General features: G+C 43.0%; 1 protein-coding gene across 1 annotated transcript; it reads left to right on the top strand.

The window, feature by feature from the left end:
* Nucleotides 1-10684: 10684 nt before the first annotated feature.
* On the top strand, nt 10685-26573 carry LOC128323207 (uncharacterized). The gene is made up of 7 exons (XM_053245930.1): nt 10685-10694; nt 11115-11138; nt 11863-11891; nt 13100-13616; nt 20785-20949; nt 25496-25539; nt 26527-26573. Exons 4-7 carry the CDS (start codon nt 13147-13149, stop codon nt 26571-26573), a joined length of 726 nt encoding a protein of 241 aa, XP_053101905.1. The 5' UTR covers nt 10685-10694; nt 11115-11138; nt 11863-11891; nt 13100-13146.
* The last annotated feature ends 45516 nt before the right edge of the window (nt 26574-72089 follow it).

Below are 72089 nucleotides of genomic sequence, written 5' to 3' on the forward strand. Positions count from 1 at the left end.
CTAGGAATGAGGTACCGGTATGAAGGAGGCTGATGAAGCTTTGCCCGCGAAACGGCGAGTATCCGGAACAGCCGTTCTACTTTGACTTGTCTAGTTTACATTCCTCCACAGGGCATGCAGTGGGCTTTATCTTTGATTTACAACATCTTTTGAAGCCACGCTCAACTGGTTGTCTACAATTTGCGTGTTTGCTATTGGGAATTTTCACTCCTGTGTGGATGATACCGAGCGTTCTCTTACAAGCCAGCACCCCTCTTTCTTTTGCCCTCAGCTACATCTCTACACGTTTGGTTTGTATTCTCTTGAAAGGGCATGAGGGTTAAGTCAAGTGAATGTTGACTCCCACACCTTATTGAGACTATGTTTGATGCGGCTTTTCTGCAGTTTGGAACTTTTATTACTGTATGGATGACATTGAACTTTGCCCATTTATTCAGCAGCCCTATTTGGTCTTGCTGGTCACACCTCCTCTGGAAATTTTGGACTGTATTGTATATGTTTATATTCTTGTATTTTGTATTATGTGATGGTTTGAATATTATTGTATATATTATTATTCTTGCCCAATTTTGTGATTTATGGCTCATGAGTATCAGTAATTAGAGATTATTTTACTATTGGTTTATCGTCTTCAATATATATTTTCATAGTTTGGTTGCTTTTTATTATTTGTATATGTTTGCCACAGTCACGGTAGGATTTCCCTCCCCTCCTTTCCTCTTTTTTGATTGATTCCGTGATTGCCCTTGTTCGTGTTTTAAGTTCTGTGCTGCAGCATACAAAATTTGCCAGCATCTAACCACTAACAAGAATTAATCAGGCCTAATACAGCTCATACCTGCACTGCTGCCCCTGCTCCAGTTACACAATTTTGATTTTATCATATTTTAATCAAATTTTAATTCTAAACTATTGTATGGCTTCTCATAAATTTTAGCTCTATGCTCACAGTTTCTAACTTCTTAATTATAAGCCACCACAGATTTTAATCTGACAACAATGAGAGTTTAGCATTAATTTTACAATTATTGTCTCCACAGGCATAGATTGCCATGTTTTATTTTATGCGGGTCAAAGACGGGAAAAGATATTGATTGGTTTACTAGAACTTCTCTCTCTGGTTCTTAATTTTTGTTCTTTTTACTTGCAGAGAGTTTTTTTTACATATGGAAGTATAAAAAATGGCATCCCTCATCTTCAGCCTGGAGTGACAGAATTGAGATTGTTACCATTTCAGTCCACCATCTCCGTCTCCTGCTAGGCCTCTTTGTCACTACCTTGCTGATGAGTTTTCCTCAAGCAATTTACAGAACAAATGTCATATTTTAATAATGGAGGGTTTGTATGAGTGTGTGTTTAGATTTGTTACTCAGCGTTAGATAATATGGTGAAAGGAAATATTAATTAGTAATGAATTAACTGTAAACCTAGTGGAAATTGGATGATGTCCAGAACAAAACTTTTTTTTCTGGTCTGATAAGCCTTCCTCCTTTTACATAGTCAATTTCAACCACCGACATATGAAAATGCCAGATGTATACACAACCAGGAAGTTCCATGCGAATACATATCATGAAGTACACCAAAATTAAGCTTTTCCACTAGGGGACTGTGGGCCAGCAGGTCTATCTAATGAGCCCTGGGGACAAGAGGGATCAGCTACAGCTGTGAGGGCCCTTTAAGAAGTTCACCATTGGAATTACGTGTTGGCAGGATGGCAGACCACTGAGAGCACCCACCTGAGTGGCTCGTCAGGGTCTCTCCTGCATAACAGCATATAAGGCAGTCAGCTCACTCTACCAAGAAGAGGAGGAGAAGGAGGAGGCAGCGGAAGTGGCAGCGGCTCCTCCTCCTCCTCATTTCCCTGCAGAAAGGGATAACAGAGGACTGGAGAAAGCCCAAAGACAGTGAGAAGCGGTAGGGCAGAAAAATGTATCTCTGAGCCTAAAGGAAAAGAGAGAAAGAGAAAGCAATGGATAACTTATACACTCTGGAATGAGGGAACTCCATAAAACAAAGACTGGAAACCTGCAGGAAGAATATCTGGCTTGGATTGCAGCAATTCCAGGGAGTAAAGGAGGAGGACCAAAGGACAAGAGAAAAGAAAAGAAACCCCCTTTTGTAGGTTGGGTGGTGGGTATCATCCATCATGCCCTACCACAGAACCTACTTTGGTATCCCTAGGAGCTATCCATGGGGAACAATGGGGTGTTTCAAGTTTCCCCATTGTTCCCTATGGCCAAATCACTCAAAATGTTTTGGGTTGTTTTGACTGCTATTTTGACAAAACATTTCAGCCATTTTGTGTTTTGTTTGGAGCTTGAAACAGAATGCAAAATTTGTTTCATGCACATCCCTTGTAGATGACCCCCTTGTGTAAAGAACTGCTTCCTTTAGAGACAAGATACCTCTAAATACCAGTTGCAGGGGAGCAACAGCAGGGGAGAGGGCATATCCTCAGCTCTTGCCTGTGGACCTCCAGAGGCATCTAGTGGGCTACTCTGTGAAACAGGATGTTAAGGACTAGATAGGCCTTGGGCCTGATCCAGCAGGGCTCTTTTTACATTCTTAAGTTATTTTGTTTGTCTTGAATCTCCCAGCATTTAGCCTCAATGGATGACCCCAGCTTCTAATATCATTGGGGGTGAGGGGGGGTCTCTTTATCCACACCATGAATAATTTTATACACCTCTATCAGGTTCTCCTTTAACCATTTTCTTTCTAAACTAAAAAGGGCCAGATACTGTAGTCTTTTCTTGCTCTACCTCCCTGATCATTTTGGTTGCCATTTTCTGCATCTTTTTAGTTCTACAATATCCTTTATGTATTAGCAAAAAAACAAAAAACCACCAAAAAACCCCAACCCCTTAATGTAATTTATTTGTGTGTCAAAACAAGGAGTACACCACTGTCAAAAAAAAAGTCTTACTCACAGAAAACCTGTAATATCACTTCTTGAACATCAAAGCATCAGCTTATCAGGATTGTATATCAAATTTCCTTCCCCAAAGAACGTGGACTTGGCTACATATCATAGTGGTTAAAGTGTTGGACTAGGACCAGGAAGACCCGAGTTTGAATCCCCATTCAACTATAAAACTCACTGGGCAACTTTGGGCCAGTCCTGTATCTCTCAGCCTAATCTAGCTCACAGGGTTGTTCCGAGGTTAAACATAACCATGTACACCACTCTGAGCTGCTTGGAGGAAAAGCGGGATGAATACTGGATAACAGAGTTTAATTTTTTCTTTGTGGTTATTTTCCACAGCAAGTCATCACAGTATCTAGAGCCATAATATCTGAGAAGATGTATTACAGTGGCTAGGCCTTATCTACACCAACCTCGTAGATATGAAGGTTTCCATCTTTTGGCAGAGAAGCAGTGTTAACTGCTCTAGCCACTTTGATGACACAAGTTCATATATGGGGAAAGAATACCATGGTCTAGCATTTCAGTCATGCCCTTTTCCATCTACTTTTCCACCTGTCGTGGGACAGAATAAAATGAAAGTGCTGCTTGCCATGGCAGTCATTGGAAGCAAGGTTGATGCTGCACCAGACACAATTCTCTCCTCTTATTTGTCACAACTGGAGGATGTAAATTCAGGGCGGGGTAGGGGGGTGGGGCAGATGGGGACTGGTATTACTTTCCCTCCTTTCTATGAGATGGAAGTGGGGATGGGGCCGCAGCTTAGAGGAAGAGCATCGGCTTTGCATGCCGAAAGTAGCAGGTCCAATCCTTGGCATCTCCAGGCAGGACTTGGAGAGACTCCTTCCCAAAACTTTGGGGAAGCTGCTGCCTGTCAGCATAGGCAATACTGAGCTAAATGGACCAATACTCTCACTCAGTATAAGGCACCTTGCTCTGTTCCTATGAAAGAAAAGATGCTCCTCTTGAGAGGCAGCACTCTGCAGGGGCATATCTAGGGTGGGGCAGGCAGGGCATGTGCCCCGGGTGCCACTTGAAGGGGAGCGCCATTTCTTTTCTTTTTTTAAATTAAAAATGGCCACCGAAAACAAAATGGCCACTGGGCATGCTCAAATGGCCTCTGTGAGGCCCTAGGTCATGCCAGGCCTCGCAGAGGCCATTTGAGCATGCGTGGTGGCCATTTTGTTTTCAGCAGCCTTTTTTTTTAAAAAAAATATTTTTTAAAAAAATGGCCACCACACATGCTCAAATGGTCCCTGTGAGGCCCCAGAGTCCAATGGGGGGGAACCTTTGCAGACCTCCCCCACAGCCTTTAGGAAGCCCCCCCCAAAGGGGCTACAGGTTAAAAACAATTTAAAAAATTTAATATAATATAAGTCACTGTACACATATTCAGTTTGGTACTATGTACAGAGAATCAGGGCTTGTGAATACTGAGCTGAAGCTTATGAGCTAGGATTGTATTCATTTGCTCTTATTTTGCTTCTTGTGATAAGTGAGTTAAATGTGATGTCTTAATCATATGGCTATTAATGGTGAGTTTGTCTTTGAATCAGTGTGAAATCCTTAGTATTAAGGCTCACTGGGAGTTTTTTGCTCGCTCGCTCTCATTTTAACTGTCTTTCTGAAATACTAGAATATATTCCAAGCAGTGACACAGTTTACTCTGCATATCCTTTAATTATTTTCAGAGTATCTGGGAAAAGTCAAATTCTCTGTTTATTTTTAAAACTTATGTAATAGTGATGCTATAATGCCTAGTAGAGAATTAGACAGGCACTTCTGTTTAGTTTTCCAAGTATACCTCCACATAGTATTTAGGTATTTCATGAGCCCCCACATACTGAAATTTGTAGTTTTCCAGCATTTTTTTGGTCTGGCTATGTCCACTGCTAAATAGTTTTTGAAATATTAAAAGATTAACGAGATTGACTTGTACTTTTCAGCTGATATTATGGTAAAGTTATCTGAAAGATGGGAATCAGATGTTTGGACAGGGGGCGCAATTTCAGTGCTTGCCCTAGGTGCTATTTTTCCTAGATACACCTCTGCCACCACCACCCCCGAACACCCTCCCTGGTTTGGTTCAGTTTGTGGGGGTTCGTGAGATTAAATTTTAAAAAAACTTTTAAAAATTAGATTTTACTTACTGCCACCCAGTCCAGGGGCTTAGATTCAGCCATGGGGTGGGGTTGGGGGGTGTCTCCAGAAGTTCCCCCTCCCCCATGTCAGCCTCCATTTATGTACAAATCACCTGGTTCTGGCGGTCTTCAGCCTGTTTCGGGCCTGTCCTCTGGTGCCCATGCCAAATGGGCCTTTACATGGCTGGGTCATGGTTATTTTTGTAAAGTCACGAACCCCCCCCCCAATGGCCAGGGGGTCCGGTAGCAAACTGAATTGGGGCGGGGTTCGGTTTGATATCTGATTCTTGAACTGAACAGGTTCGATGTTGAACCTATTCGACATCGAACCTGTTTGCACATGCCTAATAGATATCTGAGAAAGGAAGATTAAGAAACAAGCAGTGGTAGGAGGGAAAGCATGCTGGATGCATATCTTTAATACATAGCTCACACACCCCCATGGAGTACTGACTCTTATCCCTTATTGGTTTTGAAATAACTAGCTGCCTTCTGTGCTGCTCACACAATATGATTCCCTTCCAAAGTTATCAGTCCTCATTTGGGCCCAGAGTACTTACTGTCAGGATCCAGCCATACTTGCTCTTGGACCATGACGTGGTCTTCTCCTTTTCAGCACTGAGGGTCCTATGGTTACTACCAAGCTCCCCTTTTGCAGACATTCTTTCTGAGGAGTGTGGGGTCTTGGGTGACCCAGCAGTCAAATCTAGACCCCTGCTCCAGCTCTGGACTCTCCTCCATCATGCCTAGGGCTCCAGAAACAGTTATGACAACAAATTAGAATACCACTCCAGAAATAGCAGTGAAGGGGTCACTTGGTTGCCCAGGGGTTCCTTTCCAGTGGGCCTACTTGGAAGGAGGAAACAAGCTCTGGTGCATGCCCTAGATTGGGACTGAGCTAGAATTAGGAAGGGTTGGGTTGCCGCCACTATATTCATGCTTCAGCCTCAGCCTCGTTTTCACCTATGCAACAGCTTGGAACTGGGAGTTCATTGCAGACCCAGCTCCAGGTTTTTGCTCCAGCCCTGCTTTCCTGCTTTCTGTCTTGGCTCTTGCTTCAGCCTCCAAGCCCCATCTCCTGCTTTGCGCTCTGATTTCCAGCCTGCAGCTTCCTCTGGCCTCTCCTGCCTCCAACTCTGGCTCCAGCCCTAACCTGCTATCCAGTCTCATCCTGAGCCTCCTGTGACCTACTTTGCCTCTTGAAGGCAAAGGACCACCTTACTCGGCACCAGTCCGCTCTACCATTGCTATCCTGTGAGGAGGCCCTCTTCCAGGTCCCACCATATTCTGAGGTGAAATTGGTTGGAACGCAGCATGTGAGTGAGTCACTGTTTCTAGTCAAAAGTTGGTATAGGGATTTTAAATAGCTTCCACCTCCCTTTCCCCATATCCATTCAGAATTTTTTGCAACTCTTCTATTACAATTCCAGAGAAATGTATACAACAAACTGTACAAAGAGATGACAAATTACAATTAACGTACCACATTACAATTAAATGCCTGAAGCTGGAATCCAAGTTCACTTTTCCGGGAATAAACCCCACTGAGCACAGTGGGACATACTTATGGGCATAGCGTCCATTGGATGAGGGGGTGCAAATGTCTCTGGGCCCGGAGAGTCAAGGGGCCCACAAGGGCCCCACAACCCTGCTCCCGTGCATCCCTACACTGCCATTTCCTATTTCCCCTTGATGTTGTTGGTAGTGGTGGCGGCGGGCCACCCTTCCCCCTCCGTGGCCGGCACACAGACCTCCCCATTGAGTAGGGAGAGTGCTGCATGCCGTGCCATCTGGACACTGCCTCGGTAAGTGTCCCTCACCATGCACCCTGCCACTCACCTCGCCTCCCCCGGCTGGCTCTCCTTCCCCAGGACACCAGCAGCCTGCCGTGTGTGTAAATGCAGCTCCTGCTCTCTGGAGCATCTCTGGCTGCCTGGGAGAGAGACAGCGATGCTTGCTTTGCTTTCCCAGCCAGGCTGAGCTGTCCTGGAATAGCCAAGCCAGGCATTTCTTCCCTGCAGCAAGTGGGGCTGGGAGGGAAATACGAAAGAACGGACACTCAGCTGCTTGGTAGGGGGTGGTTAGACAGGACGGCTAAAATGGGTGTGCGTGTTACATTCCCCCCTTTTCCTTCCATAACTGAGCGGCAGCGCTGAGAACTAGGAAGAGCCCAGAGCAAGGCACATCTGTAGGGATAGTGATGGAAGAAGAGAAGCACTCCCCACCAATCCATGGGAGGAGCATGCCCCCACCCAGGGGTCTGCTTTGGCCGAAATGCACAGGGGTCAGCCCCCGGCGGGGGCCAAGCAGATGCCTACAAATGGGCATGAAAGCAGCCCCCCCGCATCACAGTTCAACCCACACAGCGCTAGCGGGGAGAGGAGCCAGAGCACTGAGAAGCCCACCCACCTGCCACCACAGCCCAATATAAATTTAGAGGGGGAAGTGCAGTGGCAGGGCTGGAAAACAGGGGATGTGGCTTGGGTGCTGGCATGGGGACCCCTCAAAAGAACTTTGTCCCCGGGCCACTGGGGGACTCCCTACAACTCTGGACATCCTTCTAAATAAGCATGCAGAGGATTGTGCTGCCTACCTTTTAAAAGTCATGGCATTGCTCGCAGTAACTCATGGACATTTACATTCCACTATGAATGAGGGTGAGGAATGGCACAACCCTTAAAAGTCGATGGCCCTGATCCAGAAAGAAAGAGAGGTGTGTACAAAGCCTTCCATGGTCATCAGTTATGCCGATGTGTATCTTTAGCCACACCGTGATACCCATCTGAGCACTGTTTTGCTGTCTAGATGTATCTTTAATGCATTCACACCCAGAGCCAAAAGTTACCATGTGTGATGAGTTGTCTATAATTACAGTGGCTGAAATACTGTGCAGTATTCCACCTGCCTTGTAATGGAATGTGTGTGCAGTTGCATAAGCACAAAATGCAACAATTGTGCATATGCAGTTGTGCGATGAATGGTCATTGGAATTAATGGCCTTCTGCCATGCAACAGCATGTGTGCAATTCTTGTGTTTTGCACAACTGCACTCTCACGCAACTATGCACACGTTCCATTACAAGGCATTGCGCAGTATGTCAGCCAGTTAGATTAGTGCCACTGTCAGCCACTGTGGACATTGGGGACTCCTGAGATTGGGTGAGTGGCATGCAGGTCAAGTGATGGGTGGTGCCAATGGTGGTGGGTGGAGCTGCAAGTGGGGCATTGCTAAAACTTTCCTCCCTAAAAAAACAAAAGCAATATAAGCACTGCGGAGAAAGCTTCAGCTGGTGAGCTTTCTCCTGTCCCCCCCCCACCTCCGCTGACTTTTTACTTCCCCCACTCTGCTGACTTTTTACTTCCCCCCCTCCAACTACCTATGTTCCTCCCCCACTCCCCTCCACCCTACATACTGGGTGAATATGTATGTATAATTGAACATATTGTATTCTATGTATATCCTGCATTCTTTTGTTGCTAAGGTAAGAAGCACTGCAGCAGGCCTTTTGATTTCACTAACAATTCAACCAACCAAACCACAACAATAACTATAGCCCCCATAACAAAGTTCTCCACAATAATTGTTACAGTCTTGGGCCTAATACTTGCCTTAAAACAAGCAGTCAAAACAGTCAAAGCAGTCAAAACAACCCTAATATTACACAAACATAACCAACTATACAACTTTTCAAACCAACTTGAGTTCTTTAACATGACTGCCCACCGCAACCTACCCAAAACAAGTCTTTATTGGACAAAATCTCTCAACTCATGTATACAATGTGTTATGAAAGCTCCCGGTGGGCTCTCTCCTGTTTTTCCCAAGTGGGAAAGCTTTCTGACCGACCATAGTGCCAAATGGAGCCCGGTTATAGTGACTACACCACCTTAAGTGGTGCAGAGGGGAAATGCTTGACCAACAAGCAGAAGATTGCCAGTTCAAATCCCCACTGGTCTGTTTCCCAGACTATAGTAAACACCTATAGTGGGCATTTCGACTCCTGGCGCCCACAGAGCCCTGTAGTTTTCTTTTGGTAGAATACAGGAGGGGCTTACCATTGCCTCCTCCTGTGCAGTATGAGACGATGCCTTTCAGCACCTTCCTATATCACTGCTGCCCGATATAGTACCAGTGGAGATTCAAACCGACAACCTTCTACTTGTTAGTCAAGCATTCCCCACTGCGCCACTTAAGGTGACTGATAAAACAATATACTGGAGAGTAATTGCAGTGCTGTTGGTGGCAGCAGCAGCCAGAAGGGCAGGAAATGAAGGATACATACCAGCTGACAGAATGTCAGCAAGACATTAAGCAAAAGCACTTCCAACAACAACAACATGTGGTTTTAAAACAGTGGCAAAAATAATAGCTATAAGCGAGCAATAGCTAGAATGCTCCTGGCCTATCCCCTAAAAATGTAAGAGTAGCATCCTTGGGAGGATTCATCCATCCACTGTGGGGCCATGAGCTGTCATGGTGGGTCTTTGGGGAGGCCAAATAGGCGGTCCCTTAGTCCAAGGTTCATTTTGATGTGCAGCTGGGTGCATTCTATGCAGTGCATTTTTTTAAAAAGTGCAGTGGAAACTAAGATGTTGTGCAGTTGGGCCTATGGAGTTTAATAAGGACATACTGTAGGTTGTTTCTGAAGATGTAACGGGGTGGGGTGGGGCAAGATATTGAATATTGTTTGTTTTCCATTTCATAACCTTATACAAGAAGTACATTACAGCCTTCTGTTTCTCTCGCTCATTCTTTGTGAGGCACCATCATTTTTCTTGCTTCCCCTCTTTCTTTGTCCTTCTCATTTCCCCCTCCTTCCCTCTCTGTCACTTTCTATTCATTTGCCTTTTCCCTTCTGTTAGCAAATGCTGAAGGAAGGGGATGCTTGTGGATAGGGGCGGGCTGCAGCCACTGCTAGTGCAGGTTTATAATAAGCCTGCATGAGTCCTCTGTAACATCTGAGTCCTCTGTAACATCTGAGTCCTCTGTAACTCATGAAAGAGTGCAAAGGCAACAGCCACACCCATTGCATGTCCCCAGCATCTGGGATTCAGCCTGTGCACCTCGAGGTTCTCTATAGCCATCCTGACTAATCGCCACAGAGGGGCCTCTCCTCCTCCATGAATGTTTCTAACCCCCTTTCAAACCCATCTAAGCCAGGGATCATCACCACACCTAGTTCCATAAGTTAATTGGCTTTCTTTTTTGTGTATTCTGAACAGAGACGGGCCTTAGTGCTAAATGTGATGTAGAGGGATTTCCTAGCTAAGGGACTTCAGCAAGTGATTAGGTGGAAAACATGTGGGGAGCAGGGAGGGCAGGACAGGGGTGACTCTCCCCTGGTGCTTTGACACTTTGAGCTGCACAAGCAAGACAGTGTTTGGATTCAAACCAGAACCAGCATGGCCAGTAACTGATCTTGCGATCTCACAATCAGCCACAGAATTGTGCCGTCATGGTTCCCCTTGGAGACCTGCGAGGATTCTGCAGGAGGCTCACCTGGCAGCATTCTAGATAAGCTGCAGCATCTTTGATAAGTTGGCTGTCTTTGGCTGTCCATTTATCATCAGCTTATCATCTTAGCTGTCAGGATGGTTGGCTGCTGGTCATGGGTGAACTGTAGGTAAGTCTCCGGCATGATGGGGAAGCAAAATCTAATGGCTGCCTGGACTTGGTTTTTAAAGATGCCCTTCCATTGTTTTACATGCCATTGCGCTCCCTATGTGAACTTCAGTGGTCACAAGTTCACCACCGGTATTCACACCACACAGCTTCTCCTTGAAATGCAGGTGGCCCTCGAAGGTCACTTGCTGGGCTGATTTCCACTGTATTTCTTAAGCTTACAGGTCCTAGACCTGTGAAACTGTAGCACCCAGGAGCTACTGGCTGGCCCCTGTGGGCCCACTTGGGGCTTTTTTTGCGGGGGGCGGGGGGGGGGAATCCTGCCCACCAGTTGAAGCTGACTTCAAAAGCTGCCCCCCCCCAAACCCCCATGTTATTTCCAAGAACATGCCTAACCTTTTCGTCTTTCATGTTCCCATAGGTCTCACCTAGAGGCAGAACCAAAGTGAGTTGCTTTCCCCCCTCTTGACTCCTCTTAATCCTTTTGGCTCTGGTGTGGCCATCTGAAGGGATGGGTGTGGAGGGGGTTGTTCAGACATAGCCCAAACCCAGGTAAAAGTGTGCCATTGAGTCAGTGTCAACTCCTGGTGACCACAGAGTCCTGTGGTTGCCTTTGGTAGAATACAGGAGGGGTTTACCATTGCCATCTCCCACGCAGTATGAGATGATGCCTTTCAGCATCTTCCTATATCACTGCTGCCCGATATAGGTGTTTCCCATAGTCTGGGGAACATACAGGTGGGGATTCGAGTTGTCACAAATTTAAACCCTCTTATTCAAATTTTAAAAACCAAAACAGTATGTATGTTCTTTTAGCTGAAGTGTCCCCCTTTTGCGGGGGGGGGGCTTTTTTAAAAGTTGAAAATCTTCTCTGGAGAGGGGTGGGAATGCTGGTTTCATATCTATAAACTACGAGAGTGGGTCTGCCCCCCGTCCTGTCAACCAGTCAATCCCCGTGAAAACAATCTGAGCAAAATGTAGTGAGTGACTTTCAATAGCAATTACTTTCACTGCTCCCAAGTATTGAATCATCCAAAATTAGCAACGCCTTCTAGAAGGATTATGGGTGAGGGCATGCTTGGGATGGCACAGCACCCCCTAGGATTACTGGGGGGACCGCTCAATTTCCTGTGATTCGCTACTAAGAATGTTTCTCCTTATCTCTGCAGGGATGAAGATGAAGAGGGGGCACAGACTGGTAAGTGGATGACGAGAGTGCATGCTTCTTCTCAGGGCTCCTTAACCCCCCAGGGAGTGTCTCCTTGGAGTCCTGTTTCACTTTGACAATGGAGAGAGATAGGCAGACGTCCATCTGATGGATGAATGGCAGGAGGGCAGGTTCATCCACCTCTAGCCTTTGCTGTTGGCACTTGTTGCAGCCAAAAGTGTTGGAGGAGACCAGGGGGCCTGGGCGAGTCACATCTGGATACCCTCCCTTCTAGGAGAAGATGGGGAAGGGGCTGTGGCAGCAGGCAGGCAGGTTTGGTAATTCTCCCTTGGAGGTGGTGCACTTCTTGAAAAGCCCTGCAAGAACCTTTTGCCCACACCCAGCCCCAAGTCATCCTTTGCGCCTTGTTCCCCCTGCCTTGGAGAAGAGGAAGCTAAAGAATGCAGGTGTCTTGTTTCCAAAGCATCTCTTTTTTTTGACAATTACATGGGTCAAGATGGAAATGGAGGATCACCTGCAAACAAGGGCAACATTTCCTGGCCAATGAGCTCTGAGATCAGTCCAAAGAGACTCTTTCTCTCTCTGACCCCAGTTTTCTGCCCCTTGGAGCTGGGCCTGCATTCCTCAGATCATAGCTATGCTTCCTACTTATGGCGTCCATGCAGATTTTCAAGCCCCACCCCTACCCCCGCACATAGGTCAAAAGGCTGTAACTGGGGGTTGTTGCTTCAGCCAGAGAGCAAATGCATTGTTTAGTCCATGTGAACCATCAGCTCCCACTCTGCTCAAAGGAGAAGCCTCTTTCCTCACAGGTATGGGAGGGCCCATAGTCCAGTAGTGGAACAGGTGCTTTGCATGCACAAGGTCTTGGGTTGAGTCTTCTTCATCTTCTGTTAAAGGATTTTAGCTAGCTAGGGAAAGGCTTCGGCCCAAGAGCGGCTGTCAACCAGAGTTGGGCAAAGTGAGCCAGGGGTATGACTTGGTAGAAGGCAGCTGCATTGGTATGTTCAGCAGATAGAGCCTGGCCATTGCACTCCCTTCTGAAGCGTAGTTGGTGAGGGCTGTCTTGCCAGTGCTATGCAATATATTCCTCTTCATCCCTTGCTTGTTTGCTTGGGTGGACCACCTCACCCACAATCCCAGGCTGCACTGGTTAACCTAGGCAGAAAGGGGAGGCAATTTCTATCAGGGCTATGGGCCATCCTCATTTCCAGATTCCTGCTTTATTTCTCTTTCAGGTCATCCCAGAAATCCAACCCATGTTGCTCCATGTCCTGGGGGACCCATGTTGCACCATGTTCTGGGAGACCCTCTGGGGGAAGAGCCCAATGAGGCAACCTTGGCTCCAGGACCCCTTCCAGGACTTCATGTCCCCACTGACATTCTGGGGAAAGAGCTCAATGAGGAAACATCAATGCTAGGATCCCTTCCAGAACCTCGCGTCCCCACAGATATTCTGGAGGAAGAGCTCAATGAGGAAACGTTGGTGCCAGGATCCCTTCCAGAACTTCACGTCCCCACTGATATTCTGGAGCAAGAGCTCAGTGAGGAAATGTCGGTGCCAAGATCCCTTCCAGAACCTTGCATCACCAATGACATTCTGGGGGAAGAGCCCAATGAAGCAACCTTGGTGCCAGGACTCCTTCCAGGACTTCATGTACCCACTGACATTCTGGGGAAAGAGCTCAATGAAGCAACCTCAGTAGTGATGTGCACGGTCCGGAGAAGTCCAGACCGGCACCGAAGGGGGGCCTTGTTTTTAGGGCGGGGAGGGCTTGCTTAGCCCTCCCGCCTCCTTGCCCCCGCCAGCGCCCGTATTTTCTAGTATAGGGGCGCTGGAAACCAGCCCCCCCCCCGCTGCCACGGCGGCGGCGGCGGTGAAAGAACTCCCAGTGCCAGCCCTCCCTCCCTCCCAGCTAGCTGCCTGCCCGCCCGCTCACCCGCTCACCGCTCACCCGATAGGAAACGAGAGGAGCTCCGGCACAGAGCTCCTCTCGTTTGGAAGGCCTCCGGCATAATGGTGTTTTGCGCGCGCCGCAAAGCACGCCGTTCGCCGGAGGCCCGGTCTACCTGCCGGGAAAGGGCCGGGTAGACCGGGCCTCCGATCGCTGGGTAGACTGGGCCTCCGGCGATCAATGCTAGGATCCCTTCCAGAACCTCGCGTCCCCACAGATATTCTGGAGGAAGAGCTCAATGAGGAAACGTTGGTGCCAGGATCCCTTCCAGAACTTCACGTCCCCACTGATATTCTGGAGCAAGAGCTCAGTGAGGAAATGTCGGTGCCAAGATCCCTTCCAGAACCTTGCATCACCTTGCATCATTGAGGGAGAACTCAATGAGGCAACTTCAATGCCAGGATCCCTTCCAGCTTCTCATGGTGAGCAGTGAGGGCAAGTGATGGCGGGTGAGGTAGTATGCCAGAGTTTGCGTCTGACCACCTGTTGCTTCTTCTCTCTTGCAGATGTTCCTGAAGGCCCTGCTGCATGTCTCCGCCCCCCTGGGTCCGGTTCATTATTATCTACTGCCTCGCTGGAAGTTGGCTCCATCCCACCCTCCACCTCTTCTTTCCTCCTGCATCCCTCTTCCCCTCCTCCTCCTTCCCCACATCCTCTAGAGCTGGAACTCAGCGATGTAAAAGAAACTCTGCAGAGTTTGATGGATTTGCAGTTCCATCAGCTGAATGACCGTAAGTCTCACAGAGGCAGCACCCCTTTTCCATCCTCATTGTTGTTTTACAATCTAAAACACTTTTAGTCTAAAAACAGAGATGGGCAAGCAATAGAGGAAGGAGAGGGAAGTTGAGGTGGGACAAGCGGGGGAACGATGTGTATGTATTTCAACTGCACCTCCTTAGGACCAGGGAGACCCGGGTTTGAATTCTCATCCAGTCATGAACCTCACTGGGTGACTTTGGGCCAGTCACTTGTCCCGCAGTCTAACTTAACTTTTTGGGTTGTTAGGAGGAAAAAAAATAACCATGTATACCTCCCTGAGCTGCTTGAGGAAGAGCAGAATGTGAATATTAAATTCATGAATGCTAATAATATGAATGCTAATATCAGCCCTTTTGAGTTCAAGCTAGGCTGAAACAAGAAACCAAGGAGGATGACATACAATTGTGCTTATCACAATCCTCCTTATAGCATCGTCAATGTACATGGGCAAAAGTTCCCGGCCACCAGGAGCATTCAGTCTAAAGTTTGGCTTTGGAGAGAGAAGTGAGGAAGAGGAGGAAAGCATAAGGGGCATTCAGTTCAAGCTGATGGAGCTGCCTCTCCTGAGGCATTAAGCCAAAAGCTGCACAGAGGAGGTGGGTTGCATTGGAAGGATAGGACAGAGATGTGAGCCCACATGAGTGGCAGTTCCAGACCCAAGGGTCAGCGAGGGAGAAGAAAAAGAGTAGTTTTAGAGAGCAGGAGACCTCCAGGTGGCTGAAGACAGAAGCTGGAGGAGCAAAAACCAACCTGACGGGGTGCAAGTTGGGGGAGGGGGGAGGATCAGTGCAGAGGGACAGGGTGGGGCATAGCCATGGAGGGTTTTCAAGGTAGAGATGGGAAGTCGGTGCTGGGCATGGAAAGGGACTAGAAGTCAGTGCAGGGACTGGTATTGTGGAGGACAGGCCCCTTGACCCTGTTTGTTTTCTTTCCTTCAAGGCCAAAGAGACCTCCGCATCTGCGAGGAATGTTTGCAAAACCTCAAGGCACTGAGGGGAGAGCTCCGAAGACTGCAGAGCAGACTGGCAAGTGTGGAAGCCACTATTGGGATCCTGGTTCCTCCAAGGGAGCTGGATGTTGAGGAGGAAAAAGAGAAAGACAAAAACCAGCAATAAAATGCTGCATATTTATTTTAAAAATATTAAACATTTGTTTTAATAGGATAGGATGTAGAGATAAAACAGCAATAGAGCATGCATATTTACTGCTTAAAAATTAAAAAGTTGATTTAAAAGAAAATAAAGTTGTCTTACTTTGAATATTCTTTGGGCAGAGTTGGGTAAAAGTGTCTTTGGGTCAAACCCAGCCACAGAAAAGGCTCTATGGCCAGTCCTCTTGGGGCCAAGAGATGTTCTGAGAGGTTCAAGAGGTAGCTCAAGATAGACTGCTCCTTGCCAGGAGGCTTATACAGAGCTTGTCTGCCCCAATATGTATGGCTAGGAGGCCTGATTTTGGCCCTGAAGAGGGATCTGCCTCTTGTGGAAGAGGATGGAGTGGTGATGCAGAAGGGGAAGCTTGATTTAGGGCAGGGCTGTACAACACCAGCCCTCCAGCTGCTGTTTGACTACAGTTCCCATCAACCCTGACTACTGGCTAGTGCAACTGGGGACTATGGGAGCTGTAACCCAACAACAGCTGGAAGGCCCAAGTGGTGCAGCCCTGGGTTAGGTGAACCACTCAGGGCTGCTGGGTGGCAGGAATAATGGAAACGAGGTCAAGTGTTCCAAATGGGAAGGAGGCCAAACGTTATTCTCCAGCCCCCTTATTTTCCACCAAGAGCCAAAGCAGCGGCTGGAGGCTTGGATCCAGGCAAAGAGTCAAGCTGAGTGACTGATTTGGCCCTGGGGGAGCAGCTAGGAGGAAATCTTCCCCCATTTCCTTTGCAGGAAGAAAAGCCATGGGGGTGGCTCTCTGTAGAGCATGAGCTCTGTAGAGCTCCCAGTAGAGAACGAAAAAGGCAACATCGATATCAGCCTCCTCCCAGGGCCTTCCGGCCCTGTTGATCTTCCAAGGAAAGAACCAAAAGAAGCAACCTCCATATCAGATTCCCTTTGAGGATGTTCCATCACTGCTGATCTTCCAAGGAAATAACCCAAAAGAAGCAACCTCTGTATTAGGCCCTCTCCCAGGGCCTTCCATCTCTGCTGAGACTCAGAGAAAAGGACCTAAAGAGGCAAACTCTGCATCGGGTCCCCATCCAGGACATCCCATCCCTGCTATGAGCAATCTCCCAAGTATGGGCAATCCACACTTGGGGGAAAGAACTCAAAGAGACAGGAGACGACATCTATATCATGGAAGTTCTGCACCAGACTTCCACCCAGGGCAATCCATCCCTGCTGATACTTCAGGGAAAGACAATGAAGAGGCACCCTACATAGCAGGCCCCCTCCCAAATGCAGGATCAGCAATGAGAATATACTTTTAGCCTCCAGGCCATTTTTCTGCAAGGGGAGAGAGAAGGAAAGCCTGAATTGGAACACCTGTCACTGCAGATGCTAGATTTGATATGACTATGAAATAAGACAGCAATGCAGGAAACGCTGCATTTGAGCCTATCTTAGCTACACAGCTCAGTGACCAAATGCCTGTCCTTGACCATCTCTAAGAGCCCTTAAAGATGGTCAAGGGCAAAACATGTTTGCTCTTGATGCTTATCATGCATGCACTGGGAAGAGTCATTAGAATCAACAGAAGGTGCCTTGTGAATGGGATACATTGGGCTTAGTACTTTTTCTAAAAAATTAATTTTTATTAATTTTTAACAATAATCATCCATAATAAACACAATTGGACTTCCCGCGCACCTCTTTTCTGAAATAAAAACTATAAAGTTTACCTTATTATAATATTAATTAAAAAATCGGGCTTAGTACCTAGAAAAACACTTTAGCATAAGAGTGCTGTGTCCATGAATGCAGTGATCATGGGTGGAACTGGGTGGGGCAGCCAGGGCAGGTGCCCTAGGCGCCACTGAGGGGAGGGCGCCACGCCAGTTCCTGCCACCCCCACCCCATTGCCCACCTGCCCAGCCCCAGGGCCCCTCAGCCACTTGCCATCCTGCTTGCCTTCTGTGAGGCCTAGGATCCTCCACGGGCTGGGCCTGCAAACTGCAGAGCAGCTCTTCTCTCCCCGCCTCTCAGCTGATTGGTGGGTGGGCAGGGCTTACAGAGAGGCCTCCCTGTAGGCCTCCCTGAAGCCTGAACTTGGCAGGCCCCAAGGAAGCCAGGAAGAAGAAGGCAGGCAGAGTTCTTTGCAGCAGCAGACCCTCTGCCCAGAACATTTTGTGGTTTACTCCCCCCCATATATAGGGGTCTGCTTGCCATAGGGCTTTGATATGGGTGGTGGTGGGAGGAGACTGAGAAGTCTGAATATTTAATTTAAAACAGAGTGGAAACTTTGCTGGCTTTAAAAACAAAAACTATCTAAAAAGCCCTATAAGTGGCTTGTTTCATGGAAGAAAATTACAAAAACTTCTGGAACAATATTATATTCATTCATTCATTCACTCACTCACTCACTCACTCATAAATGCACTTATGTTCAAGTTGTTTTGCAACCCAGAAGGTCTGAGTGAGAACTGTGAAGCATGTGTGTGCTTTTGTTTTATTTTATTTTATTTTTCTTATGTGTGAACTGCTCCCCAATAACTTGCAGGGACTTCAGGGTAAATCTGGCCAACATGTGAATGCAGCACCTCCATTCCAGAGGAGATGTGTGTTAAAGGGCTTTAAAAGACCCATGTAAAAAACCTCCTGGAATCAAACTTGACTGAATTTGTTCAGAATTCTGAGAAAACAAACATAGGCTCACCCTGCATGGTTGAAAGTCTCCTTTGCTAATCTGCAGTGAGGGGGCCATTTTAATAATTAGTGTTTCTAGTGTGTTCTAGGCATTAAAAGTAGCACAAACATATAGTACTCAATGTATATCACTATATATTGTGAAGTGTGTGTGTTCAGTGAAATGTATTTCCAGGCAGCATGCTTATTTTGAAATATCAGACTTAAATCCTTGGGGGCCTGGGGTGTGTGGAGGCCCTGGACTTTGAGGGGCTGGGGGCCCATTTTAAAATCTCATCTCTGGGCCCATTCCAACCTTGCTATGCCCCTGGCGGTCACTACACATGGGTTTCTGCACAACACCTGCACAGAAGAAACTCCCATGAAGAAAATGTGTCTCTTGTAAATTGAATTTTCCATCCATGACTGGGATATCTGAGAGTTACGGTCAATAATAAACGAACAGCACGCTGCTTGTGACAGGAAGGGGCAAATTACAATGATTTCTTAGTCTGGCAGGGGCTGGTTTTGGCCCTGGCAGAACTTGGCTGTCTGCTCCTGTTGCAAATGCCTCTGTCTAGTGTGGCAAACTAATGTATCCTCCTCCCTCCTGGTGTCAAAGTAAGCACTAGTGTGGTGAATGCACATATACCCCATCATGAGCCAACAATCATCACAAGACAAAGGCTGGCAGGAATCATTCACTGGTTTATAGACTCCCCCCGCCACCTTCTTCTTCCCCGATTTTGCTAGTGGCTATTTGGGCAGGTGATCCTCTAGGACAAAGTCATGTTTTTAAAAAAGCATGAGATGAGACAGAAAATGACACTTGGAATCCTCACATAACTCCTGACTGTTGTTCTAAGTCTTTTACAGAGATGGCTCATGTTTTCAGGTTTTGATCAACAACCATGTCTAGATGGTACAGTGTTCCTTTTAACAGGGATTTCCAGATATTGTTGACTACAAGTCCCATCATTCCTGTTTGGACAGGGGCGCAATTTCACTGCTTGCCCTAGGCGATATTTTCCCTAGATAGGCCTCTGGCACTCTGAATTTGCTTAAGGACACAGATTTCTAAAGCAGCTTGCAGCCACTTTCAGCAGGTTCCCACCTCCACCTGCAGCCTGTGCATCATGCCATCCAGCAACATGCATCCCCCAATCCTCACAGTAGCTCTTCAAAAGATACATATTAGAACATAAGAAGCTACCTTATACCAAGTCAGACCATTGGTCCATCTAGCTCAGTATTGTCTCTACTGACTGGTAGTGGCTCTCCAGCGTGGCAGGGAGGAATCTTTCCCAGTCCTATCTGGAGATGCTAGGGATTGAACCTTTTGCATGCAAAAATGTTCTTCCACTGAACTATGGCCCCATAACCAACTTTTGAATTTGCATTCAGCATAATATTTAAACTGCATTAAGTGACTTGGTTGATTTCACCTGCACGGGGATGCAGCGGAAAGGAGGAGAGGGGATGGAGAAGGTCTCCTGCAATCTACCTTCCATTTGTGCCAATTTGAGCACGGTCCACAGTTCTTAGCCTTAGATTCTTTAAAAATGACTCCTGTTGCATTCAGGGGAACAATACTCTGTACAAGGTCAGAGGCACACAGCCTGAGGTGCCAGGATTTTTAAAAACCAAAATACGGCAACTCTAGTTGCACAAATGGGAAATGGGCAAACTAAATAATGGACAAATGGTCCTCTGAGTCAGAAGACTCTGCTCCCTAATGATGTCACATGTCAACATTCCTATTAAAGCAACAGGCACTGAACAGGTCAAGATCTGGCAATTCCAACATACAGATTTTGATTTGCACTCTTTAAAAAGATAAAGAGTGTATGTTTGATCTAAGATCGTAAATAAACAACAACAACAACAAGCTAAAGAGTGGAAATACATCGCTCTGCCAAAAACGAGACAGAGGTTTGGGGAAGAAACTATTTTCAATGATGCTATCATTTCTGCAGCAATGACATCTTCCACAATAGGAGCTTCTAGGAATTATCCCACCACAAACCCTGCCTATGATGTGCTTGTACAATACTTGGAACCGTTTCTGACTAGAACATGTCATATCTATCTTTCTCGTAGACCTAGACACCTTAAAAAATGGTTTGACCAGGATTGTATAGTGGCAAAAAGGGATCTGGTCTCTTTTTCTGTTCAGTTTAAAAATAATCTGACCCTGTTGTCGAAATTGGAACTAGCTAAGAAGAAGAGAGCCTATAGGGCACTCCTGAGGAGCAAGAAAAAAGCTGCCATGCAGGAAAATTGGCTATTGCTCCTTAATACAGTTAAGAATAAGGACTCAGTGGGGTTTTTGAGGCTAATTTCTGCCTCTGCCAGTTCCTTCAATGAAAACAGGGATTCTTTGATCCCAGCGGAAATCTGGGAGTCTCACTTTGCGTGTTCATATAGTGATCAGAGTGCACATTTTTGCTTGGATCTACCTTTAGGAGATTTGCCTCAGTGGCCTGCTGTATCTCCTCAAGAGATCAAGCAACTGATTTCCAAAATTAAAGGCGTGAAAGCCCCAGGAAATGACTTTATTCCTCCTGATCTCCTGAAGGTCCACAATGATTGGTGAGCTCCTGTGTTGGTTGCTTTATTCACCTATATTGATCAGATGGAACACATCCCAAAGAACTGGGGTATGGCTATTGTTGTCCCGATTTTCAAGAAAGGGAAAAGAGAAGATCCATCTAACTACAAACCAATAAGTCTCTTACATATAATAAGCAAATCATATGTGAAACATCCATGTATAAAATTATGTTCCTGGCTGGACCAGGAAGGCTTATTAGAAGATGAGCAAGCTGGCTTTAGACAGGGCAGATCAGTTATAGATCATTGCTTAATCCTGCAACATCTTATTGAAAAGTACATTTCCTTGGGTAAACGATTGCTTTTGGCTGCATTTGTTGGCTTCCATTCAGCCTTTGATTGTATTTCTAGAAATTTATTGTGGGCAAAGTTGGCTAATACAACAATTGTTAAGTGGCTCTTACTGTTACTTTATAAATTACACGAGAACTCTTCTCTTTGTGTGTGTTTGAACTCTACTGGTCACTTATCGAAGTAATTCCAACTACAAAAGGTGTGAGACAAGGGTGTATACTTGCACCTTTTTTGTTTAATTTTTAAGTAACTGATTTAATTAAACATTTACATAAATTGGATACTTTTGCCCCTATATTAGCAAACAGAAGGCTGCCATTATTGATGTATGCTGATGATGCAGTGATTCTTTCCCAAACAAGATCAGGCCTTACGAGAGCTCTGGGGACTCTGGTTACACATTGTCAGGAGGAACATTTGGTCATCAGTTATTCCAAAATGAAAATAGTTTGCTTTAACAATAAAGCTAAGAGTTTTAGATGTACTGTTGGGGGACATCAAGTTGAGAAAGTAAAGCAAATCAAATATCTTGGTGTGATATTTCAGTATAACAACAGGCAACATGCTCATGCTAGAATGGTTTCTGATTTGGCTCAATGAAGCAGGGTTGCTATTCTGAGATTTCACCGTGTGCAGGGAGGCAGATATATTCCTGCTGCCATTAAACGGTTCCTCGCTAAAACTGTACCACAGATTTTGTATGGAGTTCAATTAGGCCCCTTTGATAGTTTTATTCCCCTACAGCGGGTTCAGTTGGGCTTTCTAAGAGTGCTTTTTGGTACACCTAGATGCACCCCTAATGTGGTGCTACGACAGGAGGCTGGGTTGTGGAGGACTGAGACCAGGGCATGATTGCAGATTATTTTCTGCTGGCTGAAGCTTCACCTTCGGCCAGTGGGACTTGTGCCTGGGTTTCTTTTGGCTACACCTAGGCCTATTAGAGATGTGTGGACCGGTCCGGCAGTCTGGAGGTTCAGGGGTTTGGGATCAAACCAACCCACCCACCCCAGTTCCATCTGGAATGGAATGGAACCTCTGGACATGTTCGTGATTTTTTAAAAAAATTAAAATTAATTTAAAGTACCTTTAGCCCCTTCGGTGGGCTCCCTGTATGCTGTGGGGGGGGCACAAAGGTCCCCTCCCGGCCTCTGAAGTCATCACCACGGTCTGGAAAATTGATCATTTTTGGCCCATTCAGGCCTCTGTAGTGCATGGCGGTGGCCATTTTGGCCACCACCGCACATGCATAAATGAACCCTGTGAGCCCTGGCATGGCCCAGGGCCTCGCAGATGTCATTTGCTCATGTGTGGTGGCCATTTTAACAAAAATAGCCTTCCCTTCAGCTATATTAATGGAGAGATTTCAACATCTATTATTATTTATTAACACAGTCAGACAGGTGTTATTGACTGGTTTGTTTTATCCAGACATCGGGTCCTTCCCAAAGACCTGGGATGGCTGAATTTTATTATCAATGTTGTTGCTGTTATTATAGATATTGTCACAGAATATAGGCTGTTCCCAGTAAAGTTGCTTTTTGTAATTGGCTGATGGTGATTTCTGTGGCCCCTATGGTGTTGAGGTGCTCTTCAAGTTGTTTTGGAATTGCACCTAGGGGGGCAATTACCATTGGGATTATTTTGGTCTTTTTCTGCCACAGCCTTTCAATTTCAATGTGTAGATCTTTGTATTTGGTGATTTTTTCTGTTTTATTTTCTTCTATTCTGCTATCCCCTGGTATTGCTATGTTGATTATTTTGAATTGTTTTTCTTTCTTCTCGACTACAGTTATATCTGGTGTATTGTGTGGCAGATGTTTGTCTGTTTGTAGTTGGAAGTCCCATAATATTTTTTTAAAAATTAAATTTAAAGTACCTTTAGCCGCTCTGGAGGGCTTCCTGTATGCCGTGTATGTGTGTGTGTGTGTTCCGCAAAGGTTCCCAAAGTTCCCCTCGCCCCTCGCTGGTCTCTGAAGTCACCACTGTGGCCCGGGAAATTGATCATTTTTGGCCCATTTGGGCCTCTGTAGTGCATGGCGGTGGCCATTTTGGCCGCCACCACACATGCATAAATGAACCCTGCGAGCCCTGGCATGACCCAGAGCGCCTTCTTCGGTCTGATCCCCACTGCACACTAAGATCATCTGAGGAGGTCCGGCTCCAGTTGCCACCAGCTCATCTTGTGGTGACCCAGAGGCGGGCCTTCTCTGTAGACGCTCCTGGACTGTGGAATGTGCTCCCTGCAGACATCCATAATTTGAATTCTTTATTGGAATTTAGGAGAGCCCTAAAGACCTACCTGTTCGGCCTGGCCTTCCAGTGCTCTTAAATTGTTTTAAAGGGTCTTTGATGTTTGTGAGCTATTTTGTAAGGGTGTTCTAAAAATCGAACAAATAAATAAATACATAAACAAATAAATAAATGTGTGGTGGCTATTTTAACAAAAATAGCCCTCCCTTCAGCTATATTAACGGGGAGATTTCAACATCTTTTTATTATTATTATTATTATTATTATTATTATTATTATTATTAAAAACATTTGTATATCCCTGGAAGCTTGCTTGTGCCCTTGTGGTTCGGGCAAACCTGAATCAATCGCTCATATTTTATTACACTGTAGATTATTTAGAAATATTAGATATCATTTGATTTTGCTTCTTCTTTCTAGATTTCAAAGTCAATCGGGTTATTTGCTGGTAAAGTTTTTACTTGAAGATAATGCACTCTGCATCTCTCATGTTGTAGTAAAATTTTGTTACATTGCAAGTAGAATTCGTAGTTCATTGATTGATGCTAAAGTTAATGGTTGAGGTTGAATGCTGAAATAATGTTTATTGTTCGTGTTGTTGCTTTGTTTTGGCCATCGGCTGTAAATAAAGTATCTATCTGTCTGTCTATCTATCCATACTGAATGTGTAATTAATATTTATAGCATTCTACTTGTGCATTGTGTGTACAATTTCTGCATTCCATATCACAACTTATCCTCTGCATGTTTTTTGCCTTTTAGAAATAATCTAATTATCCAGCATTATTCTTTAACACATCTGCTATTTCAGATAAGAAGTGCTTGAAAAGTTATTAACCCGCTTGAGCTGTGAAGACGAAAATATGAAATCTTCAGCCCAGATGGCACAGCTGCTCAGGAAGCACCCTGTAATTCAAGCTTGGATTCCCTTTGGCACACAATTGTATACATTTGTATTTTAAGGAGAACAGACTTTACAATAAGAGTATTGAGAGCTGCTGTACCCTGAGGATCTTGTCAGATTTATGTATGCACACAAAGCCTCTGTCACTTGTAAATCGGGGTCAAGAACCTGTCTGGGTGGAGAAGGCACAGCCAACGCTTTCCTGAAATCTTTCCTTGTGCCAGGAAACAGTCACCACACCCATGACTCCTACACTGAGCCAAGGTGGTCCAGGGACATAGGCTGTAATACAAGGCACGCCTGTGGAAAACAGTTTTATTAAGCATATCCCGTTCTTTAACCTTCCATTTCATATTGCTAAACTAAATGAGGGGGTTTTATTAAAAAAAATATTAAGGTAGTTAGAGTTTCTCTCCAGTGCCTAATGCTAAATACGCCAAATTAAAACAAAGCCAAAAACCTCACACACACATTTTCATTTTTTTGCATATTACATATTGTCAAGAAAGGCTTTATTTGTGTAAATAAATGACATAAAGGCATGGTCCAGTTAAGTTGGAGCATGTTAAGGCTTATGTGTTTCAATCAATGGAAGAGATTTAAGCACATGCTTCATCTCCCATTGGGCATATCTACACCAGAAACTTATATTAGATTTATACCAGTTTCTCTGTTTTGACCTTTCCCAGAGAATCCTGAAAGCTGTAGTTTGGTCTGGGAATTCTTTGTTAGAAATCGTTATCTCCTCTCAGAGAACTTCAGTTCTAAGGTAAGAGGGAATTACTATTAAACCAGGGCAAGACTGTCTGAAGTGTAGAAATGTGTATTCAAATAAACAGAACTTAAAAGTTCTTAACTATGATAAAATGGAGTCTTTTACCTTTATCTTATATATGTAAATTGACTTGCCTGGTAAATGACAGGAAAGAGAAATTGTGTTTCCAGTCCACATCAAGTATAATTTGCAAATTTATTCAGATACCACTTGTGATTATTTTTGCATATATTTTATTTGTACTTGTTTCCAGTAATCACCTATACTGGTTTAAACTCTGATATGTTTAAATGAAAAATTAGGCAGTTGTCAAACTTTGTCACAGATATCTTCCCAAGTCATGAAAGTAAGTGGCCAACCTTTCCTATACATATGACAGAGAAAGCACTATTCTTTGAATCCTTGTGAAAACAGCCCAAGATATTTTTGGTGCTCAAATCAGAGAATCCAGATGACACTCCTCACATTGAAACTAAAATAATAAACCAAAGCACTGGCAATTTGCTACCCTTTGATGACACCCCAAGATCTGCTGCCTCACCCTGCTTAATGGCAAGCCTAGCTTAGGTCCCTGCTGGTTGGAAGTGTTTGATCCTTGAGGAAGCTCTGTGCTCTGGAACAGGAGGCTCTAAAACAAATTTCCATGACTGAAATGAATACATGTTACTTTATTAAGAATGCTCCTTGAGGAAGCTCAGTATGGTGGTCTCAGGATTCTAACATTTTTCAACAACAGATATGCTTTCTTGTGACTTCTGAGGTCTGCTTCATTTTTCCTAGCATTGGGAGGCTGAAGGATGGTTGTCTCCTTTCAGAAGCATGTAACAACATATGAAGTGTAGAATATGGAATGTTGAAATTTTGTACAGAATTTGGCTCACAATTAATATCTTTTGGAATGAGTTAAGGAACCAGCTACCACTCAACCCTTGTGCATTTAAAAGTTCTGTACTAAGCTCTTGTAGACTGTTGGTATTTCATGTCTATATTTCAACAGCCTACAGTATTTCACTCTTTGCCTCATGTGAATTAATACTTCAGAGCTATCCAGTGTCATTCCATCACCATGAATGTGTGTGCACTTGTCCTTGTGCATGTGAGTGTGTGTGTGCTCAATCTCATCACAGCATCCCTCCAGTGACTGTTGCTGGTGCTTATGGGATTGTGAGCCCTTTGGGGACAGGGAACCATGTTATCATTCCTTTTTTTCTATGTAAACTGCTTTGAGAAGTTTTTCACTGAAAAGCAATAGGTATGTGAATAAGTAAGTAAATCCATTGTATTGAGTGGCACTTTATTACTAATGGTTTCCTTTTTCCTTTTTGTGTTTTAGGGTTTCCACCTTTTCTTAATAGTTCTGTGCTTTTCATGTCTGCATGACACACAGCTCTTCCCCCTATGAAGATGCAATTATGGTAATATTTTCATACAGTGAATATCTGTATGTCATGCAGTTGCCAGAGAAGGTGGTAATCCTAGTTTTCTTGTACAGCATGACAGATGAGCATGGTCGTGTTCCCAATAGTAATTTAAAATAGTAGCAGTTTATCATTCTGTTCTGGATCATTATTATTTCAGGTGTGGATTAGCTGTACTAGAGCAAGTAACTGTCTATCTCTGTAACTGTGCAAATGTATGTACAGGAAGTGAAAAGTATATGATGTACAGACAAGAGAGGTGTTGGCCCTCCATGTTTTTTCATTCATCCCTGAACAGCCAAGGTTATCTGCCTACTGAATGGCACTTGGGTGGCTGTAGGTCTAACAATAAAAATAATAATATTCTTTATATAGCAAATTTCACATGTTCAAAGCACTTTGCGTACATTATCATTAATGCAAGTGATGCCAGTATTATTATCCCCATAGTATAGATCAGGAATGGGGGCTGAGAGAAAAGTGGTATCCTTAAGGCCACTTAGGGAGTTTCAGTAATGCTTGAACTGGGGATTTTCCAGCTTGTAGCTTACCAGCTCTTGAAAGGCGTTGGTCCAAGTGGTCTTACTGATACTGGGGATCTTGCATGGAGATACATCTGGGAGAAGTATTTGACCACCTTCAGAACTAAATCCTCCTATCAGTTCCACAGGGTGGATCCTAGCTAAGTGGCAGAAATTAAGTTTTCTCTTGGCTGCAGTGCAAAAATGTTGGTATGTTTGATGTATCCAGACTTCATAATAGTATTTTGCATTGCCTACATGCTGTGTCTTTATTATTACAAAGCAAGATCTTGAAAGGGTAACATTTGGCCATTAAAAGGGCACTGCTAGCCAACTCACCATGACAAGGCTTTATGTTCTGCTGTCCAAACATTGGCTGAAATTAAAACCACATGTGGTACAAAAGTTTATTCCACCCCCTTAGGTGGAATAACTATGCACAGTATCCTCTCCTGCCTGGGAGCCACAAGGGATGTTTCACATGTACTGTGAGTCTCCACAGTCTCTAGATCTGCCAATGTAAAGTTCCAAATGAAAACATTGACGTTCAGAATCACAGCATGGCTCTAGGGCCACCCTCAGCCAATTAAAATGGCCTTGGCAATTATAGATTTGTTTCTAAATGCTAGATCAAAAAAGATAAACTGTGAAGGCTCATACTTTGAAATCGTCAAAAGAGGCAAAACAGTGTGACCCCAAGTCTGTTTACCCAGGGGTAATTCTTCCCACTATATTCAATGGGCCTTACTCCATAAGTTTTAATAAGTGCCTTGTATCAGGAATATAAATTATATCAATACAAATAAGAACATGAATACGATGACTATTTATACAGTATGCAATGCATTCAAATGGTGTACAGAGTAACATTTTTATACTGATTTCAAACACTAACATATCAAAAAGATCAATGCTTGCAAAACAGTTTAAGTGTGATATAAGAAGCATACCAGTCTTCAAATTTTTGCTTTGCTGTTATTGAATTTCTTGATGAGTGCCACATTTGAGACTTAACTGTTACATGCCACTCAACATTAGGATCACCATATTGTATCCTGACCCATACTTTTCACAGCAGAAATATCCCATGCTTTTCACAAGTCCGAATGACCTGAGGTTGCGCTACAGAGACTCCAGTTTGAACCCTCGGTTTGTAGTGAGGTTCTCTGCTCCAAAGTGAGGGCCCAGAGAGCCTCCATTCTATCCCAATGCAGCACTGGAAGCTGCATTGGACTGGACTGGAGTTGAGGGAGGGAGGTCATCCATACATACATTAGGCGTTCGTAAGTCGGGGAGTGCTTATATACCCTATATAATATATAGTATAATTATATACAGTTCTTACATATGCTTCGCTATGGCAGCTTCTATCTGACTAGTAAATGTAATAGTGTTCTCATGGTTCTATTCAGGGGTGTAACTATAATAGGACAAGGGGAGACAGTTGTCTGGGGGCCCACTGCCATGGGGGCCCCCCAGAGGCAAGTCACATGACTGATTCCCCCAGCCGCACACCTGCCCGGGCTTCCTTCAGTTGTATTCATCCTCCGAAATTGATGTGATTGTTAAGACCTGGAGCTACCAGAACAGCATGTCTTTCTCTAGTACCATTAAAAGACTTGCATCATCCACAATTTACAAACCCTTTAAAAAAATAATTTAGAATGATGTTCTATTGTGGCACATAGGATAGATAGATAGATAGATAGATAGATAGATAGATAGATAGATAGATAGACAGACAGACATTATACTTCAGTGGGGGGGCATTTTAAAATCTTGTCTCTGGGCCCACTCCAACCTTGCTATGCCCCTGGTTCTATTATTTAATTAGTCTGTCTACATTGAGGTGATCTGTAAAAGGACAGGTCAGATTAGGAGATTACTTTCACTTTTCCGCTGAAGAAAAATATATCTGTATCCACCTCCAGATGGTGCAGCTTGGTGACAGCTGCTCCTCTAAACAGGAGCTATTATATGGAGTCTCTCAGGGCTCCATTCTGTCACCAATGCTTTTTAACATCTACATGAAACCACTGGGTGAGGTCATCAGGGTGAGGTTATCAGCAGTATGCTGATAACACTCAAATCTACTTCTCCTTTTTACCTTCATCATCAGGAAATGGCACTCATTCTCTTAATGTCTGCCTACAGGCAGTAATGGGCTGGATGAGGAATAACAAATTGAAACTGAATCCAAACAAGACGGAGGTGCTCATTGTGGGGGAATTAGAATCTGAGGGATGAGTTAGACCTTCCTGTGCTGGATGGGGTTACACTTCCCTGGAAGGAGCAGGTGTGCACCTTGGGAGTACTCCTGGACCCAGGCCTCACCCTGGTATCACAGGTGGAGGCCATGGCCAGGAGTGCTTTCTATCAGTTTCGGCTGATTCGACAGCTGCGTCCATTCCTTGAAGAGGCCAACCTCAAAATAGTAGTGCATCAGCTGGTAAACTCCAGGCTTGGCTATTGCAATGTGCCCTACACGGGGCTGCCCTTGTACGTAGTTTGGAAACTTCAGTTTCCAACCCGGAGAGGACATATTATGCCTGTTTTGAAACAGTTGCACTGGCTACCGATATGTTTCCAGGCAATTCGTAATCTTAATTCTTTACTGACTTTCAAGAGAGCCCTTAAAACTCATCTGTTTGGCCTGACCTTTCAGGGTTTTTAATTGGTTTTAATTGTTTTAATGTTAACCCGGTTTTCAGGGTTTTAATTGTTTTGATAGTTTAATTGTTTTTTAAGATGTTTTTAAATTGGTGTTTATATCTGTATTTCTGTTTTAATTGGTTTTTAATCATTTCTGTTTTTTAATTGTAAACTACCCTGAGCCAGCTCGGAAGGGCGTATAAAAATTGAATGAATAAATAAATAATAATAAATAAAATACAAAGTGCTAGTTATTACCTTTAAAGCCTTGAACGGCTTAGGTCCGAGTTATCTTAGAGAGTGCCTTCTTCTGCATGATCCCCACCACAAGTTAATGTCATTTGAGGAGGTCCATCTCCAGTTACCACCAGCACATCTGGTGGCAACTCAGAGGCGGGCCTTCTCTGTAGCTGCTCCTGGGCTGTGGAATGCACTCCCAGCAGAAATCCATAATTTGAATTCATTATTGGTTTTTAGAAGAGCATTAAAACCTGACTGTCCAAGGTTTTTAAACTGTTGTAAATGTTTGGCCTGGTCCTGGGTTTTAATTGTTTTTATTTTAATGTAAATCAACCTGAGCCATTTTTGGAAGAGCGATATATAAATCGAATGAATGAATGAATGAATGAATAAAAATGCTTTGGGAATTAATTATAAAATAATTAAACTATTTTTAGTATGGTAGCCTCTGTTTAGTGCCTTCTTTTTCCACTTTGCTGGTTGATGCAACCATTCCTTTGCACATAAGTGGATGTTAGAAATAAGGTTAAATGGACAATACTAAATCCCTGTGTCTCTTAATTCCTAGATCCAGCCTGCATTAGTTCTTTTTATTTTATTTTTTTAGCTTCACAGTATCATTTGGTCATTGCTACATTGAGTGTTGGTAGGTTATAAAGGCCAGTTTTCTGCTGTGAGAGGAAAATGTGCTTATTTTTCACTTCATTATTCAAATCTATGACATTCTACATGCAGTTAAATACTTTGAATTACTTAACCAGATGCAGAATTTTTGAATGTAGCTTTGTCCTTCAGAAAATGAATACTTGCCCTCCAAAACACAGCAAGTAGAGGAGTTAGTGGTGATCCTCTGACTTCAGATTTATGTCAGCACTGGAGATTGCCTGATGCATATTTAATCCTCAACCTAGTGTTCAAAAACAGTTAAATTACTCCTAGCATTATTACTGGCATCTTATCAGGAATTCCCCCCCCCTTACCCACAGCAAACTGAGATGGGGCGTATGGAGAATCCTAGATTCTGATCTACCATGTGGAATTATTAACCCAAGGGATTTTTAGGAGGCTGGGTAAGATCCTTCACACACAGACACACACACGGCGTAATCATTGCTAATCCCATGCATGGCAGATCTCGTGAGATTTTGCGAGCGAGGGAGGGGGAAAGGAAGGCGAGTGGCCAGCGAGAGAAAGCCGTGGCCAGGTTGGATGTGGGGTGCCGAGAGGAAGCGACAGACAGACCAGCTGGCCACCAGGCACCAAGAGGAAGCGGCCATAACACATTGTGATTAGGCATATATATTTGGTTTTTAGAGAAAGAAAAATATAAAGGCTTGCAGATATGTTAAAGTGATCAGTGACATCATGCATCAAGCTTTTGTGCTCTTTCTGTTATATGACCCAGTTTGACAGGATAACTGTCACATTGAGCCTAATACAGTTATTTTATATCCCATGGAATTTGTCTGAGAATTAAAGGTTCAGTCAGACTAATGAGCTTTAACATAGCTTTCCATGTCAAGAAACAAAACAACTAGAAAAAGTATTCAGCTGATGTTTGTTCATATTAGATAGTACCATATTTATGTCTTGATTATATTATGAGAGCCAGCATTTTGGCCTGGAGAAAAAAGTAGAATTTGTCATAGAGACAAGCTGTGATGTGGGAGGGGAGGAGTTAGAATTCACATTATGCAATATATGGTTGTAAGAGTTGATTTCTCAAGTCACCTTTAACATAGCACAAGTTTTTATGTGTATATTGCTCCTGTGTGCTTCAGAATGAGTAATTGCATCATCATAGGTCTATTATCAGTGGTAAATCTGTGACTTCTTTAGCAGTCTTTTTGGTATCCTGGAGGTGAAAAATCAGGTTTATGGATTCATGTCAATCTATCTTAATCAAAGAGGGACTATAAAAATGATTCCGCAAAGAAGAGACTGAAATATTGGCATGATTAGTTTGGTCCATGAAATCTGGAATACACACTTTTTAAAAATATACAGCTAATTTGAGTTGTTTTCTTCTGACAAGTTGATGCACTACATGTGTACTCTCAAACTACCAGGGATTCCTATTTTATTTTATTTTTAAACCACTTTTCTTGTGTTTATTATTGTTTTTTGTTTGATGTCGTGGTGCATCTTTCTAATGTATAGCTGTGCTTCCATGCACATTTAGGCTGTTATCCTGAGCATACTGGCCCTGTCCAGAATGCTGCACAGGGATGTTTCTGTTCTATAATACCAGCAGTGGTGATTAAGTATTTAATGTGGAAATGCATAATATGTGTACTTGCAACTCAGCAGACATACTGTACTTAGTAAGAAAATCTTTTTGTGTGCATGGGAAGTTTGTTTGTTTTTTGTCACCTAAGAGAAGAGGATACCATGTGGGATTCTAATGGGCTCTTTGGAGTATAGCCATTATTTAATATTTATTTATTTATTTAAATTAAATAAATTATGTGGAAGTCCCATTTAAATTAGCTGTTTACTTACACATTGTAGCTTTTAATCCAGAGCTCCTGCAAGTGTAGGTCTCCCCAATGATTTCAGTGGTATGATAGTTCTTAGCATGCTAAGTGATGTTTAGTCAGGATTGCCCCCTATTAACTGTAATAAGGAAGCCCTTGTGAGCATGGAAATTCTCTGTGCACGTTAGAGTTCTCAGTGCATGTAAGGAACTACCATTATTAGAGCTCTCAACCTAACAATAGTTTCCATTCCTATAACAATTATAATAAATAAATATTAGTTTAGTTAAACTGATTGGATATATAATTCACCCATGAAAACAAATTGTACATTCTTTTGACACATGATATCTCGATGGTGTCCAATTAGTGATATGTATTTTAGTTTAGTTTAGTTTAAATCTATCCTGTTTTTCTTCCAGTTTTTAGGGAACAAAAAGCTGCTGACAGAAGAAGGATAATTCAAATGAAATAATGGAATATTAGAATCAACCAGCCAATCCCCAAAGTCTTTTTTTAAAGAGACCATAGTGAACCACACCAGTGTGTGATCCAATTCAGTTCACATGTGAGTGGAGCATTGCCAAGGAGTGGAGCATTGCCAACAGATGTGTTGGACTTCAGAAGAGGAAACTTCTCAAAAATGAGGAGACTGGTAAAAAGTGTCGGAGCTAGGACCCTGGCAGCAACAGCTCTCAGCTGCAGTGTCTCATAGTGACCACTGGGAGGTTATGGATAAAAGTGCTGGACTCCTCCCCTCTTTTGTTCTTCCATTGTTAGTCTCCATTTTGTCTCTCCAGAGATGGCTGTTTGTTTTGGTCTCTCTCTTCAGCCATGAGCTACAGCTGAAATTAAGCTGTACCATTAGACAGATGTTAAAAAAAATAAATTGTGATGATCATGGCATACAGCTCATGAAAACCCCAAATCCACAATCTCAGAAAATTAGAATATTACATGGAACCAAGAAGACAAGGATTGAAGAATAGAACAATATCGGACCTCTGAAAAGTATAAGCATGCATATGTATTCAGTACTTGGTTTGGGCCCCTTTTGCAGCAATTACTGCCTCAATGCGGCGTGGCATGGATGCTATCAGCCTATGGCACTGATGAGGTATTATGGAAGACCAGGATGCTTCATTAGCGGCCTTCAGCAATTCTGCATTGTTTGGTCTCATGTCTCTCATCCTTCTCTTGGCAATGCCCCATAGATTCTCTATGGGGTCAGGTCAGGCGAGTTTGCTGGCCAATCAAGCACAGTACACAGTACACAGTCCGATAGTGTTCTATTCTTCAATCCTTGTCTTCTTGGTTCCATGTAATATTCTAATTTTCTGAGATTGTGGATTTGGGGTTTTCATGAGCTGTACACCATGATCATCACAATTATAACAAATTAAGGCTTGACTTATCTCGCTTTGCATGTAATGCGTCTGTCTCATATATCAGTTTCACTTCTTAATTTGCATTACTGAAATTAATGGACTTTTGCACGATATTCTAATTTTCCGAGTTTCACCTGTAAATGAAATGTTAGAAATATCTAGGCAACTGTAAGCTCAAGGGGTGGTCATGCCAGATGCAATTTTGATAGGATTGCTGTTGAATAGTTTGCCACATTACTTTGATAGTGTGACTAGTGCCTTGGAAGTCAAGGATGCAGACTTACAATTTTTAATTAAACATCCTAGAGGACTTTGATTTGTGCAGAAGGGATGATAGGCAACTGAAGGAAAGTAAAGAAAATGCATTTAGAACCTTGCAAAGATATAAGAAATGCTTGATCTGTGGAAGCCCCAAGCACTTGCAGAATAAGTGTCCCATGAATAAAGAGTTTGCAGACAAAAGGCAAGCAAAACAAAGTTGCAAAGAGAGTGAGTCATTTGGGAACACAGACAACAGAATTTAAAAGCTATCAATGACTAAGTAATAAGCAAAGGTTATACTCTGCAAGAGCAGATAAAGTTTTGGCAGTGATGACTCCTACTTACCTGCAAAACAGATTGCTAACAAAGGCCACAGGAAAAATACCACAAAAGTTACGGCATGGCAACAAGCCCACTTTGAGTCATATAAGAGTGTTTGGATCTAAAGCATACACCTATATACCAAAAGCGCCAAACTCAGCTGTAGATCTGAAGAAGGAATACTTGTTGGCTATTCCATAGGATGTAAAGGATACAGGATTTTAGATCTTGCCACAGAAACAATTAAAATATGCAATGTAGCATACTTCAGTGAAAATGAAAAACCAACCATTAGTGAACTGCCAAACTTAGAGCCCAGTTTTCAGTTGGAGAATGAATCAAGGCAATATGACCAAAAGGAAGGATCCACTGTAATTTTTATGCCTGGTAGTGATTCAGCAGTAGAGGATGCTGCTGATGAACAAAGGGAGTGGCATTCAACACGACAAAATAAAGGAGTTCCCTACATTGCAAAGGGAGAAAGGTTTCAGAAACCAAGCACATAGAAAATAAATTGATAACTTACCTGCAACTGAAGCACAAAACTGGAAGAAGCTGCGAAAGAAGAAACTGAATCATTGCAGAAAAATAACACATGGACACTCAGAGCTACCTGAGGGAAGAAAGATTCTGCAGTGCAAATTGATTTTAAAAATTAAGCAAAATGCAGTAGGAGATGTCCAGTGTTACAAAGCAAGACTGGTAGCAAAGAGATTCTTGCAAAGATATGGGGAAGATTATGATGAGACATTCCACCACCCCCTTGTAAAACACACCTCAGTAAGGGTGCTCCTAAGCACTGCAGCAGTAAAGAAAATGCAAGTGGATCACATAGACATGAAAACTGCATTTCTTCATGGAGACATCAAAGAAGATATTTATGGAGCAGCCTCCAGGATTTGTGGAACTTGGTAAAGAAAAACTTGTATGTAAACTGCAGGAAATGTATGGACTAAAGCAGGCTGCAAGAGCCTGGAATGTCAAATTAAACCAGTTGCTAGTCAATGAGGGATTTACCCAAGGAAATCTTCTCTTGTGGAGAGCCTGACTACTTTTCAACAAAAGCTTTCAAAGTGGTTTACATAGAGAAATAATAAAGAAATAAAATGGATCCCTGTCAAAGGCTCATAATCTAAAAAGAAATATAATAGACACCAGCAATAGTCACTGGAGGTACTGTACTGGGAGTGGATAGGGCCAGTTAGTGCAGGGCACTGATTGGAAAACTTTTATATGTAGCTGTGATAACTAGAGCCACCTAATGGCGCAGCCAGGAAGCAACCTGCCTAGAGAACAGAAGGCTGTTGGTTCAAATCCACACACACTGTTGTGTTTCCCAGAATATGGGAAACTCCTATATAGGGCAGCAGTAATATAGGAGCGTGATGTCGGATTGCAACACAGACAAACCAAAGCCCACTGAGATGTTCGAGGATAATCAAAGCTGCATCCAGATCTCACAAATCAAGGAAATTAAATTTAGAACAAAACTCATTGAAACCAAATACCATTATTTGTGGGATACACAAGAAAAGAGACTTGTAAAATTGATGTATTGTCCAAGTGAACAAACAGTAGCAGATGTGCTAACTAAGCCATTGCTCAGGGATTGTTCCAAAACCTTGAGAGAGAAGTTGGGACTTATAGAAAGCAGCAGGAGCTGATGAGAAGGAGTGTTGGAGCTAGGACCCTGGTAGCATCAGCTCTCAGCTGCAATGTCTCATAGTGACAACTGAGTGGGTTTTAGGGTCATGGATAAAAGTGCTGGACTCCTCCCCTCTTTGTTCTTCCATTGTTAGTCTCTATTGTGTCTCTCCAGAGATGGCTGTTTGTTTTCATCTCTCTCTTCAGCCATGAACTATAGCTGAAATTAAGCTGCAGGCTTTTTCACATTTGTTTGTAACCTTTTCTTTAAACAAATCCTTGTAGTTCTTCAATACTAAAGAACTGTCTCAAGACCTCTTGCTTTGCTGTTTTCTCGCCAAACTGGTTTTGCTTTACTATTTGGGGACTGAACTGCCCTACAAAAAGGAAACTGAAAGTCAAATCACTCCGGAAAGCATAGCATTTATTTTAAACCACAATTATAGTAGCTCAGTTGGAATGTATACAAAGAAGGAGGAAATATACTACCAGGTTTAGGAGGACACTAGCATGGTTAACAAGCAGAGTCAGGGAAGCTATAAAAGGAAAGAAGACTTCCTTCAGAAAATAGAAGTCCTGCCCCAGTGAAGAGAACAGAAAGCAACATCAACTCTGGCAAAATAAATGCAAGGAGACAAAAAGGGGTGCAAAAAGAGAGTTTGAGGAGTATATAGCTAGAAGTGTCAAGGGGAATAACAAAAACTTCTTTAAATATATCAGAATCAGAAAACCTACCAGGGAGGCTGCTGGATTAGGGATGTTCACAAAACTAGCCTGCAGGAGACCAGGGGAGGCCGGCAGGGGAGGGGGAACCACCAGAGACCCCTGTCAGGCCTTTGTTCAAGGACTTGGAAGACGAGTGGGGGGCAGTGAATTTACCTGAGGATCCCGAGGGCCAGCTTTGTGATCAGAGTGAGGAGGCACTCTGCAGCAGGGAGAGCAGAGTGAGGAATCCCAGGAGGAACTCTCACTGCTGGTGTTATCTCCCACAGCACACAGGCGCGAGAAGTGGCATGACCAAATCAGAGAGTTGATATGTAGCAGGTGCTTGCAGCGTACATTAAACTAATTGAAGGCTGCTGACTGGGCGGAGCACTGATTGATTCCAGCTGGCAACCTGCTATAAATTCTGCAGCTTTACTCCGCCATGCTGCTGGAGACAACTCATCAGACAGCCTTGATCCCTTCCTCCATGATGTCTTGGACCCTTAGACTCGGGATTTCTGAAATCTGCTGAGCAACTTTGGTTGTGGGGGGATGCAGGTTGAACTTGGTGCTCGGTAGTGATTTGTTCTCTTATGCTTTTTACAAGTGCTGGATGAAAACCTTGTGCCTGCCTGAAATAAGTGTAACCAGAGACATCTCTGCATCATAAATTACAGATGGCTCATTGAGTGTGGTGGGTTTACAACAACCCCCCTGCAGCTGCAGCAGCAACCCCGAAGGCTACCAACGTCCTCGGCGGTGATAAGTCCACCTTTTTTTATTTTTACAATTTTTAACATGGATGGCACCCCTGAACCGGGCTTAGATCAGCCCGGGGGGGTTGGCTTGAACAACAAAACTGTTCAACTTATAGAAGAAAAGGCCTTGCTGAAGAAGAACCAGCATGGCTTCTGCAAGGGCAAGTCTTGCCTTACTAACCTTTTGGAGTCCTTTGAGAGTGTCAACAGGCATGTGGATAAAGATGATCTGATTGACATAGTATATTTGGACTTCCATGTGTGGATTGGTAAGTGGATAAAGGACAGAAAACAGAAGGTAGGAATAAATGGACAGTTTTCACAATGGAGGGAAATAAGAAATGGGACCCCCCAGGATCTGTATTGAGACCAGTGCTCTTTAACTTGAACATAGATGATAGAAGTTAGGTTAAGCAGTGAAGTGGCCAAATATGCAGATGACACTAAATTATTTAGGGTAGTGAAATCCAAAGCAGATTGTGAAAAGCTCCAAAATGATCTCTCCAAACTGGATGAGTGGGCAAAAAAATGGCAAATGTGGTTCAATGTAAGCAAGTGTAAAGTGATACATATTGGGGCGAAAAACCCAAACTTCACATTTACCCTGATGGTGTCTGAGCTGTCATTGACTGACCAGGAGAGATCTTGGGGACATAGTGGACAGCTCACTGAAAGTGTTGACTCAGTGCACAGAAGCTGTGAAAAAGGCCAGTTCCATGCTAGGGATCATTAGAAAGGGGATTGAAAATATAAGTGCTAATATTATAATGCCCTTATACAAATCTATGGTGCTGTAGACAATTTTATGGAGGACAAGTGTATCAATGGCTACTAGTCTGGTGGCTATAGGCAGAGGCAAGCTGCCTTTAAATACTAGATGCAGAGGAGCAACAGCAAGAAAGAGGGCATGCCTTGTGTTCTCCTTGTGTTCACCTTGAAACCTCAGTTGCTGGCTGGGTGGGAACTGAAACCCAGAGCAGGGCCTCAGACGTTATAGGAAGAAGAGGCAATCCTTAAGGTGCCCAGGTCCAAGACCATTTAGGACTGGAATCCAAGAGCAAAGTGCAGGTGCTTGCTAATTTCACTTTCCAGTTGCAGTCTTTTATTTCATATTAAATGCTTCTCCAGACCACAACGTTCAGGATGACACTGGTGTCCAGGATGACGTCCAGGATGTCACGCCAACATTCTGTGGGTGACAATACAAGGTCTGAAAGGAAATGTGCTACTAGGAATGTGCTATTGTACTCCAGATCAAAATGCTGACAGTAACTGGGAGTTGCAGAAGGAAATCAGGGAGGCGTCAAGGAGAGGCAGAGCAGTAAAAATGGGTGACTTCAATTATCCACATATAGACTGAGTAAATTCACAGTCAGGTCAGATTTCTAGATACATTGAATGACTGTGCTCTAGAAAAGTTGGTCTTGGAACTAACCAGAGAGAAGGCAACCTTGGACTTACTTAATCCTGAGTTGCACACAGGACCTGGTGCGTGATGTCAGTGTCACAGAGCCCTTAGGGAACAGTGACCATAGTGCGATCATATTCAGCATACATGCGGGGGGGAAATCACCAAGAAATTCTAACATAGACACTTTGAATTTCAGAAGAGGAAACTTCTCCAAAATGAGGAGTATGGTGAAAAGAAAGCTGAAAGGGAAAATCGGGAGAGTCACTTCACTCCAGAATGCATGGAGTTTACTCAAAACCACAATACTAGAAGCCCAGTTAGAATGTATATCAAAAAGAAGGAAAGGTATCATTAAGTCCAGGAGGAGGCTAGCATGGATAACAGGTAAAGTCAAGGAAGCCATAAAGGAGAAAAAGACTTCCTTCTGGAATTGGAAGGCCTGCCCAAATGAAGAGAACAGAAAGGAACACACACTCTGGCAAAAGTATTGCAAGGTGACAATAAGGGAGGCAAAAAGAGAGTTTGAAGAACATCTAGCTAAAAGCATCAAGAGGAGTAACAAAAACTTCTTTAAATACATCAGAAGCTGTAAACCTGCCAGGGAGGCTGTTGGACCATTAGACAATGAGGGAGTGAAAGGAATTATAAAGGAGGATATGGAGGTTGCAAAGAAGCTAAATGAGTTCTTTGCATCTGTCTTCACGGCACCAGGCTTTTTGGGGATGGAGGCTAAAGAAGTCAGAAAGAAGTGACAAGAGTTGATGTTCTAAACTGTCTGGAAAAACTGAAAACTAGCAAATTGCCAGGGCCAGATGGCATCCATCTAAAAGACCCTAAAGAACTCAAGTGTGAAATTGCTGACAGTTGATGGTTAACATTCCCAAGGATAAAACAGTTAAGCACATAGAAGAACAGGCCCTGCTGTGGGAGAACCAGCATGGCTCCTGCAAAGGTTAATCTTGCCTCACAAACCTTTTGGAGTTCTTTGAGTGTGTCAACAGGTATGTGGATAAAGGTTGACATAGTATACCTGGATTTCCAAAAAGCTTTCGACAAAGTTCCTCATGAAAGACTCTTGAGAAAACTTAGCAGTTATGGGATAAGGGGACAAGTACATATGTGGATTGCTAACTGGTTGAAGAACAGGAAACAGGGTAGGTATAAATGGAGAGTTTTCACAATGGAGGGAAGTAAGAAGTGGGATCCCCCAGGGATCTGTACTGGGATCGGTGCTTTTTAATTTATTCATAAATGATCTAGAAGTAGGGGTAAGCAGCGAGGTGGCCATATTTGCAGATGATACCAAACTCTTTAGGGTAGTGAAATCCAAAGCAGATTGTGAGGAGCTCCAAAAGGATCTCTCCAAACTGGGTCAGTGGGTGACAAAGTCGCAAATGCGGTTCAGTGTTGGCAAGTGTAAAGTGATGCACACTGGGATGAAAAATCCCAACCAAGTATACACTGATGGGATCTGAGCTGTTGGTAACTGACCAGGAGAGGGTTCTTGGGGTCGTGTGGACAGTTCGTTGAAAATGTTGACTCAATGTGCAGCAGCTGTGAAAAGGCCAGTTCCATGCTAGGGATCATTAGGAAAGGGATTGATAACAAAGCTGTTAATATTATAATGCCCTTATACAAAATGGTGGTGCGGCCACACCTGGAGTACTGCGCACAATTCTGGTCACCACATCTAAAAAAGGACATTGTAGAACTGGAAAAGGTGCTGAAGAGGGCAATCAAGACGATCAGGGGCCTAGAGCACCTTTCTTATGAGGCAAGACTACAACACCTGGAGCTTTTTAGTTTTAGAAAAAAGACGATTGTGAGGAGACATGATAGAGGTCTATAAAATCATGCATGGTGTAGAGAAAGTGGATAGAGAGAAATTCTTCTCCCTCTCACATAACACTAGAACCAGGGGTCATCCCATGAAATTGATTGCCATGAAATTTAGGACCAACAAATGGAAGTACTTTTTCACACAATGCATAATCAACTTGTGGAATTCTCTGCCACAAGATGCGGTGACAGCCAACAACATGGATGGCTTTAAGAGGGATATGGATAACTGCATGGAGGAGAGTCTATCAACAGCTACTAGTCAGAGGGCTATAGGCCACCTGATGACTCTGAATACCAGTTCCAGGGGAGTAACAGCAAGAGAGAGGGCATGCCCTCAACTCCTGCCTGTAGGCTCCCTGTGGCATCTGGTGGGCCACTGTATGAAACAGAATGCTGGACTAATTGGCCTTGTGCCCAGTCATAACTTGGCAGTTCTGCCTTGGGAGAAAATGGATGGGAGAAGCCACAGATGACACACATTCTGCTGCATATTTAAAAGCCAACTTCTGTCATCTGGCCACTTCCCAGCCTGCCGGAACACACAGTACACCAGGGTATGTTACACAGCAGGTAAGGGAGTGGGACAGATGAAAAAGATTGGGGTGAAAATGGGTAGGAGATGCTGCAGTTGTTGCATCTCCCGATTCATATTTTAAGATAAAGAGGGAAATCTCAAATTGCAGGTCTGCTTGGCCTATCTTGGTCCAGATCCACACATGCAGCAACCCACTGCGGTAAGCCACACCCTTGTATGTGAAATGCTCCCTTACGAAGATATGACTTCTGCCAAGGCTCTTAGCAATGAACACCTATCTATGGGACAGCTACAATTCAATTGTGCCTCTTAACTCCTCAGTGCTTTCAGCCCTGAAATGAACAGGTTTAGTGAGGGTAGAGAGCTGTAGTTTCTTAACTTGCAAGCAAACCATTTTATATTTCTCACATAATGACTTCTCTTAGCTCTTTCATAGGTGGGTGGACAGATGTTTGCAATTATGTCCCTATATGTGGTCTACAGGTATTCCAGAACTGAAGAGTCTGGCTGTTTTAAAAATATTTTCAAGAAACCAGCTGCCACATGGCTTCTTACAGCCAAACCACACCAAGTGGAAATATACTAAAAAGATGGGTAGAGTGAAGTACTTCTTTAAAAACAGAAAAATGACTCATGCTCATAAAATATAATTACTGTAGTAATTTCTTTAAAATATACTAGCTGATGAAAGCGGGGAGAATTTCAATTGCCTGTTCATTAGAGGGAGTTTTTCCCTTGCATGGTTCTGTGTCCACAAATGGCACTATACAAATGTTCTAATCCTAAAAGGGACTTCCCATTTCTGGATACTTGTTGGAATTGTCTCTCTTTTTTCAGTACTACAATTACTTCCTTAAGAGATGTCTTACTGAAATCAGCAGGGCTAACCATGATATAAGTGGTTTGAGGATGGCAGACCTTGTATGGAATTTCACATTGTACCACACTGTGCCACCAGTTATAAGGATTAGATAGGTTTGGAACTTTAAAAAAAACCAAAACAACTTTAATAGTTGTGATGCTTAATATTGGAATCATGTAAATGCTTCAAAAACCATAATTGGCAGAAAAATACTTTTTAATTATGGGATGGAGGCATCTACCAATATGAATATATATATATATATTATGCATATCATGATGTCCAGTGATTTCTCCACTGAGAATTGTACAATATAGCATTATTTCTTTATATGAATTCTTCCATATGATCTCCTGCCCATTAAGACTTTCTGGAAGGGCCTTGTTCTGGGTTCCATTCCTTTATTTGTGACATTTTATCTTACCCTTCCTCCAAGGAGCTCAGGGCAATATGCATGGCATCTTTCCCCATCCCATTTTATCCTCAGAGTAACTCTGTGAAGTACAATACACTAAGAAACAGTGACTGACCCAAGTCCACTCAGTGAGCTACATGGACGAATGGGGATTTGAACCCAAGTCTCCTAGTATAAGAGCCAAACTAGATGTGATGTTAAATGCATCATTGCCTAGTTAGGAGTTTGCTTTTATACCAAAGCAGATGCTGTACAGGTCCCCAATCCAAACTGGAAATGCATATGGAGAGGTTTAACCTTTTACTTCCATGCCATTTCCCCACTGAAGATCACCCCTACAGAGCAGCTAGTATTTAACCCTGAAAGTGCCGTTGTACAAATGGCATATTCAAGCTTAAATAGTTTTTCGAAGGAGGCAGTTTGGCAGAAAAGTGGTGCAGGTAGAGAGAGTTAAACATTCCCTACTTCTGCATCATGTTCCCAATCTGGATTGGGACCCCATGTGGCTACTATGTTAGTGTAAAACCAAGCATCTAACTAGACAATGATGAGTTTAATATCGTTGGCCCAAAGTCCAAAAACTATAAGAGGATTTTTCAAAATGTGGATATTAAGTATTTTAATAGAAAACATCACATGCCATACTGTTTTCAGCTGAGATGTTCTTCCTCTAGATATTCGAAATATTTTTTCTATTATAGTTCTTTAGCATTGAGAAAGCTCTGGTCTTAAAGCATGCTTACTTTAAAGGAAGTTGCCCGCTGCTTATTTGAACTTATTGAAAAGCAGTGTGTAAAATTGTTAACCAAATAAAATAAGTTGAAATGAGAGATTATATTTCTGGCTAGAGTTTGACTATGGCATGTTCTGGGGGCAGGCACAGAAAACATCTGAAAGTCTTGTTCAAATCCCGAAAACAGAACACATTTCCTAACGGTCTGAATTTACTTAAGTAGTACATTTGAAATTTTTGACCTGTCTTTGAAATGCCATCTTATTTATATACATTGAGATACAAAAAGCATGTCCTTTCCCACTGTCTCTTTTTCTCTGCCTTTCTTTTCAAACCACCTCAAAACAACTGTGTAACATCTATTCTTATTGATGGTTTAATGCCCTCAATGGTGACATTATTAGTTTGAATACATAGTGGGATGTGTTCCCCACTTTCTCAAGCTGTGAGGTGTTCTGGGGCAACACTGCTAGTTCCATTTCCTTTGGATGAGAGCACAAAAGACTTACAAATATGCTGCAATATTATTATTATTATTATTTTACATTTATATCCCGCTCTTCCTCCAAGGAGCCCAGAGTGGTGTACTACATACTTGAGTTTCTCTCTCACAACAACCCTGTGAAGTAGGTTAGGCTGAGAGAGAAGTGACTGGCCCAGAATCACGCAGCTAGTATCATGGCTGAATGGGGATTTGAACTCAGGTCTCCCCAGTCCTAGTCCAGCACTCTAACCACTACACCACACTGGCTCTCTACTTTACTTACAAACACACAAGCAGAACAGATGTGGAGACAAAAGGGGCACCCTGACACAAGATCTACTACTCCACATCAGATCCCGAGAGAGAGAGAGACCATGCACTATGTAGTGTTTCATCTTTAAACAATTCATAACTCACTCACTTTCCCCATCTTCCAAAGGGGCAAAATGTTTCTCTGTGTTTGTCTCCCACACATACAGCTATGCCCCACTCTCTCGGGTGGAGGGGTGTGTCAACTTCCTCAAGCTTTAGTCATTCTCCAGAGATCTCTAGCTATCAAGAGAGCATATCATATCACAAACATCAGTCAACCATCCTGGTCTGAACAAGATAGCCAGTCAGCAGCCCTAATACCAGATAAATATCTCTAAGTATCTCTATAGTATAACATGTGGAAGGGTTGAAGAACCTTGATCAATAATCAGAGGTTGATGATAGGAAACTACACTTACCAATACAGTGTGATGTAATTGTGATGTAGTAGTGAATATGTGTTCTTCTCGTAAAACCATTTTCTTAATTCCAGAAAATCTAAGCATTCATTTCTTAAAATACCTTATTATTGCATACAGATGCAGTCTTAAAACATGACAGTATGTAATAAAATCTCAGAAGAAACCAAAACAAGTACTGTATAAAGTGCTTGCTGCATTCCTTCTGCTAACTTTGGAATTCTCAGAATTTCCAAGAACACTTCATAATTTTAAGGAATTGACTCATGTTTTGGTTCTATCAGTTCCCAAGTGGTTGGTCATCCAAACATGTGAAATTAGCAACATTTGTTTGAAATTTAAAAAAAACAAACTGGAAACAATGCAGCAGCAAGATAAGGTGACGTGTGTGTGTGTGTGTGTGTGTGTGTATGAATTTGAAGGAAGGAAATACTACCTGAAATTTCCTGCTTTGTTTTGAATTGAAGATCAAGCCCAGGAGTGCTGTCCTATGGGGGTATACAGTATTTGTCTCCATTATGCTCTGATTGTATATTTGTAAATAAGCAAATGTTACAAAGAATTCATGCATTTCCAGTGCTCTTGACCCCAAAGAAGCTAACCCCATAGCACTACCCCTAGAATATTTTGGTGCATGGGCAAGTGAGGAGTGTGTAATAGTATTTTTAAAAGGAAGCTTGAAGAAATGTTAGATGCAAATATCAAATGCATGCAATTTTTAGAAGTTTTAAAATGCTCAACTACCTTGCAGTCATCAGCTTATCATTTCTGGTGTGGCCAATATGTGGCTGCCTAAAAGAGTGAACATAAACATACCTACTTGCTTCATGGTTGTGGTCATGGTTTTCTGAGCTGCGTTCTTCTGTTACACAAAGTATGAATAGCTGTTTCCAGAGGGATGGAGTTGATGCTGAGGGAGAACAACTGATACTAATTAATGAACACATTAGAGGTGAAACTCGGAAAATTAGAATATCGTGCAAAAGTCCATTAATTTCAGTAATGCAAATTAAGAGGTGAAACTGATATATGAGACAGACGCATTACATGCAAAGCGAGATAAGTCAAGCCTTAATTTGTTATAATTGTGATGATCATGGTGTACAGCTCATGAAAACCCCAAATCCACAATCTCAGAAAATTAGAATATTACATGGAACCAAGAAGACAAGGATTGAAGAATAGAACAATATCGGACCTCTGAAAAGTATATAGTGTACTGTGCTTGATTGGCCAGCAAACTCGCCTGACCTGACCCCATAGAGAATCTATGGGGCATTGCCAAGAGAAGGATGAGAGACATGAGACCAAACAATGCAGAATTGCTGAAGGCCGCTAATGAAGCATCCTGGTCTTCCATAATACCTCATCAGTGCCATAGGCTGATAGCATCCATGCCACGCCGCATTGAGGCAGTAATTGCTGCAAAAGGGGCCCAAACCAAGTACTGAATACATATGCATGCTTATACTTTTCAGAGGTCCGATATTGTTCTATTCTTCAATCCTTGTCTTCTTGGTTCCATGTAATATTCTAATTTTCTGAGATTGTGGATTTGGGGTTTTCATGAGCTGTACGCCATGATCATCACAATTATAACAAATTAAGGCTTGACTTATCTCGCTTTGCATGTAATGCGTCTGTCTCATATATCAGTTTCACCTTTTAATTTGCATTACTGAAATTAATGGACTTTTGCACGATATTCTAATTTTCCGAGTTTCACCTGTATACCACAGATCTCCTACTGCCCATTTTGGTGACAGGCACCAGAATGCCTTGAAGTGATACAGCCCAGACCCAATTGTGCCACCTCATCACAACCAGGCCTCTTTCATGCCAGGTTTCATTCCAGGCCTCCAGAGTTTGTTTACAAGGCTCTGAATGAACTTTCAAGTGGAGGGAATGGAAGCTATGTACCCATAGTGAGCCTCTGACACTGCCAATGATGCAGTCCAGTCTACCAGTCCATCAAAGAGGTGGAACTCAGGCAATATAAGGGGTGCATTTTAAAAACTAAAGGGAACGTCTGTCCAATCAGTAGAAACTTAAGGGGAACATCTGTCCAATCAGTTGCCCCACACACTGAGGAGCCTCTTTCCTTCCCCACTTTTTCTAGCACAAATGCGCATGCAATGCTCTAGCCTTACCTGTGAGTACAGGGATGTAGCAAGGTTGAAGTTGACCCCAGGACAAGATGGGCCTCTGGGTCTCCTGCCCTCTTCTTTGCCCCTGGGTCTCCTGCCCTCTTCTTTGCCCCTTCTTTGCCCCTGGGTCTCCTCCCCTCTTCTTTGTCCACCCCCGTCTTTGCAAAAGAACTTTATAGAGATGGTAAAAAAGCTAATGGTGCAGTGGGGAAGTAACTTGCCTAGGGTGCAAGAGGTTGCACATTTGAATCCCCACTGGTATGTTTCCCAGACTATGGGAAGCACCTATGTCGGGCAGCAGCAGTATAGGAAGATGCTGAAAGGCATCATCTCATACTGCGCGGGAGATGTCCATGGTAAACCCCTCCTGGATTCTACCAAAGAAAACCACATGGCTCTGTGGTCTCCAGGAGTCGACACCGACTCGACGGCACAACTTTACCTTACCTTTAAAAAATGAAATGTTTTTTGCATGCCTTTCACTCGCTCCTATGCAAATAATACCACACACTCCAATCAGGAGCTAGCAGCTTGCCACTGAGTCAGGAGGAGAAGGGGAGAATGAAAAGCAGGTTGTTTCCCAACTATTGCCCTCCCCATGTTGCCAGTGCCCTTCTTCAGGCAGGAAGAGAGCCCCGTGGGCTCTATTTGCATATCTGCACCATCACACTGCTGTTGACTGGAACCTTCTTCGTTTGGTTCTGAAATGTTGGACTGTAATCTTAAGAGCAACAAAAATAGTAAAAGAAAATCAATATTTCTTTTTTGCCTTTTAAGAGGGCAGTTCCGCTTAAGAGGGAACTGTGTCTGCTTGAAAGAGAGCCATTGCTGGGAAGATTGGACTGATGTCGCTGTGAAGTTTCTACAGTCTTTGTGTGTGCTCCCATGGCCTGGTCATGTCTGCTCAACCTGGACATGTCAGCTCTAAGACAACAGCTGCTCATGTGGAAGGAAGGAGAGAATGAAGTAATTGATTGTTCCTATTAAACACTGATCACAGGACAGGCCCTAACCAGCAGGCATTGCTGTGCGGTGGAACTGAGGCATGGGCCAAACAGGGCAGCATGATGTGGACAGCTGTTAAATAGCCAGCAGAATTCAAAGAGAGCCAATTAGGGGTGTGCATGAACCCAAAAATGCAGTTCGGTTTGAATTAAAATAAAATTCGAACCAAACCACGTTCCACCAAACCAATTCAGTTGAACCTACTGACCAGGCCAGTCCATTCAATCAAATGGTTCGGCGGTTAAGATGGCCATACTTGTAAAGGGGAATCTGGTGAGGATTCCCCTTTAGAAATAAAGGGGCAGGGGGAGTGGTGAGAAAGGTTGTTTCAGGTTCTTAACAGCTTGCTTCTGCTCGCTGCTGCCGCACTGCCCCCAGTACAGCCAGATCATTGGCTGGATTGCTCTTTAAACAGGCTGCCCACGTGGCAGTGGCACAGAGTCCGGTTTCCACAAAGGTAGCCTTCATGCCCATTTGCATGGCCACACAAATGGCCTCCACTGCTGCTGCGTGGGCAGCCTGTTTAAAGAGTGATCCAGCTGATCTGGGTCATCTGTACTGGGGTGGTAGTGAGTGGAGCTGGTAAGAACCTTAAATAACCTTTCTTGTCACTTCCCTGCTGCCGGCCCACTCCCCTTCGAAGTTGGACTGGTTTGCATCGAACCAGGCTTGGTCCGGTTCAGTCACACACTGAACCGGTATCGGTTTGGTTAGTGACTGAACCACCAAACCAGCCCGGTTCAATGTGAACCGGGAGGTCATGGGAATTCACAAATACACCCTGCACAAGCGCCAGTGCTGCATTAGTCGAAGCCATCAGATGTTGCCCCACTGCTCCATTAGTCTGGATGACAGTCACAGACTGCAGAAGTGCCTTAATCATCAGGTTGCATCTTCTCTGCAATTGCATGAACAAGAAATGAGAATGGCATCTAATTTTTCAAAATGTGGATATTAAGTATTTGAATAGAAAACATCACATGCCATACTGTTTTCAGCTGAGATGTTCTTCCTCTGGATATTCGAAATATTTTTTTCTATTATAGTTCTTTAGCATTGAGAAAGCTCTGGTCTTAAAGCATGCTTACTTTAAAGGAAGTTGCCCGCTGCTTATTTGAACTTATTGAAAAGCAGTGTGTAAAATGGTTAAGCAAATAAAATAAGTTGAAATGAGAGATTATATTCCTGGCTGGAGTTTGACTATGGCATGTTCTGGGGGCAGGCACAGAAAACATCTGAAAGTCTTGTTCAAATCCCGGAAACAGAACACATTTCCTAACAGTCTGAATTTACTTAAGTAGTACATTTGAAATTTTTGACCTGTCTTTGAAATGCCATCTTATTTATATACATTGAGATACAAAAAGCATGTCCTTCCCCGCTGTCTCTTTTTCTCTGCCTTTCTATTTAAACCACCTCAAAACAACTGTGTAACATCTATTCTTATTGATGGTTTAATGCCCTCAATGGTGACATTATTAGTGACATTACTAAGTCTACACTTCACAGTCTGTAGAAGTGCCTTAATCATCAGGTTGTATCTTCTCTGTAACTGCATGAACAAGAAATGAGAATGGCATCTAATTATACAGAATGTACCATTTTATGTATTTCTTCTTGGCCACCGATATACCATTTCTCAAGTGTGTGGGCGCCTCTACCATGACAGCTTTGGAAACAGGTTGGTTTGCATTGCCAGGAGCGTCACAGTTGTGGCAGTCATGAGCGCTGCTATGGTGAAGAGTCAGGCGTGGGTGGAGGAAGGATTTAAATAGGAAAAATTAATGGTCCCAAGAAAGGAATAAAACTTCAGCATGAACCAAGCAAGCTGAAGCTACTTTCGGGGCTGCCTTTGGGGGCTATACATTCTCTTGGCATAGTCCATTTGGCCTGGGTCAACTGGGTGAAGAAAAACATACACTAAGATGACTTGGTCTCCTCCTGCTGAAGGGGGAAAAAAACTACTCTTTTTGGACAGCATTTTGGAAAGCAATAAAATCAACTTCAGTTCATAACGCTTGCTGTTTGATCAAGCAGAGCCTCCCCTTTGCCTGCCAGCTCTCTGCCAGGAGAGATATGTTTTTTAAAATGCCTAGCTTTCATCTACATTAGAATGGATTATTTTATTTTGCATGGAAGTAGAGCCTGATCACAAGGCCAGATGTTAATGCCTTATACTGTATTCTTGAGACCTTATTCACCATATGTTTGAGAACTGGACATTCCAGTCCTAACCATGTTTATGCAGCATTAAGTCTCACTGAATTCAACTGACTTTACTCCTGAGTAAGACTGCATAGAGAGTATATTTAAAGCTGGAATGTTAAGCTCACTTTCTAGAAAGTAAGCTCCACTGGAATCAGCGGGACATACTTCTAGTAAACATACTTAGGGTTGCACTACAATTATTTAAGGGGACTTTTTGTTTTGGGCTCTTCGTTTTATGTTTTCTGCTACTCTTTTAAATTGTTTTAAATTGCTGTCAATTATCCAGTTTTATGCTGAATTTTATCTTGCTTTTTAAAAAAACTATATATTATCTTATTTTAGAAATATTTTTATTGATACTTTTGTTCCAAAGTAATCACTTTGTAAATAATGGCTTACACAAATATCAGTCCAATACAAAAATAAAATGCAAGATAGTATCAATAGAATTAAAAGTTTGAGTGTTGTTTTTAAAGGCATAGAGCCCTTTCTCACGATCAGTGAGGAGGGCTTCTCAGCGGGCGGTGGGGAAGGCAGCAGAAGGCTGCCAGTGCTGGGAAGGTCAGAGGATGCGATCCTGCGTGCCCAGAGAGTCCACTGTTTCCTGCGGCAGCATGGAGGTGCGGGTGTCAGGATGCATCATCCTGGCCCCTGGAACTCCCACAATGCAACATGCGAGTGCTCGGTGCATTGTGGGGATCCCTGGGGATCCCCCCAGCACTGGCCAGGAGCCTGCTCCTGTGTCAGCGCTATGCGGCACTGACATACGAGGGTACCCTTGCACCCTTAACCCTCGCTAGGCACTGGACTCCCTAAGTGGGTTTGCTGCAGCTCTTGGCAGTTCTCATGTGCAGACAAGACCAGGCTCAGCTGCCTTAGCCCAGTCTTGGTTGCACATGAGAACAGCCTCATAATATAAATTATGGTGTCAGCATGGATTCACCCGTAGGGCAACAGCATTGGGCCTCCCAAAGACTGTCACCAACTCTGGTGTTGGCAGTAGGGACCTGCATTTCTATCTACTGTCGCAGACTGTGTGTGTATTGTTGTTATGACAATAAGTGGATTTGGCTCATTGTTAATTGTGTCTGCCAATTTCTTTTAGGAGGAATAAATGTGGCTAATCCACAATCATGGAGCCCAGTGATTTCACAACCCACCTCCCTATATTGAGCATATTAGGGGATATAAGGGATGTGTGTGCAATTGGTCAAGTACACTATTTATTAAGGACAATATTAACACCCCAGTTCCAGGAGAAGGATGCATGTATGTACCGAAAACACACAGATATTTTTTCCATCAATAAGTGAGCAAATTGAAAATAAATGAACTGTGGCAAAAATTCTGTTCTGGATTGCTTTTCTGTTATGGTTATGATTGGAAATATTTGAATATTAATGGTAATGAGCCATAGAACACTGGAAAGAAAAATATAGCTACAAATTACTTATTAAATTCCTGTACAACAATTGACTTTACTTCTCTCTTAGGACAATATAAAATAATATTTTGTAAACCTGTGATTTTTTTTCTAAAATTTGAAAAGCTATTTGCTAGCATAATAATCTGCCAGATCCTGCCATTCCCTTATCATGTTTCTCATGTTGACAAACAATACACAATATGTGTACCAAAAAAACCTTTTCCTATCTTTTAATGGTATTGCCCGCTTAAATCATAAGACTGCTGAAACAACTTGTGTCATTTGTTAGGCAATACAATAATTTGTATCTGCAGTGAATCAATCAAAGTAATGAGTATCTCAAGGGTCACTTCGCTAATTGAGGCCCCTTCCATGAGAAACAAGTTTCTCAGTCGAACATCCTGTCCAGACAGCAAATACAATGGGAAAACAAGACTACTGTAAAAGCTGCAATGAGACGCAGGAAAAGCAGCATCCGGTGTGTCCATGAATAAATGCTTATGACCTGGAAAGCTCTGAACAAAACAAAACAAAAGTGCTGCAATATACACATTAAAGCAATGTGCTGGGGGTGCATTTGGATTTATCGTTCAGGCTGATCTATGATTGTTTATAAGATAAATGAAACTGCTTGTCTGAATGACTGACCTTTGGAATCATTCCATGAGACAAAAACCAAGAAAGAAAATTTAGGAGGTCATTCAAACATTTTATACCTTGGGTACTTTGTAAGAACCCATTTGCCTGGCATGTGTATAAAATGTGACATACCCTATCCAGGCATAATTTCATGAAAATGATGGGGAAGCCATGCCCATTCAAAGTCAAACAAATTCCCACAGCTTATTCCAAGTGATTGTTTTTTTTCATCTGTGCAAATTGTAAAGATTATTGAGCTCATTTCAGTCAGATTCTGTAAAAGGCATTCTTAACACTGTTCCTCAGCTGTGGTGTAACCATCCCCAGAGAAGCATATCACATCAGAATGGTGGGATGATACTTACGCATTTATATATGTTGTAATGCACTAAGGGATTTTGTAGTGGAAGGTGATGAAGATGATGTCATAGCAGGGCAGAGGAGTCTACAGCTAACTCTCTGTTAGACTGCTGTTATTTATGGTTGAATATGTTGATTGTACATCACTATATGACTGTTTTATTATACTGTATTTACCTGAATCAAAGATGACTGGATTTAAGACAACTCCCTTAAAAAGCAGAGGTTAAATACAGGTTATGCCTGCATTTACTCAAAAGGAACAGGACCCTGAATGTAAGATGACCTCCCAATTTCGAATATCAAAAAACCTAGTTCAGGTAAATACAGTATATATTTATAAATGCAGGATTCAGGTAAATACAGTATATATTAGTCAGCTGCTGTTTTGTTTTGTTTTTAAGTTGGTTATAAATGAAATAAACAAATTGAAAGAGGACCTGGCCAGGAAGGACAACTTTAGAGACAGATGGAAGAAGGTAGGAGGGAACAGATACAAGAGGGGATATGGGGTTGGTGCAGTGATAGAAGGCAAGAGCCCTATTCAGACAGTATGGTACACACTATACACATTATGGTGTATAGATGTCTGTATACAGGTACATGTGTTTGTGTGAATGATTGGGCCCCCATTCACTTTAAAAATGAACCTGGATCCAGACCCCTCAAACGCATATTACAGATAGGAAGTGTACTCCTGTACCTGTGTTCAACATAATGTATGAATAACTTGATGTGCCTGTGTACAAATCTGTATCTGTGTGCACTGTACACTTGTTGCATGAGCGTTGGACATAACATGTGAATAGGGCTAAGGTCAGAACCATCCAAGCACTGGGCCCAAAGGGATGAAGCTTCCTACTGAGCAACTGAACTATTGCTGCCCACATGTTGCCCTTGCAGACAAGGGAAGTGGAACTGGACCTACCCTGGACTAAAGCATGAGGTGTCACTCAGCTCCCTGCTAGGGAGTTGAACCCCACTGCACACATGGCAGGTAGGGAGCCTGTCTTTAGACCAATGAGGAGAACACCCAGACAGCTGAATTGACTCTTGAACCATATACAGGACACTAAACCCTGCTGCCTTGGAGAGAGGAAGGCAAGACCAGACTGACAACCCAGGATATGTCACTGGAATCAGCCCTGCATGGCAAGCAGAGAAGTGGCCTTAAAATAACCTAGATAATTTATGGGTGATTGAGTCTTATTCTGGTCCACCAACCTCATGGTCTGTGAAAGAGCCAGACTGATGGCTCAGGTACTCAGCATGCTGCTGAGGAATCAAATCACTTTAAACCACCAGCCACAAGGTTGACATGGAGAAGGCCCTGATGGCACCGTTGTCCCCTCTTCATATTGTGACTCATCAACCCACCTTAGGAGAGAGGGAGACCCAGAACTGACATCCCAGGCAGCACTTAGCGAGCACCTGGGGACAGCATGGCAGGTAGTGAGCCTGTCTCCAGATTAACAGTAGAAGCATGTTTATGATCACATCAGCATCCAAGGTCTCATAGGCTCCTATTGTCCCTATATATACTAGAGACAGTCCCTATTTGCTGGAACCTACCCCTGTTAACTTTCCCTATTTTTGCCTCTGGGGGATGCCTTGTTCCATTCCCCCCACCCATGAGTTGCTACTGTTGTCAGTCAACAGGACTGAGTGCCTTCTCAGAATGAAATTCCAAGTGGATGAGTGGGTGTATTGTGTCTCTACTAAATCTGCATGAAAATGGGTGTACAATACTATGGCCCTGTGTGGTGCACACCACAAAGTAGGTGGAATCTTGTCTTCAGCTATGTGTAACAGTGGATGGGAGGCTTTGGTGGTAATTCTTGGTATGAGGATTGTTGGCAGGTATGGGCTTGGCTCATCCGTTTTGGTAATAGGGAATAATGTGCTCTGTGTGCACTTTATTATCTGTTTTCCATCTGTGGCACACTTGTAGTCAGAACTGTATGTTATATCTCCCAGGTTGCTTGGCCACACTCCTACAAACTGTGCACCATGCCTCCTAGGCTGATTGACCACATATTCAGAGGCATGTCCCTGGGCTAGGATCTAGCCCAGACTGATCTTTCAAGCAAAGAGCCCCAGATGCTGTAGCCTTGCCTCGCCTCATAAGGAAGGTGCTCCAGCCCCCTGATCATCTTGGTTGCCCTCTTCTGCACCTTTTCTAGTTCTACAATATCCTTCTTAAGATACGGTGACCAAAGCTGTATGCAGTACTTCAGATGTGGCCGTACTATAGATTTGCATAAGGGCATTATAATATTAGCATTTTTAGCCTTTTTCACAGCTGCCACTCACTGAGTTGACACTTGCAATGAGTGGTCCATCACAACCCCAAGCTCTATCTCCTGGTCAGTCACTGACAGCTCAGTTCCCATCAGTGTATATGTGACGTATGTGGGGGTGGGGGTGGGGGTGGGGGGGTGGTAATATGCATCACTTTACACTTGCTTACAAATGGCATTTGCAATTTTGTTGCCCATTCCCCCAGTTTGGAGAGATCCTTTTGCAGTTCCTCACAATCTGTTTTGAATTTCACTGCCCTAAATAGTTTAGTGTCATCTGCAAATTTGGCCACTTCACTGCCTGTCCCAACTTCTAGATCATTTATGAACAAGTTAAGGAGCACTAGTCCCAGTACCAATCCTTGGGGGACCTCACTTCCTACTTCCCTCCATTGTTAGAATTGTCCATTTATTCCTACCCTCCGTTTCCTGTCCTTCAACCACTTACCAATCCACACATGAAACTGTTCCCTTATCCAATGACTGCTAAGTTTACTCAAGAGCCTTTGGTTGGGAACTTTGTTATTAAAAAAAAAAGTTTTTGGAAGTCCAAATATACTATGTCAACCAGTACAGATCCTTGGAGGACCCAACATGTTACTTCCCTCCATTGTGAAGACTTTCACGTTGCAGGGGCGGGGCGGGGGGGGGGAGGTTTACAAAGGACTTGCAGTGATTTCACTCCCAGAAAAATATTATCAAATGTATAGCTCCACATCCAAGGATTGCATGCATTTACAATGCATCTAAAATTAGTTCTGCTATGAGAAATAACTTTAGCACAATAAATTCCACTAACCCTTTCTGTCACTCTAAAAGGACAAACTTCTTCAGATCCCTATTGTCTATTACTATAGAATCCAACAAGATTGACAATAGTTTGTTCTTGCTGTTAGTCTGGCAGATACACAAGCTTAAATTATAGATTTCTATGGATAAGAAAAATGGGGTAAGAAGGAAGAGAAGTTGTCACTGGGCAAAGACTAAGGAATTTACATCGGACACTTTGGTATATCTCAGTTATGAGCTTCTCTCACTTACCACGTTTCGGACAGCCAGACAGCAACCAAACCTCAGGCGCCACATTGACTTTAAAAGTGTTTGCATTTAAAGAAACAGAGCTGTAATTCTATTAACAGGGACTTCTAAACCTTGCAACACATTTTACAGCCAAAAATGTTGAATTTCCCCTCCAAAAACAGCAACAAATTTCCCTACTTCAAAAAACTGCACACTTCTGAAAGCTGGCTCATGCCATACAAATCGAGAACTTCAAAGAACCATATTTTCTCTAGATAATTATGTACAAACACCTTGTGGGCACAGTTCAAAACAAACAATATGCAATGTGAGAAGGTAATGTTTCAATCACAAATTAATGTTTCAAGCCTTCTCTGAACTGTCCCATCTCTAAAGTCAGGAAGTTGAGTAGTAAGATGCAATCTTACTAGAAAGATACAATCCCAATAACAAAAAGAAATTGTTTTGGTATTTGGAATTCACTAACATATAAGGGGGCAATCCATTAAGAACTTCTGTGAAACCTTAATTCGAATGAATCAGAGCTGGTCAAGAGCACTAGAGTACTACTGTTCCGTTGCACAGTTCCCAGGCATTTCATCCTGGTGTCTCAGGTTAAGGCTGTGATTTGACAACTCCTCCTGTTCCTTGAGGAGAATGACCCGAAAACCATGTTACATCAGCTGTTAACCTCCAGATTGGACTACTGCCATCCACTCTATGTAGGGCTGCCTTGGTACGTAGTTTGGAAACTTCAGTTAGTCCAAAATGCGGCAGCCAGATTGGTCCCTGGGGTATCCTGGAGAGACCACATTATGTCTGTTCTAAAACAGTTGCAGTGGCTGCCAATATTTATTATTATTTATTATTATTATTATTATTTATTTTTTACATTTAATATCCCGCTCTTCCTCCAAGGAGCCCAGAGTGGTGTACTACATACTTACGTTTATGTTTCCAGGCAAAGTACAAAGTGCTGGTTATTATCTTTAATGCCCTGAATGGCTGAGTTCTGGGTTACATGAGAAAGAGCTTTCTCTACAAGATCCTCAATGTTCATTCAGATCATCAAGAGGGGGTCCGTCTTCGGGTGCCTCCAGTTCATCTGATGGCAACCTGGGATTAGGCCTTCTGAGTTGTCCCCCTAAGTTGTGGAACACACTCCCCGTGGATATGGGAAGATTTTCTTCGGAGGAGGACTTCAGAAGAGTCTTAAAGACCTATCTTTTTAGCCTGGCTTTTAATGATATCTAGTTTGAATTTTAATTTTAATGAGTTTTAATCTGGTTTAAATGTTTTCTGATTTTAATTGTTTTATTATGTGTTTTTTATTTTAATGTAAAGTACCCTGAGCCACTTTAGGAAGGGTGGTATATAGATTGAATAGTTAGATAGTTAAATAAATAAATAAATAAATAAATAAATAAATAAATCAATCAATCAATCAATCAATCAATCAATCAAATCGGTAGGGGGCTATGTGAGAGAACTTCATGGTGAATTGTGTTCATGAAAGAGTCAGCTCCAAGTCTGACCTCTGATGGGCTCCCTTCTACCTGGGCGTGGGGGTGGGCGGGCAATGCTGCATGAGATACTAAAGGCGGGGGGACATGGAGAGACTCCTCCACCACCAGATACATTGCTTCTGTTCTTGCTCCTGACCTATCTGAAATGCCCCTTCGTATAATGATAAAGAAGCTCTATAATCCTTATTCATAAAAACAAAACCAACATGTATAATCCTATATTCATTCTATAATCCTTATTTAATTTTTAAGGGCTTCGAACTAAACAAGAAGAATGGATTTGCAACAAAATGTTGTAGCTGGTGTACATGTGTGTTACCTGAGCATGTGGCTATCATGGAGAAAAAAACAAATGTTAGATCTCGTCTAACTTGGGTCTTACTTCATGTGAAAAAATTTTAAATGAGTTTTTTATGGGGAGGAACTGGTGCTTAGTCCTACCTCCTTTTCATCCAGTCCCAAAGCTTCAGGAGCTTTAAATGATTTTACTTCATTCATGATGCATAGGCTTCAGTACCTAAGAACTGAGTTTTAAACCAATGATCCTTAAAGGATGAGTCATCTTGGAGAAAAAGCCCTTGACACAAATTTCTAGCACTTTTTTTTCATGCTGTCTATCCTAAACTAATTTATTTTCTTGCAAACAGTTGTTTTTCTAAAAGTTCCTGTGTTTTCTCTGAAATTTGCCTACACAAGTTGATAAAGATGACAGCAGTGACCATTGTTTTTGGCGATGAGCGTAATCCACATCTGATTCAAGTCAATGACAAATTGCCACTTAGGATTTAGGAACTGACCTAAAATCAGTGCTAGTGCAGCAAAGAAAAGTAGTTTGGAAATTACTTTGTTAAAATGTTTAACACTCTCAAGTGTAATAACATGATGTCAAACATAATTTTTTTTAAAGGGTTTGGCCTATATTATTGTTTTATTAAACTCATTCTGTAAGAAGTGCATATGTAACTTTAAAATGAAGAGGTTTTCTCTTCAAAGGAGACCAGTAGGTGGAAGTATTGACTATGCCAAGATTTTAACAGTTATGAACAATTTCAGAGAAATGTGTGAAATAAATTTAGTGTGTTTCAGGACACTCAAAGACATGGCCCTCTATAACAAACATTGCAGAATTCTATTTCAAAAGCCCTACATTGGATGCAGGGAGTGGGGGACGGGGAGTAACTGGTCTTTAAAAAACACATACACAAATGAAATTCTCTGTTTTGTCAAACTTCATCTGAACTACATTCAGATATTTCTTATCAGTGATATAAGCAGGACAGCCACATTTGAACCTGTTACATAAATCACTTTTGGAGCTAATAAATTTGTGAGCATTTCAAAAGTAATATGAATTGTATGAATATTATGAATATGAATATGAAGATTTTTTAAAATTGTTTAATAATGAATGGTACACAAGATGGAACTGGTGAAAATTCACAGAAGCAGGCAGGGGAACTGGGCTCAGAGGAGATGCATTCCCTCCCACAATCCTTTAAATATTTTTATTATTTTTATTTTTTACATTTATATAGTGAAGTCCCCTCACCTCTGAAGGATTGTGGTAGTCTCAGTGGTGCATGTCCTTCATAGGCAATTCCCTCCCTACAGTCCTTTAAGCGACAAAGGAGAATTGTCTCTCACTGCTGAAAAGATCTGTTGCAGTGAGGGGAATTGGGCTTGGAAGATACATACCCTACTCCAAGGCCAATGCCCCCTCCTTTTCAGCCTTAATCTGAAGGGATACTCACCTTCCACCAGTTAAGTGTGCTTCCTCCACAGTTAGGAATAAGAGAGTCAGTTTGCCTGCTGATCTTGAAGGAAGAGGAGGCAACAAGCTTGTATTTCTCTCCTAAATAAGACAACAAGCAAGAAAACACAACAAGGAAACAAACAAACAAATCACCAGGAAACCAAAGGGAAAAGAGAAGCTAAATTTGTTAGGGCTAGTAATTTTCTAGGGTTTGATTTCTGGCTGGCTGGAAGTGTTTGTGTGTTTGTCAAAGGGGTTAGCCTGAGTGGGGGATTCATTCCAGGTGAGTGACATTCCAGCTTTGTGAACAGGAGTTTGCAAACAGATAACGAAGCAGTTGTTCAGGAGTTTAGTGGAGATTGGTGGGAAACTCTGTGGGGAAGCACACAAATGGTCACCCTTCATCACAGAGGAGACATCCAGTGGAAGAAAAAGGTGAGTACTACCTGACCTTTGTAATTTTCTTGGGGGACAAGCTTAAGACCTTTAATTAGCTGCCAACTGCACCCAGTGCATAGCTTCAAGTGAACAAGCCCATTATACACTAAATAGCCAATCAAGCCAGTTATGAAGGTAGAATGCTAGCAGGGGAGGGGGTGCATCCCAGTAGGGATGTGCACGAACTGGTCTGCAGGCCATGTTAAAGGCCTGCCAAGTGGTACACAAGTGGCCCAGTCCAGCAGTTTGACACCGGGGGTGTGGCTCTTTAAGGGCGGGGGGTTATACTTACCCCTCCCGCCACTTTTCCCCCTCTGGGAAAAAGAGAGGTATGTGGATGAAACCAGTGTTCCACGTAATGGGGATTCCCAGATGTTGCTGACTACAACTCCCATAATCCCCAGCCAAAGGGGAGCCAGCGTGGTGTAGTGGCTAGAGTGCTGGACTAGGACCGGGGAGACCTGAGTTCAAATCCACATTCAGCCATTAGACTTGCTGGGTGACTCTGGGCCAGTCACTTCTCTCTCAGCCTAAACTACTTCACAGGGTTGTTGTGAGGAGAAACTTAAGTATGTAGTACACCGCTCTGGGCTCCTTGGAGGAAGAGCGGGATATAAATGCAAAATGCAAATAATAAAGGCCATTGCAGCTGGGGATACTGAGAGATGTAGTCAACAATATCTGGGAATCCCTGTTACAGGGAACACTGGATGAGACCCTTAGGGATGTGTTAGAAGCATCCCACTACCCAGGCTGAAAGTGCTTCTTTTGTCATGGAGAATGAAAGTCTCAGGGAAAGAGGACATTGATCTGAGGAAGAGGGGAACACTCTCTTAGCAGGGACCCCTTCCTTGGGTGATGTGCCCATTACTCTCGCACAGAGAATACTCCTCCAGGGGTGGGGGCCTCCTAGTAGTCAGTGATTCAATCATTAGGGGCATAGAGAGGTGTGTAGACTGCACGGTGACTTGCCTGCCTGGTGCAAAGGTTGTAGACGTCATGCTGCATTTATGTAGGTTAGGTAGGTAGTGTTGGGGAGAAGTCAGCTCTCATGGTGCACGTTGGAACCAACAATGTTGGGAAATGCAGCAAAAGCCAAATTTAGAAATTTGGAAGCCAAATTTAAGCTGCTAGGTAGCATATTGAAGTCCAGAACCTTCAGGCTAGCATTCTTTCAAGTTCTACCTGTTCCATGTCCAGAGACAGCGAGAGAGGCAGAGCTGAACGGTGTCAATGTGCAGATGAGACGGTGGTGCAGGGGGAGGGGGTTAGATTTGTTAGGCAATGGAATACATTTGGGGGGAAGCGAAGCCTGTACAAAAGGGATGGGCTCCTCTTGAACCAAGATGGAATCAGACTGCTGGCACTTAAAATTAAAAAGGTCACAGAGCAGCTTTTAGAATGAAGTCTGGGGGATTGCCAATAGGAACTGAGAGGTATCTGGTTCGGTCTGCAAAATCTTTTGGTGCAGATGTTTGCATTTGGTGCAAATGTTTTGGATAAAACAGAAGGGGACAGAGCAGAGCCAGGAGCTCAGTAGAAGGAAACACACGGCAGCTTGCAAAATAGGTCAAAGGCTGGTAAAGAGGATAGCACATGTCATTACCAGGAGAGGGACTTGGCTACACACTTATATAGGTGTCTATATACCAATGCCAGAAGCCTCCTAATAAAGATGGGTGAGCTGGAGTGCTTGGTTACTAATGAAAACATAGATATAGTGGGTGTAATGGAAACCTGGTGGAACGGTGAGAACCAGTGGGACACAATTATTCCTGGATATAAACTCTACAGAAGGGACAGGGAGGGGAGGATTGGGGGAGGAGTAGCACTGTATATCAAAGAATAGATAGATTCCAACAAGCTAGAAAACTTAGGTGGACCAGAGTCCTCCATTGAATCATTACGGGTAACATTTTGAGGACTGAAAAGGAAATGTGTTACTATGGATGTGTGGTAGTTGAAGTATCAACTCCAGATCAAAACACTGAAAGTAACCTGGAGTTGGTGAAGCAAATAAGAGAGGCGTCAAAGAGAGACAGGGCAGTAATGATGGGTTAATTCAACTACCCACACATTGATTGACTGATTGATTGATTGATAGAGTGCCATCAAGTCGGTGTCTACTCTTATCGACCACATAGATAGATTCTCTCCAGGATGATCTGTCTTCAACTTGGTCTTTAATGTCTCTCAATGGTGCATTCATTGCTGTCGTAATCGATTCCATCCACCTTGCTGCTGGTCGTCATCTTCTTCTCTTTCCTTCAACTTTTCCCACATTATGGACTTCTCAAGGGAGCTGGGTTTTCACATAATGTGTCCAAAGTATGATCATTTGAGCCTGGTCATTTGTGCCTCAAGTGAAAATTCTGGATTGATTTGTTCTATGATCCATTTGTTTGTTTTCCTGGCTGTCCATGGTATCCTCAAAAGTCTTCTCCATCTCCATCACCAAAGTTCAAAAGCATGAATACTTTTTCTGTCCTGCTGCTTCAAAGTCCAGCTTTCTCATCAATTTTGCACAGGGAAAACCATTGTTCAAACAATTCTAACCTTAGTAGGTATAAACACATCACGGCATCTAAATATCCTTTCCAAGGCCTTCATTGCAGCCCTACCAAGTGCTAGTTTGTGGCATATTTCTTGACTGCTGGATCCTTTACTGTTGGTGGTTGATCCTAAAAGGGAGAAGCTATCCACCACTTCAATGTCTTCATTATCAATTCTGAGGCAGGTTGCTGTACCCATTGCGATTAGTTTAGTCGTCTTCATATTTAGTCATAGTCCCATTTTTTCACAGTGAAAAACCCCCATACATAGACTGGGTAAATTCACATTCAGGTAATGAAAGAGAGGTCACATTTCTAAACATGCTAAATGACTGTGCTTTAGAACAGTTAGTAGCAGAACCAACCAGAGAGATGGCGACCTTGGACTTAATCCTGAGTGGTGCCCAGGACCTGGTGTGAGATGTCAGAGTTGCAGAACCATTAGGGAGCATTGACCATAGTATGATCCAATTCAGCATATATGCAAGTGGAGACTTGTTAAGGAAGAATAAGAATAGGAAACCACAACACTAGAAGCTCAATTGGAATGTACACCAAGATGGAGGAAAGGTACCACCAAGTTCAGGAGGACACCAGCGTGGCTAACAAGTAGAGTCGGAGAAGCTATAAAAGGGAAGAAGAATTCCTTCAGAAAATGGAAGTCTTGCCCAAATGAAGAGAACAGAAAGGAACATAAACTCTGGCAGAAGAAATGCAAGGAGACAGTAAGGACTGCAAAAAGAGAGTTTGAGGAGCATATAGTTAGAAGTGTCAAGGGGAATAACAAACACTTAAATATATCAGAAATAGAAAACCTGCCAGGGAGGTTGTTGGCCCCTTAGATCCCAGATGGTGGAGCTTGGTGACAGTTGCTCTTCTAAACAAGAGCTGTTATATGGAGTCCCTCAGGGCTCCATTCTGTCACCAATGCTTTTCAACATCTACATGAAACCGCTGGGTGAGGTCATCAGGATATTTGGTGCTGGGTGTTATCAGTATGCTGATGACACCCAAATCTACTTCTCTCTTTCATCTGCTTCATCAGGAAATGGCATTCATTCCCTAAATGCCTGCCTACAGGCAGTAATGGGCTGGATGAGGAATAACAAATTGAAGCTGAATCCGAGCAAGACGGAGGTGCTCATTGTAGGGGCTCAAAATCTGAGGGATGAGTTAGATCTCCCTGCGCTGGATGGGGTTACACTCCCCCGGAAGAAGGAGCAACAGGCACATGGCTGGTCTGCACACATTGCATTGGATCCCTCTACGCAGCAGCTTTATGCTGGAAATCTTGTACTCATCTCCTGCTAACTGAGCAAAGAGGCACCTTTTAAAAAGTGATTCTCTTTATTAAGCAGGGGGAAAGCAACTGGCCCTATCCATCCCCAGTACAGCATCCCTCCAGTGGCTGTTGCTGATGTCTATCTTGTGTTTCATTTTTAGATTGTGAGCCCTTTGGGGACAGGGAGACATTTTATGTATTTATATCTATGTAAACCACTTTGGGAACTTTTGTTGGAAAATGGTATATAAATATTTGTTGTATTCATACTTCCTAGTAGTTTGTTGTATGTGAAAATTGTTGGAAGTGAAGGACTCTGTGCTGCCTCATGCCTCAATGATAGAGGGGACAAACCAGTGAGTCAGAGGGCTAGACGGGTCAAGACATTGGTCATTCCTCCTCTCTACTGCTCTGACACTATCCCTTTGATATGTAGATTGATACTCTCAGGGACGGACTGCCTGCCTGCCTCTCTTCCTTTCTTCCTCTTCTTTTCCCTATCACACACACTCACCTCTCTCTCTGCACCATATGTGCAGAGATGCAGACAGCATCTCTCTGCATCCAACTAGCTAGCTAGATTAGAAATTCTGTCTCTCCACATCACTATCTAGAATGGAGTTCTCCAATAAAGACTCCTTATATTGATTTGAAACTATGAACTAGCTCCAAGTTTCTTTTGGCTCTTAGCAGAAATGCATGCCTGGTCAGACTCTGCTGTAATAGAAGGGTATCTCTTACCAGAGAGAATTCCCAACAAAAATGGGATGCTGTATGTGCAGAAACACACTGCCCAATATCCAAAATAATGAACCACGTGTGAAAGACATTGTGCTAGCTGGTTGTGCTAAGTCTGGAGCTTGTGTTCTGTCGGGATTTCCTACCCTCCCCCGTGATACAGGGTTGTTTACCCAGTCAAAGGGCAGTGTGCCGAGAGACAACCCCAGTAATTACTTTTGAGAGGTCAGAATGGGCTCAGAGAGGTGAGCAACAGCTGCTGAGGGATGGGCAGGTGCAGCCCAAGAGGCAGCCGAATGGTGGAGAGGGAATAGCCAGGATATCAGCTTCACAGCTACAGTTGTGAAATGCTAGTGAAGGGGGTGGACTTGGAGAACAAGTCCCCTTGGGAGGCCAGGGATTGAGTGGCCAATCCACTTGCCTGGCCAGGGAAGAAGGAGCAAGCTGGAAGGGGGGAGGAGTGTCCTAAATGTAAGGCTTTATTTAAGGTAGGGGCTGCTGAAGATGAGAGGATCAGCAGGGATAGGGTTTGTTGGTCTGGTGGACTCCCAGAGTGGAGCTCAGACCTTTGCTTCCGTTGATAGGCAAAGGAATGGAGTGACTATACTTCCCTCCTCCACCAACTCTGAGGCAATGCCCATGCCTATAATTTAGTGCAAAAAGGTGGAAAGGTTAATTAAAGAATTCCTCCTCCCTAAACACAGACATGTTCAAAGATATTGCTCAACTGTGGAGTGTCTTGCTTGTTTTGATGGGAATTTTTGCACAAGAGCTCTATAGCACAATTCTGCAAAGTTTTGGTTTATAGCACAACTAAGCCATCCTCTTGTGCTATGCAACCTTCCTCATTCTGCATGCAGTTCATTTGGTCTGGATGTCAGCCATTGATTTTGCCCCACTGGTTCAGGGCCAAATTTTCTTGTAACTGGACTCTCTTAAGAAGATATAAAATATAGAAGAGAATATATGGCCATGACAACATTGCACATGTTCAAGTTCTCCCTTTCCCCCTCTATCCCAATGTTCACCTTGAAAGCCTTCTGTTTTAGGGTTTTAATCTATTTATCACTGTAGTATTTTAACAACTCTCACATAATTAGATTGACAAAGTGAGGTCCCTATTCATACCAGATGCTCCATCTGGTTTTAAAGTATCCATCAACTGCTCCTTCTACTGCAATTTCTTTTGACTCTTTAAAAATTTATTAATCCCAAGCTTCACGTCTACATCTGCAATATCATTATCTGTGTTTGTTCTATCATTCACTTCAGTATTTTTGCAAACTGCAGGCAAGTGACAATTTGGAAAATTATGAGAGGGTTAATGTTGCATGACTGACCAACCCATAGCCTGGATTTTTTTAAATAAAGTAAAGTCATATCTTTAAATGTGATACAAGATGCATTTTAAAAATGTATATCTTTACTGACTATTTTTGTACAAGGGCATATGAGCAATACACACAGCATGTGTCCGAGGTAAGAAAAAGGTTCATGTTTAGGCAACAGTAAACTGCCCAGAGACGTAAGTTTTGGGCGGTATAAACATATGTTAAATAAATGAATAAATGAAATAGTCTATTACACAGAAAGCTCAATGAAATTATCTTTCAGACTATTGAAGTTACTTGACTTTATGGAAACTGTATGAATGCTTATTACAAAATGATTCTTACCTAAGCATATCATATCTTTGTAGTGGATCAGCTGTCCTCCAAACAGCTGCTTTGATGTCCAGAATCTGGGCATTAGAACTGAAGCTCCTGAGATCTGAACTATTTAGAATGGGACCTCAGTGTAGTCTTGGGTGGCAATACTGCTGAAACTTATATTTTTATCTCACTTTTCTTCCAATAAGTGTAGTGTACAAGATTCTCCCCCCCCCCCTGTGTTATCCCTGTAACAACCCTGTGAGGTAGGTTAGGCTAAGACATAGTGAATGGACCAAGGTGACGTGACAAATGTGGCCAAGATAGGGAATCTGGACCCAATTCTCTCTTGTCCGAGTCAAACAATCTAACCACTTTACCACACTTGCCTTCACTTTGGCTGCTTAAATTCTATTGGTTACAAATCTGCACAGTTAGGCTGCTTAAACTCTTGTTATATTCTTTCTAGCAAACTTTCAAGAGCTGTTAATTAGAAGTTTGTCCCTGTGGGGATCCTGTGTAGAGGATCTGTAGAGGTGGAGTCAGAAAGGAAAGGGAGGGAAAGGAGAAGGAAAAAATTGAGTTCTTTCTGAATGAGGTTTAGTTAAACAAACATAAGATTACTTTGTATTCACAAAAGGAGCATCTATAAAACATTTGGCAATTAGATTTTGAACTAGCTATGTGTGTGAGCCTGTAAAGCTTGTGAAGTTTCCTGCATCTTCATTTCATTGCATTACTGGGCTTACATCCCTGAACTGCTGCTTTCTATTGTCACTGCTGCTTATTGTTTCTCCAGCTTCCTGACCTGCACAACCTCTGAAAGTACTTTTTCATTATCAGTCCTAGACTCTGTTGTTCACTGGATACCCACTGCAGCATGACTCATATTTTTCTGGTCCACCCCAGGAGAACCTGCTCTTCCCTGGATGCAGTGGAGGTCCTATTCAGGAGCGTCACTATAATAGGGCAAGGGGAGACAGTTGTCTGGGGGCCCACTGCCTTGGGGGGGGGGAGGCAGGTCACATAACTGACTCCCCCAGCCATGTACCTGGGCTTCCTTCAGTTGTATTCACCCTCTGAAATTGATGTGAGTGTTAAATTGATGTGAGTGAGTTCCAGAGCTACCAAAACTGCATGTCATTCTCTAGTACCATTAAATGACTTGCATCGTCCACAATTTACAAAACTTCATGAGCTGAGCTTCAGTGACTGGGGGGGGGGATTTTAAAATCTTGTCTCTGGGCCCACTCCAACCTTGCTACGCCCCTCCTCCTATTTTTGCAATTACCTCCTCACTTTACAGACCCCTGATTTCAGGGGTGTAGCTACAACTGAATGGATGGGTTCAAAGAACCCTGGACCCCCCAGCTCCTCAGGGCCCCTCAGCTCCACCCCTCCTTATTTTCTTCATTGTCTCCCTCACTCTTAGGGGCCGCCAGGGAGAGAGGTGGCCTCCTCTCCCCTAGCCTAGATTTTAATCAGGCCCCTGCCTGATTTTACTCCAGCAAAGCAGAAGGCTATATTGCTTTACTGCCTGGACCCTGAAAGCCAAAGACTATAATCATATGCCCTTTCCTACCAACTTGGAAGGAGCTGCCAACCTTCATGAAGCTGCTCTTCAAGCCTTAGATGATCATTTCAACCCTACTTTGAATGTGATTGCTGAATGTTACAAGTTCTATCCTAGATTCCAACTGCCTGGTGAATCTGTAGATCAATATGTTACAGCATTGCGTGCCTTAAGTATAACTTGAGAGTTTGCCAGCTTTACTGAGGAAATGATCAGGGATCAGATTGCTTTGAAAACACACTGCTCGAAATTGCATGAAAAACTGCTACTGGAGCAGAAATCTACCTTGGATAAAGTCATAAAGATGGCTAAGAGGGTGGAAACTGCTCTTCACTTTTGCAAATCACTCACTTTGGTGCCCCAAAACCAACTTCTTGAAATCCAGGCTGTTCAGTCTAAATCTTTCCAATCCCAGTCTTCTCATATGGCACTACCCCAGAAAGTGGCAGCACAAGAAAGGAAGATCTACCACTGCTACAGATATGGAGACTCTGCCCACAAAGCCGATTTTGCTCACTGTCCTGCAAGGACAGGTGCAAGAAAAGGAGACACTTTACTAAGGTTTTCAAGACTGCTGTCCACTCCATTACTGCTTCACTATGTGATACGATTCAGTGTGACAGACTCAGAGTCCGCTTTCTCCACATTGTCAAGCAAAAGTTAATGGCCATGAAGTATTGATGATGGCCAGTTCCTGTTCTCCGTACGCTATCATTTCCCATCTGCTTTACAAGAAATTCTTTACTACATCAGATCTGCACCTGCAGCCTTCACCCATGGGGATATGGAGGTTCCCCTATTACCATAAATGGATATCTCATAGTTGCCCTGGAATACAAAGGACATACTAAAGAAGGGAAATGATACATGTCACAAAAAGGAGTCTCAGTATTGGGCTGGAAACATCAGAAAGATCTATGGATAGTATTAGACACAAATAGCAGGGAACACGTATTACAGATGATGGAGCACCCATATGCTGATTTTATTCCTGATTTTTCTCCTGGTTTTGCTGATGCTCCTGCACTGCCATACATTTCAAACATAAAATTCAGATGAAGGAAAATGCAATACCTGTACAACACAAAGTGCGGAACGTACCCACAGCACTGCCCCAACCACTCAAAGAGGAGCTTTGACTACAGCATGCTGAAATCATAGAACCAGTTGAATCTCAGAATGGGTCTCTCCCATTGTTCTTGTATGAAAATCAAATGGTACATTTCAAATGTGCATAGATTTAAGAGATGTGAACTCCAACATGGTAATGGATTGTCATACAATACCCCATATCAATGAAATGCTGCTTACTCTGAAAGAGACCTCTGTGCTCACAACTTTGGACTTCTCTTCAAGCTATCGTCAAATTCCTCTGCTCAACAGTTCGTGCAAATACACAGCCTTCATTAATTGAGAGGGTATTTTTCAATTCAAAAGCCTGCCCCTTGGATTAGCCTCTGCAGCTTCGGTATGTCAAAGACTGATGCATGCAATTTTGGGGACTATGTATGGCTTCTTTTTCTTTCAGGATGACATTTCAGTGTGTGGCAAAGCCATTGAGGGGCATGATGCTAAACTGACAGAAGTCTTAAGAAAACTCTCACAACATGGACTTACTATCCCTCTACAGAAATGTCAGTTTTGCACACACTCAGTGATGTACTTGGGAAACACATTTTGAAGAGGTGTGCATCCCAAAACAGACTTGGTGAAAGTTATTAGGGAAGCACCAGAGCCACATATTAAGGATGCACTTCACTCATTTTTAGCACTCTGAGTATTACTTTAAATTTGTTAGACAATTTGCCTCAAAAGTTGCTCTACCGTGTCTTATTTTTAAAAGGAATGTAACTGGGATGCATCCTGCAAGGCTAGTTTTCAGGCTATCAGATCAGCCATTGCTGAAAGCCTTGTTCTCACTCCTTTTGACACCAATAGGCACACTATTGTAACCATTGATGTTTCTGAATATAGACTGGGTGCTGTCTTGATCCAAATAAAGGGGACAGGGAAATTACAGTTGCCTTTGCTTCCAAAGTGCTTACTGCATTGGAGAAGATGTATTCTGTCATCGGAAAAGAAGCGGTAGCATGTTTCTGGGTGGTGAGGCACTTCAGGACTTAAGTGTGGGGCAGGAAATACACTTCTTAGTCAGACCATAAGCCCCTATTTGCTTTATTTACTATTTGGTGATCAAGTCGAGCAACTCCAAGAATAGCCAAATGGATCACCAGACTTATGGACTTTGATTTCCAGGTGGAATATCTTCCAGGTATTCGGAATACAACTGAAGATTGTTTATCTCCACTTCTGCTTCCAGGCCAAGAAGAGATCCCAGAAGAAGAGTATGGAGTAGTAGTTGTGCAAATAGCTTCATCCACTCATGGAGTGATCCCATCTTCTGAGTGAAAAGCGGCCCTCAGTCTGATCAAGTGTTTACTGAACTTAAACTTTACATAACTAATGGATGGCCATGCAAAAACAGGTTACCTGAACATCTTCAACTGTACGTGCATCTAGCGAGTGAACTGTCTCTTCTCAATGAGCTGATGCTGAGGACTAATTGTTTGGTGGTATCAACTTCCTTATATGCAAAAGTGATCAAAATTGCCCATGAAGGTCACCTGGGCATGAGCTTGATTTAAAGGCAAATCAGAGAATGTTTTTGATATCCAGGTATGAATAAACACACTGAAGATGTGATCAGGCAGGCACTGTGTGGCTTGTGCTGTATGTGACAAATTGCAGAAGACCTTTCCCATCCCCTTGACTCCAGTATGGTATCCCAATGGTCCCTAGGAAAAACTTGCTTTAGATATAATGAGGCCTTTTGATAACAAACTCATGAAACAAAGATTTGTTCTAGTGATGGTGGATTACTATTCCAGGTGGCCAGAAGTTTCATTTGCTGACAACATTACTACACACCAGGTGATCCAGTTCATGGCTGCAGTTTGTGGGACAGAAGGTTTTCCTAAACCACCCTGAGCCATTTTTGGAAGGGCAGTATATAAATAAAATAAAATATAAAGAAATAAATAAGTAGTGACTGACAATGTGTCACAGCTCACCTAATTTGAAATGGAGCAATATTTGCATACACATGGAATAAAACACAAGACTATTTCCTTGTACAATCTGAGGGAATGGTTTAGTGGAAAGAATGAACAGATTAGTGAAATAAAGTTTACAACTGACTACTATACAACAAGGTAGGTGACTGGTAGAGGTGTGACGGAACCACACCTCCGTGGTCCGGCATTAGGGAGGGGGACTCTTTAAGGGCAGGGGAGGATGCACTTACCCCTCACACCGCTTTTCCACTGCTGGCGTGCCTGTTTTGTAGAGCATTTGGGGGGGCAGGGGGGAAAAATCACTAACAGCTCGTGTGCCAGAGACCCCAAGAATTAGAAGTGTGCATGACAGAAGACTACCTAAAAGACTTCAAGACTTTGTCACCAAATTTTAAATGAATTCAGTTTATTTGAATTGCCCTCTCGACGAAGTCATCATGGCGGGTGAGGTTGCGGGCTGCTTCATGTGCTGACAATGAGGGAGGCTCGCCTGTCTGTATGCGGGACAGGACCTTCTCTCAGTCATTTCCCTCAGATTTTGGAATGCTCTCCCAGTGGGCCTCTGTTCCCCATTCTCCATCAATTTTTAGAAAACAAGTAAGATCTTGGCTTTCTACCCAGGCTTTTAAATGCGTGTTTTGTTTGCTGCTGCTTTATACCTTATGGTTATATTGTACATGTTTCTTAAATTTTTAATTAGGTTTGTATTTTTATATTCCACTTTAATTCTTATTGTGTAGTTTTTATGGTTTTATATTGTTTTAAATGTCTTGTAAACTGCCTTGAGATTATTTTAATGAAAGGTGGTATAAAAATCTAACAATAAACAAATAAATAAATCCAGGGGAGGGATGTGTTGTTTTAATTAGATGTTTGTCCCAATTGGGGTCCTGTACAGTGAGGGCAGGGGGAGGGTGTGGCATTAGAAAGGAAAGGGAGGGAAAGAAGAAGAAGAAAAATGGAGTTGGTTCCGAATAAAGTTTAGTTAAGCAAACATAAGATTGCTTTGTATTTATGAGGGAAGCAGCTATAAAACAACTCTGTTGAAGTCAAAGGGATTTAGAGATTCTAATTGTGCATAATGTTTCACTCCTTGACTTCAGCTGGATTCAGACAGCCTAGACTGAAGTCCCACAGATTTTATTGCAGATCTGTGGCTAGAAATAGTATGAAAATAAATTAATATGTTTGAGTTGGTTCTTGATTTCAACAATACTATGTGTTCAGTCTCTTTTATGACTTCCTGTAAGAACACCCCTCATCCTTTGTTATTATACATGGTAAAGGTAAAGTGTGCTGTCAAGTCAATTTCGACTCTTGGTGCCCACAGAGCCCTGTGGTTTTCTTTGGTAGAATACAGGAAGCGTTTACCATTGCTCCTCCCACGCAGTATGAGATGTTGCCTTTCAGCATCTTCCTGTATCGCCGCTGTCCAATATAGTGCCAGTGGGGATTCGAACCAGCAACCTTCTGCTTGTGAGTCAAGCATTTTCCCGCTGTGCCACTTAAGGTGACATGAGGCCTGAACAATTTGTGACTTCCTAAACTGAGTGCAGTCTACCAGCCTGTCTATTGATGCCTGCCAGCTCCTTAACTACTCCCCTATTTTCAGTCTCATACAGACTGCAAAAAGAGGTTGATAAAGCCCTTGGTGACATGAGCTATGTTGGTGTGAGGAAAGATCAGCAAAGGCAGCATATCTCACCCCTGCAGCACTAGAATATGAAAAGTTGTAACCACCCAAATTTCCTTTCTCACATCGCAGCTATTAAAGATACAGCTTCCTTTTTTTCTTGGACCAACTAGGT

The sequence above is a fragment of the Hemicordylus capensis genome, chromosome 4 (genome assembly GCF_027244095.1).
Source record: "Hemicordylus capensis ecotype Gifberg chromosome 4, rHemCap1.1.pri, whole genome shotgun sequence".
Lineage (NCBI taxonomy): Eukaryota > Metazoa > Chordata > Lepidosauria > Squamata > Cordylidae > Hemicordylus > Hemicordylus capensis.

What these genes read in the sequence shown, in the direction of transcription:
- LOC128323207 (XM_053245930.1), top strand. Translation starts at nt 13,147, where the DNA reads ATGTTGCACCATGTTCTGGGAGACCCTCTGGGGGAAGAGCCCAATGAG. An exon ending in CGGCACCGAAGGGGGGCCTT is followed by an intron (nt 13,617 to 20,784) that starts GTTTTTAGGGCG and finishes GTGTTCATATAG; the next exon opens with TGATCAGAGTGCACATTTTT. An exon ending in CTGAAGGTCCACAATGATTG is followed by an intron (nt 20,950 to 25,495) that starts GTGAGCTCCTGT and finishes ATGAAAAATTAG; the next exon opens with GCAGTTGTCAAACTTTGTCA.